Below are 72,089 nucleotides of genomic sequence, written 5' to 3'. Positions count from 1 at the left end.
TACACGTATTCGAGGAGACGAATATATCATCCAGTATTCAAAACTAATCTCATATCAAAAACCCTAATTCCAAACACATAATATGGATTCCTCGAACTCTTCGAGCTCCAATAGCAGCGTAACCGGAATGAACCAACCAATCAGCCATCATCTATTTTGGATGAATTGGGGATGGGTTCGTAGTAAACTTAATCAATGGAGACAAGAAGAAGGTGATCCCTTCCACCAACCGAATTCACCTCTTGGTGAAGAACCTGAAGCACTTACTGGCGAACCCGTTCGGAACACTATTTTCACCCTCATTTCCAGGATATCCAGTCACGAATATATAATATCTAAAATTTTAGATCTTATTCATCCACTTGTCCGAACCGCCAATCATCCCGGAATAATAGAAGAAGTCAACGAGCTTCGCGCTCCAGTAGTGGCTCTGGAGAATATGGTGCGAAACCTACGAACACCAGCAGCAGCACCAGCAGCAGCACCAGCAGCATAACCAGTACCACCAGTACCATCGGCATCACCACCAACATCACCAGCTTCACCAACGAAAACATCCGCATTCCACGCCTCAACATCACACTCAGTACCTCAAACATCAACATCATACGCCCCATAGATACCAAGGAATATTAGTAATAATGAGTTAAGATGTATTGACTCATTCTTCCTGAAGAATTACATATGTATACTTTATATATATGGATTGGAACAATAATAAATCTTTTCATACTAAGCTATTACGTGTGAATCTTAACTAGTATGTACTACTTGATTAATTCATATCATTAATATGCTATGATGTACATCCTTCGTTAATGACTTAACAATCGTTAATCACTGCTTCAACACAATAAACTCCATTTCATAATAAACCAAGTGTATTACTCAAATACATGATTGATTGTATACTTTCATTTTCGATGTACTCGAAACTTTCTAGAAAACATCATTCGTGCCTTATGAATTTCACAAGAATTCCACGAGCACCAACATCATATACTGAGGTATATCAATAACAATGAACGATGAAGTATTGATTCATAACTTCATTAGCAAAATATTTCGCGACAATTATGAAATCTCTAAGGTTTTGGAGATTATTTATTGTCGTTTCAACCGCAAATCAAATGAGTTTAATATTATATTAACTCATTAAATCTATATTATATCTGAAGAATACATATATGAACGTATATCTTCTCTTTTGTACAAACTGTTAATTGTGAAAATATTTTAATGGGTAGGTAATACCCGAGAAATATTTATAGCTCACATTAATATGTTACATTGTACATTCTTCAAATTCTGATTCAATAATCAGTAACTATACTACTTACATCCACATATGTATCCGCGCACCAAAGAACAACCATTTTCATTCAAATCAAATTACATATTCTGAATTTGACATATCAGAATTTAAGTAAAGCTATAGCAGATGTTATCTTCCTAAAGATCAGTACATTCATGAATTATATTCATTCGTATTCTATGATGAATTATCACATCAAACCACCAAAATTATCATTCATTACTTTTGAAATCAACAACGCCTATTCGTCAACCATTAGATCCATTGACGATTACAATCAGCGTTTAATCATCTAAAAATAAAATTTCTTGAAACCATCTCGGGTTGTCAATCAATGATTCAGATTCGTTAACCTTGAGAATGCTGACGAAGCAGCAAATGCTATAGATGTTCTTAAGGGCTAACAGTTTGATAATAAAGAATGGTACGTTGGAAAAGCCCAAAAGAAAATTTGGAACTGAAAAACGGATTGAGCTAACCATGGAGGAGACCAAGGACAAACACAAGGGCCAAACCCTATATTCAAAGAATCCAGGAAATTCTGAATCCGGTGAAATCTTTAGAGAATATCTTGCTCCAAAGTCATGTTAAAAGCTTGCGGAAAATTTTTCTTCATCAACTTTCGAACTTAGAAATTCCAAAATATCATCATAAATATCCTCTATATTTCGGAAGATATCTTCATAACGATTCATGTCCGCAATTAAGTATCTCTTTGCGATATATTTATAAAGGAAACTGTTTTAGTTTCTATATTCTGTAAAATTCGAGTTTAAATTATAAATGCTTTGAAGAAGTGATTAGGAATTGAAGCATGAGTTAATATAATATAATGACGTCAGGCCAACGTGATTATATTACAGTAAGTCATGCTCAGTTTTTAATGGAAGATGATGATTCATAGATTTTATAATCATCATTTGCCATGTTACACGACTCTTACATTCTATTTAACCTCTAAACATATCAAGAAAATATTTTTCTTGATGATTCGGTCTTTTTCGGATATTCTGGTAATATGACAAATCAAATCGTGCTATTACCTTTCCTTTCTACTTTATATATTATGATCATTCAAAACTTCATACCTATGAATTCTGGACCATTACTCGCTTGACTTGAAGTCAGGAAGAAGAAACAAAAACATAAAGCTCCGACATATAAGGGAAAATATAAAGCCCGATAACGACTCTGAAATTACAAACCGTGTATATCAATGCGTATAGCAATATAAAGACACGGGATAATTAAAAACACTATAACCCCAAGAGTATAGAAGAAGTAAACAGATTCCTCTGGCGGTAAAAGAAAAAGAAGAATGACTGCATAGATGGTCAATATAATAACCAGGATCAGAACTGGATTTAGCATTTTCTTAATCTTTTGGAAGTTTGAATTGAGAAAGAAAGTATAGAAGTGGTGAAGATAATGAAACGGAAGAAGCTAATTTATAGCAAAATTCCAAACACATCAATCGAGGCAAATCACCGCATTTAATCAAACAAATCTCAAAATTTCGTAAATACCGGAGAATCAAATCTTATAGATTACGAAGATTTCCTTTAATTCCTTGAATTCCGGAAATCAATCGTGACTACGTCAAAAGTTAAGGCGAACATTTAATTTTCTCATTTCACTCTTTTATGATAGCTTCGTTTATACTCTTCCTATAAACGAATCGTTTTATCCATATTATTCAATAGTGATAAAACTTTATTTTTCAACTTATATTCATCATTAAAATATTCTTGTTGTAAACAATGAAGATCTCTATCAAATTTCATGACTGTGATTTTCACGAACTCCTCTCTGTTTGTCTGCCCTAATATTGTGGCATAAAATGCTCAAGGTTTTAAATGAGCTCAATACCATTCATAACACATTTCATGTATCCAATTTACTGAAATGACTTGTATAACATCATCATTTTGAATGATCTTCGCATTAATGATATAATGCACTTCGTTGAAGAACCTATAGAAATCATGGAAGGAGAGGTCAAACAAACGCGTAAAAGCAACATACCTATCATTAAAGTCTGTTGGAATTCGCGTAGAGGCCCCGAATATACCTGGGAACGCAAAGACCATATGAAACGGAAATATCCCCATCTCTTCTCAACTGCTGATGCATCCGAGAAGTCTACCTAAAACTTCGGGACGAAGTTTTTATTAACGGGGAGGTACTATAACAACTCTCACTTTTTGACTTCTGAAATTACTGAAATGACCCTAGGATTTACTGTCTGACTATACGTATTAATTATTTAAGGGTTGTTATATACACAATCAATTTAACGTTGACCAAATAATAAACTTTTATTCGACACTCACTGCTAATTAAAATTTATGCATTTCAATAATATTATTTATAACTATTAATCTATAAGTAATAAATAAAAAGTGACATTTATATAAATAATAAAACAATTGGGAACTAAATAAAAATAAATACAAGTCATGAATTAGTAAAAAGAAAATAATACTTATCATGTAGTAAATGTAAAAATAATAATAAACATAATAATAATAATAATAATAATAGTAATAATAATGAGACTAAAGAATCTTAAACAATTACATCCTTATGTTGACTAAAAATAAAGTATAAACTAGTACATCCTTATGTTGACTAATTATAAACTAGTACCACCTTTTGTTGACTAAAAATTATAAAACAAAATAAAATCATTAATTAGAACATCCTTATGTTGACTAACACTCTAATACTTGCACTATATAAACACTCCTAGACTCCTAGTTTCTCATTCACAAATCACACCAAAATCCTCTCTCAAAAACAATCTCTCCCTCTCCCTCTCTTGTGGTATTCAGATCTTCAAGCTTGTTCTTCGTGTTCTTCAAGAATCTTCAAGGAGTTCTTCAAGATTTTAAGGCTTTGATCTTCCATCTTCATCGTGTTCATCTTTTCTTTGTTAATTATCTTGAATCTTCAAAGGTATAACATAAACCCTAAACTATTTACATAAACTTTAATCTTTGTTAATTCATATTCATATTATAAACTTGTTATTCATAAGTATATACATAAACACTCCTAGATTTATATATACATATATACATGTAAAAAAAAAATATTTTTATGTATATATACGAATTATATATACATATACATATTAAAACCTTAAACCCTAATACTACTTATACTAGTACTTAACATGTATACACTATTACTATTACTAGCACCTATAACCTACTACTTATATTGTAGCACAAAACATTTTGGGATATGTATTAGAGATGTATAGATCTTCGAACTTTCTTGACGAATGGTTTCTACGAGATTCTAGGCAGAGGGTTTGGATTTACGATTTAAAAGGTCCTATGGCTCAAGCCCCTAGATCTAAATTAGCCATTCGAAGGGAAAGGGGTGATTGGAAGCTTATCTAATACGGCAAGTATCCTAAAATGAAAAACACTCATAAAAGTAGAAACTCTCTAGTCATAGAAACTTAGTAAAATAAGAAACTTTCTAAAAATGGAAACTTTATAAAAATAGTAACTTACTAGAAATAGAAACTTAGTAAAACAAACTATACTTAAACACATACTTAAACTTAAACATGGGCAAAACACTTAACTACTCTTAAATGTCAATAGGTTGACTTTCCCTCTCACTCGTTCAACTCTTTATTCCGAGGAATAACTCTCTCTCTACTTACTAAGGTGACTTTCATAGCCCCACTCTTATTGCTATAGCACTTTTTATACTTACTGGGGTAAGACACATGCTGCTTTTATACTTTAAACAACTTAGACACAAGTACGAACCTAAACTGTACTATGACTAGCTTATGCTACTAAGACCCCACAGTGATATTTTTTAATTGCTTTCAGGATAAGGCATTCTTAATTATTGGAGGTAGGCCTATCGGGAGTAACGTCCCCGATACATTTGACCGCGATGTCTTTGTATTACTTAATAATGATTTAAACATGGTGATAAGGTACTGCCAACTTATCATCGGGGCAACAAAACAAACGTTTAGTCTAAAATATCACGAATCAGTACTACTTTTGGATCTGCGAGATCTACTTTTTGATCCTGCGGGAGATCAACTTTACAACTAAATCTTGTGGTCTAAAAACAACGATAACTACTTTTGTTAAACCTATGAACTTCACTCAACCTTTTTGGTTGACACTTTAGCATGTTTTGTCTCAGGTGCTGTTTGATTCAAGCTTTCTTATCTACTACTTATGTGATGCTACTTGGACTTAGGATCAAGAGATATCGTATTTATTACTTCTGCATATGAATAATTACTTTATCGTTATTTCCATTATTGTAACGACATTTCATTTTCCACTGCGTACTCAATAAAGTTAAATTTTCTCATTTAGTATTGTTCTCGTATTATAATATGTTGGTTTATTTGATATTAGTAACGTTTCTTCCAGACCCTATTGGGAGGACGTTACAATGCACATAGCTTGTATAACATATAAGCAAACAGCGGAAGACTTCTAGGAACCTGAGAATAAACATGCTAACAAGTGTCAACACAAAGGTTGGTGAGTTCATAGTTTTAGTGTTTCGCATAATCTGTATATAAAGGTGGACCACAAGATTTCAGTTGTTTCATTCAGAAATGTTTATCAAAATATTCTACAAGATTGAGCACCCTGGTAACTAAACTTTAACATCTATATAATAAGTACCCCTGTTTTAACATACATGCAACCAACATGTACAATACACGCAAACCAATGTGTACTAACCTCAAAAAGCATACGTCTGTTTTATAGTTCAGGCTAGGGTTTCTATACCTGGAACAGACGGGGATGTCAAGCCCTATGGATCCATATATAACTACTCGCGCCCACTAGTTCTTATAACCGGCAGTTACTAGTTACCAAAGCTAAGGGATTTTCGGTTCAAACTCGGTGTAGAATTTAGTATGTACTTGTGTCCATTGAGTTTAAAATAAAGTGCATGTATTCTCAGCCCAAAAATATAGATTGCAAAAGCAATTAAAGGGAGCAAATGAAACTCACCTTAGCAGCATATAAAGTCGTTCACCAAAATGTGACTGAAACTCGGATTACCAAATAACCGTAGATCTCAAAGTATCAATATTGAGATTCAATATTGTAGGAAAGTATGTAGACGTAACAGAGATGATAAACACTAGGTTTGACTTGCGAATATTACCCATAACCTCCACAATTATAACTCATAATTTCCTTAGCTCTATCCCGCTCGAAACCCATTTTGAAAGTGACGCGCTCATGACCTCGTCGTAGTATTTTATGTATAATACTAATTAATAATATAATACTAATAATAATAAGATTAATAATAATATTAATCTTAATAATAATAATAATAATAATAATAATAATAATAATAATAATAATAATAATATATAATACGAGAGAGATAGAAAGATGTGTGCAAATTGAATCAGAAGTCGAGTTTTTATACTTGTGAATTCTACTGCCATGCGATCGCATGATCTCCATGACCATTTCCCATGCGATCGCATGGTAACATTTTCCAGCTCACATCTTGTTTAACATTTAGCTTGTCGACATATTAATATATAATATATATAATTTATATAATTTATATAATTAATTATATATTATATTAAATTCACGTGCATAGTTGATTTGTAATTTTTGTTCCGATAAGTCGTACGTCATCACTCGACTTATGTCCCGGTTCCGGTTTTTCGAACGTTCTTTCGTACATTTAGAAAACTTGCATTTTACGTTTCGTGTCACGTACCTTTGTCAAAATATAGCCTTAAGTTATCCATAAACTATACCACTCAAAGTATATATCTTAAACTTTCGAGTGTTTTGGTCATTTACTTCTATAAATCATCGTCTCGCTATTTGTTAATATATATATAATATATACATTTTCATTTTGAAATAGTGCTTTACTATAGCAAAGTTACTATATATATAATATATACATTTTCATTTTGAAATAGTGCTTTACTGTAGCAAAGTTACTGTAGCAAAGTTTTTTTTTACTGTAGCAAATAGTGATTTTCGAAAACACTGTAGCTTTTCGGGTACTGTAGCAATTCGAAAATACGGTAGCAAATTAGTGTTTTACTGGTTCATCTTAAACGTTTTAGTTAACTTATCTAAATATTAATCGAATCAATAATCGAATGTTAATATCGTTTACTAAATAACTTGAAATCATATATATATATATATATATATATATATATATATATATATATATATATATATATATATATATATATATATATATATATATATATATATATATATATATATATATATATATGCACATTAAGTTATATATATATTGTTCGTGAATCTTCGAGAACAGTCAAAGAATAATTGATTACATGAATATAGTTCCAAAACTTTGAGACTCAACATTACAGACTTTGCTTATCGTGTCGAAAACATTAAATCATTTAAAGATAAAGTTTAAATTTGGTCATAAATTTTCGGGTCATCACAGTACCTACACGTTAAAGAAATTTCGTCCCGAAATTTAAGTGAGGTCGTCATGGCTAACAATAAAAATGTTTTTATGACGAATATGAGTTGATAAATAGAATTTTATCACCGTTGAATAATATGGATAAAGCAATCCGATTTCTCGAAGCGTATGAGAGAAGTTATCGTAAAAGAGTGAAATGAAAGAATAGAGATTCATCTTAACTTTTGACGTAGTTACGATTGATTTCCAGAATTTAAGGAATAGAAAATCTTCATAATCTAAATAAGATTTGATTCTTCGAAATTTAAGGAAATTAAGATTTCCTTTAAATGCGTAATCTGCCTCGATTGTTATGTCTGATATTTCACTATAAATTAACCACTTCCGTTTCATTATTTTCACCACTCCTACATCTTCTTCCTTATTTCATACTTCCAAAAGATTGTGAAATGCTTAATCCATTTTTGATACTTGATATTTTCTTGGCTATCGTATCCTTCATTCTTCTTTTTCATCTGCCACCAGAAAGTTATTTTCTTCTACTATTACCTTGGGGTTATAGTATTTTTCATTCTCCCGTGTCTTTATATTACTATACGCATTGATATAAACGGTTTGTAATATATGTGTTGTTGTCAGGCTTTATATTTTCCCTTACATTTAGGAGCTCCATGCTTTCGTTTTTCCTTCCCGACTTCAAGTCAAGCGAATAATGGTCGAGAATTCGTAGCTATACATTTCGGAATGAACATAGTTAATGTTCTAAGAAAGAAATTGTAATGACACGATCTTGATTTGTCAAATTACCAGAATATCTGGAAAAGACCGAATCATCAAGAAAAGTATTTTCTTGATATATTTAGAGATTAAATAGAATGAAAGAGTTATGTAACATGGTTCATGATGAGGGTGTGATCTGTGAACCTTTTATCACGTTCCATTAGAAACTCAGCATGACTTACTGTAATATAATCACGTTGATCAAGTGTCATTATATTATACTAACTCATGCTTCAGTTCCCAACATTACTTCAAAACATCCATTTTTTTTTCGATTTTTTTTCAGATTTTAGAAACTAAAATAGTTTCTTTTATGATGTAACACAGATAGTACGAAGAGATGAATGATTTCCGATAAGAATAGGTATGAAGATATCTCCAGAAATATCGGGGATATTTATAATGAAAGATACGATGATATCTTAGAATTTCTAATATCAGAGGATGATGCGGAAAATCTGTCTGTGAAGGTTTAGAATAAGAAGTAAGGTTCTTACTAATGGTTTCAGCATGGTTTCAGCAGACACTGAATCATTTGGATTCTTTGAAGGCAGGTTCAGTCTTTGTGATTTATCCACAGCCTTCATACTTTACTCAATCCGTTTTTCAGTTCCAAACCTTCTCTTTTTCTCAGCATTACCACCATACTATTCTTTATCATCAAACTTTTGACTGTTAAGGTCATTTACAGTTTTTGCTGCTTCATCAGCATTTTTCCAATTTCAGAGAACTAGTTCATAGTTTGGGATGTTTTTTAGAAACTTCACATTCGAAGTATGTAAGTCTAGAAGATAGATGTTATCTATTATAAGGGTGAGCTTTACTACTGCTCCTACCAAGGATAGTAATTGCATCCGACACGTTATAGACCATAACTAAAAGCATGTCAGGGGACATTGCCTTAACAGTTGCTTGTTCAACGCTTTCCTTTACAACCGGACGGTAGTTTACCGAAAGGTAATATACGGAGCAAGTATACTGGACGTGTTGCTTTCCAAATACAAGGTTAGCAAGTAGGTGACACAAAACCGCAATTTTTGAGCTAAATTTTAAAATCTGAAACCCACCAAACCCACAAAAACATTTCGCAAACACCGGTGAAGGGTTATTCCGGAAAACTTATCTAGGGTAAAAGCTAGATTAAATTTTCAAAAGATCAAATGTTTTCATAAAGATCTAATTTCCTTAAAGGATCTAAATTTTTATAGTCATGTGGGACTGTAAACCACATCGTTACTACCATTGTTTATACCGCCGTATAGAAATCACTGATGTACAAAGTGTGAAGAATAAAGAAGTGATTCTAGTATTTTTATTTCAAGACTATATTGCTTGAGGACAAGCAACACTCAAGTGTGGGAATATTTGATAATGCTAAAAACGAACATATATTTCATAGCATTATCCCTCGAGAAATACAAGCTTTTAGTTGCAATTGTTCTATTTACAAGTGATATTCGTTTAAATAATAAAATGTGAAGACAAAAGACAGATTCGACAAATTGAAGACGCAAACGACCAAAAAGCTCAAAAGTACAAAATACAATCAAAGTGGTTCCAATTATTGATAAGAAACGTCTCAAAATTACAAGAGTACAAGACGCAAAACGCAAAGTACAAGATATTAAATTATACGCAAGGACGTTCGAAAATCCGGAACCGGGACCAAAGTCAACTCTCAACGCTCGGCGTAACGGACTAAAAATTACAAGTCTACTATGCACAAGAATAAAATATAATATTTAAATAATTATATAAATTATTTATATATTATATATTATTATATAAACCGTCGGCAGAATGCAAACAACAACATGTGGGCTGGAAAAAGGAGCCATGCGATCGCAAGGCCTGGAAGGCAAAAAGCCATGCGATCGCATGGTGAGCAGTATCAGGTCTGGTCCTATAAATTCGCGTGTTTTGGCTCAGTTTTTAGAATATATATCCATCCATCTCTCTATCTATATACGTAAATATATATATATATATATATATATATATATATATATATATATATTATATTTTAATTTTAATTTTAAATTCTAATAATAGGGGTATGTTAGCGAATGTTGTAAGGGTGTAAGTCGAAATTCTGTCCGTGTAACGCTACGCTATTTTTAATCACTGTAAGTTGTGGTTAATGTTATTTTTAAATTAATGTCTCGTAGCTAAGTTATTATTATGCTTATTTAAAACGAAGTAATCATGATGTTGGGCTGAATATTAAAATTGGGTAATTGGGCTTTGTACTATAATTGGGGTTTGGACAAAAGAACGACACTTGTGGAAATTAGACTATGGGCTATTAATGGGTTTTATATTAACTAAATGATACCTCGTTAATTTAATATATAGACTTATAATTTGACGTATTTATATATAACCACATACGCTTGACTGGGCACGGTGGGCGGGATATCTATAAATACCAATAATTGTTCATCTTACCGGACACGGAACTGGATTAATAGTTAATAGACTTGTTGAAACAGAGGTGGATTACATTCAAGGGTAATTGGTGTAATTGTTAACAAAGTAGTAAAACCTTGGTTTACACACAGTCAATAACCTGGTGTATTCATTAAACAAAGTATTAAGACCTTGTTACAATTAGAATCCCCAATTAGTTGGAATATTTGACTTCGGGAATAAGAATAATTTGGCGAAGACTTCCGCATTTTATGATTATGACTGATGGACTATTATGGACAAATCCGTATGGACATATCGAATAATCCAGGACAAAGGACAATTAACCCATTGGAATAAACTAAAATCAACACGTCAAACATCATGATTATGGAAGTTTAAATAAGCATAATTCTTTTATTTCATATTTAATTGCACTTTTAAATATCGCACTTTTATTTATTGTCATTTTATTTAATTGCACTTTTAATTATCGTACTCTTTAATTATCGCAAATTTATTTTATCGCACTTTTATTTATCGCAATTTCATTATCGTTATTTACTTTATGCTTTAAATTAAGTTATATATATATTTTATATTAGGTTTTAACTGCGACTAAAGTTTTAAAATCGACAAACCGGTCATTAAACGGTAAAAAACCCCCTTTTATAATAATAATATTACTTATATATATATTTGTATTTTTATAAATTTAAAACTAATATAGCTTAAGCTTGTTTAATTTTCCCTGTGGAACGAACCGGACTTACTAAAAACTACACTACTGTACGATTAGGTACACTGCCTATAAGTGTTGTAGCAAGGTTTAGGTATATCCATTCTATAAATAAATAAATATCTTGTGTAAAATTGTATCGTATTTAATAGTATTTCGTTGTAAAAATTATAACTATTTTATATACACCTCTACGCACATCAAGTATTTTTGGAGCCGCTGCAGGGGAACACATAAACGCCGAAAGCGCAACGCTAAATATATATAAAAAAAGATTTTTATTAATTTTTAGTTTCCTTTTGTAAAAATACGTTTTTGTAAAAATACGTTTTAAATATACGAAAATATAAAAAGAAAAACAAAAATTATATATTTTTAAAGAGTTTGTTAAATATTTAAATTTTATAAAGTTTCTTTATTTTTATTTTTAGTTTGTAAAAATATAAATTTTATTTAAATATTTTGTATTAAAATAAAAAAGAAAAACAGAAAAAAAATAAAAGAAATCAAACAGCCCGGTACTGTAGTAGCCCACTCTCTGGCCCGAAAACCTAGCCCATACGATCGCATGAGTCCGAAGGCAAATTTTCATGCAATTGCATGAGGGGTTCTGACACGCCCTAATTGATTCTCGTACAGCAATCATTACGGAGTATAATTATTAATTATTATTAATTATAACCCTAATTAGGGTTTAGATTATTTAATTATTTAGTTTAGTTTTTATTTAATTTGTTTTATTTAGTTTAATTAGTTTTATTAAATTATAAAATTAATAGTTTTATAAAATAAATAATATAAAAATAATATTTTTATAAAAATTGTACTTTTTACAACTTTAAGTATATTTTTATATTTTGTTTCTTTTTATTTGTTTTTTCGTAATATTTGTATTTTTCGGTCGTATTTAGTTTTAAATCATAGTTTTTGCCATAGTTATTTTTATTTCTAGATTTTTAGGCTTTGCTGTAAAATCCCTTAAGTACTTTTTCTTTAGACTAAGATTTAGGTGCTTTAGAATTTTGCGACGCCGTTTCTAAGATTTTAGTACCTTTTTAAGTTATTGCCGTTTTGGGATATAGTTTTTCTTTTAAGCTTTAATATTTTTTAGACGCAACTTTTAATTCTTAATTTTTAGTTCCTTTTTAAGTTTCGACGCGCTACTTTCTTATTTTTATTTTTTGACGCCTTTTATTTTTCGACGTTTTTTAACGCACTATTTTTCTTTCTTAATTCTCGACATTCTAGTTTTTAGGACATAGAATTTTCTATTTCTTCTCTAAAATTTCTTTAAATTTCAACGAAAAATTATTTTAAGTGGTTAAATTGATAGACATCAAAATTTTCTGGTTCGTAGTAATAGTTGGATTTGTACGTGGACCGGGTTATTGGAGCCAAACAGTACTCAATTATATTGAGACCAAACGAATCCTGCCCCTCTGCTGCATCTTTTGGCTATTCGAAACGTGGGCAAAATCAGAAAAGTCTATTAATTGGATAACTTATATAATTTTTCTTTCTTTTTAAAAACTAATAGGATATTTAGTGAATGCACCGAGCAAAACGTTCACCACCTTTTGTACATTCACCACCTGTAACTCGATCAAGACATCTAGCAAATATTGTCGCCGTTGATTTTTCTTTAGAATCGTCATCCAGTCGACCAAGTACTCCAATTCAAATTTCCGATAATCCATTTTTTGAACCCGACCTCACAATTGAGAATCCGGAGATATTCAGGGACAATTCGTAGATCCTGAACCATTAATCTTTCCTCCAGAACCACCAATCATTCAAACAGAGATTGTTGAGGAACCAACCATTAAATCAGAATCCTCTAGTGATTCAGATTCAACAAATTCAATTATGGAAAATCTGGAACCTCTAAGTATGGAAGACCGAATGCGAGCTAAACGCACTGGCCAAGGTCACACAATTACTCAACCAGACATTAATGCGCCAAATTATGAAATCAAAGGACAAATTCTACACATGGTAACTAATCAATGCCAATTTAGTGGTGCACCGAAGGAAGATCCAAATGAACATCTTCGTACATTTAATAGGATCTGTACACTATTTAAAATTAGAGAAGTTGAAGATGAACAGATATATCTCATGTTATTTCTCTGAACTTTAAAGGGAGAAGCCAAAGATTGTTTAGAATCGTTACCTGAAGGGTCGATTGATACATGGGACGTTTTAGTTGAAAAATTTCTTAAACAATTCTTTCCGGCATCTAAAGTCGTGAGACTTCAAGGAGAAATTGTTACGTTCACACAAAAGCCAAATGAAACTCTATATGAGGCGTGGACAAGATTTGGAAAGTTATTAAAAGGATGTCCGCAACATGGTTTAGACACCTGTCAAATAGTACAAATATTCTACCAAGGATGCGACATCACTACAAGAAAAGACATCGATATAGCAGCTGGTGGTTCCATTATGAAGAAAACTGCAACTGATGCTTATAAAATTATTGATAACACTGCTTCCCACTCACATGAGTGGCACCAAGAAAAAGATATCGTTAGATCATCTAAAGCAGCTAGAGCCGATTCTAGCCATGACTTATATTCCATTTCTGCAAAGATAGATGCTGTCGAGAGACGAATGGAAAAGATGACTAAGGATATACACTCAATACGAATTAGTTGTGAGCAGTGTGGAGGACCACATTTGACAAAAGATTGTCTCAGTATTGAACTAACAATGGAACAAAGAGAGAATGTTTCATACATAAACCAAAGGCCTGGAAATAATTATCAGAATAATTATCAACCGCCAAGACCGATCTACAATCAAAACCAGAATTATAAACGAAATATTCCATACAACAACCAACAAGGTCCTAGCAATCAAAAAGTATCCAACAATACTTACAACCAGCAAAGACCTATTTTTCAAAATAAACCACCACAAACCGATGATAAAAGCCAAATTTAGAAGATATGATGTTGAAGCTAGTTGATTCTCAAACACAATTTTTCACATCTCAGAAACAAACGAATGAACAAAATGCTCAAGCATTTAGAAATCAACAAGCTTCTATTCAAAATTTGGAACAAGAAGTAAGTAACCTAGCAAGGTTGATAGGTGAAAGAAAACCGGGAAGTTTACCTAGTGATACAAATGCTAACCGCCGAAATGAAACAGCTAAAGCTATTACCACAAGAAGTGGTATTACACTTAAACCACCTGAAATACCTGTAATTTCTGATGAAGCTATTCCTACTCCACAAGAACCACAATCTGAACAAGATAAGGAAAAAGAACCGATAGTTGAAAAGGTTAATGAAGATAACACAGTTAAGGCTAAACCTTATGTTAAACCATACCAACCACCACTTCCTTACCCGAGTAAAATGAGAAAAGAGAGACTTGAAGCCGAGCAATCCAAATTATTGGATATGTTTAAACAGATAAATGTCAATCTTCCTTTCATTGATGTGATTTCAGGAATGCCTAGATATGCTAAATTCTTAAAAGATCTAATCACAAATAGAAAGAAAATGGAAGAACTCTCGGCTGTTACTATGAATGCTAATTGTTCTGCAGTGCTATTGAATAAAATACCAGAAAAATTATCTGATCCAGGAAGTTTCACGATTCCATGTTTTCTGGGTAGTCTTAGTTCAATAGAAGCATTGGCAGATTTAGGTGCTAGTATAAATTTAATGCCGTATTCATTATACGTTAAACTAGACCTTGGAGAATTGAAACCAACACGAATAAGTATACAACTAGCCGATCGATCAATAAAATATCCTAGAGGGATAATGGAAAATATGCTAGTTAAAGTTGGTACTTTAGTATTTCCAGTAGATTTTGTTATTCTGGACATGGAAGAAGATTCTCGAATACCTCTCATATTAGGAAGACCATTCTTAAACACGGCCAAAGCAATAATAGACGTGTTTGGTAAGAAACTGACCCTAAGTATAGAGGACGAGAGTGTTACCTTTTCAGTTGATAGAGCCATGCAACAACCGCAATCTGCAGATGATACATGTTATTATATTCAAACCATAGATTCACATGTAGAATTGTTAGAAGAATTTCCAGAATTACAAGGAACAGGAGAATGTTCTTTAGGAGAAGGAACTGAACCAATTGATGAAACTGAAATGTTAGCTACACTTATGGCTAATGGATATGAACCAACAACAGAAGAAATTCAAATGCTAAAAGAAGAAGACAGATATCGATATAAATCATCGATAGAAGAACCACCGACATTAGAGTTAAAGCCACTTCCAAACCATTTGGAATATGCTTATTTACATGGTGAATCTGAATTACCTGTAATAATATCGTCTTCTCTTACTGAAAATGAAAAATCTCAACTCATTTATGTGTTAAAAGCTCATAAACCAGCTATTGCATGGAAGATTCATGATATTAAAGGAATAAGTCCTTCGTATTGCACACATAAAATCCTTATGGAAGAAGGTCATAAAACGTATGTTCAACGCCTAAGAAGACTAAATCCTAATATGTAAGATGTTGTTAAGAAAGAAATCATTAAACTGCTTGATGCAGGTTTAATTTATCCAATCTCTGATAGTCCATGGGTAAGCCCAGTTCAATGCGTACCTAAGAAGGGTGGCATGACTGTCATCATAAATGAGAAAAATGAGCTTATTCCTACTAGGACGGTAACAGGATGGCGTGTTTGTATTGATTATAGAAAATTAAATGAAGCCACCAGAAAAGATCACTTTCCCTTACCTTTCATTGATCAAATGTTGGAAAGATTAGCCGGAAATAGTTACTATTGTTTTCTTGATGGTTTTTCCGGATATTTTCAAATTCCAATAGCACCCGAGGATCAAGAGAAAACCGCATTCACGTGTCCTTATGGTACTTTTGCTTACAAATGCATGCCATTTGGACTTTGCAACGCCCCTGCAACCTTTCAAAGGTGCATGATGGCGATTTTTCACGACATGATAGAAGAATGCATGAAAGTTTTCATGGATGACTTTTCAGTCTTCGGTGATACTTTTGAAACATGTCTAGTTAATCTTGAACGAATGCTTATTAGATGCGAACAATCAAATCTAGTACTTAATTGGGAGAAATGTCATTTCATGGTTAAAGAATGCATCGTTCTTGGTCATAAAATTTCAAAGGAAGGAATTGAAGTGGATAGAGCTAAAGTAGATGTAATTGCTAAACTTCCACATCCCACCAATGTTAGAGGAGTTAGGAGTTTTCTAGGACATGCCGGTTTTTACCGACGTTTCATAAAAGATTTTTCTAAAATTGCCACTCATATGAATAAACTCCTAGAAAAGGATGCTCCATTTATATTTTTAGATGAATGCATCAAATATTTTAATATTCTTAAAGAAAAACTCACTAATGCGCTGATCATGATAACTCCAAATTGGAATTTACCGTTTGAACTTATGTGCGATGCAAGTGATTTTGCAATGGGAGCCAGTTTAGGACAAAGGATTGAAAAACGATTTCAACCTATTTATTATGCTAGTAAGACGTTTCAAGGAGCACAAACGAATTACACAACTACTGAAAAAGAACTACTTGCTATTGTCTTTGCTTTTGACAAATTTCGATCATATCTCGTTCTAGCTAAAACGGTGGTCTATACTGACCATTCTGCTCTTAGATACCTATTTTCAAAACAAGATGCCAAACCATGATTAATCCGTTGGATCTTACTCTTACAAGAGTTCGATATTGAAATCCGAGATAAAAAGGGAGTAGAAAATCTCGCAGCTGATCATCTTTCTCGTCTTGAAAATCCCGAATTAGAAGTTCTAAATGAATCGGCTATACAAGACAACTTTCCTGATGAATATCTATTGAAGATAGATTATAATGAAATTCTATGGTTTGCAGACTATGCAAACTACTTAGTATGTGGATTCCTTGAAAAAGGATTATCGTACCAAAAACGAAAGAAATTCTTTAGTGATATAAAACACTCTTTCTGGGAAGATCCACATTTGTTTAAAAGTTGTCCCGATGGAATAATACACCGATGTGTATTCAGAGAAGAAGCTAGTAAAATCTTAAACCATTGTTACCCAGGACCAACAGGAGGGCATTATGGGCCTCAGCTCACAGCAAGAAAAGTTTACGATGCTGGATTCTATTGGCCTACAATTTTCAAAGACGCACACCTTCTTTGCAAATCCTGTGATGCTTGTCAAAGGGCTGGAAAAATAAGTCAACGTGATGAAATGCCACAAAATGTCATTCAAGTATGTGAAGTATTTGACATTTGGGGTATTGACTTTATGGGTCCATTTCCAAAATCTCATAATAATCTATACATTCTCGTAGCCATTGATTATGTATCTAAATGGGCGGAAGCACAAGCTCTCCTAACTAACGATGCACGAGTTGTAGTCAACTTTTTAAAACGTCTTTTTGCAAGGTTTGGAACACCGAAAGCTTTAATAAGTGATCGGGGTACTCATTTTTGTAATAATCAACTTGAGAAAGTTCTTAAAAGATATGGAGTAATTCATAAAATCTCCACTGCTTATCATCCACAAACAAGTGGACAAGTTGAAAATACCAACCGAGATTTAAAACGTATTCTAGAGAAAACCGTAGGATCAAATCCGAAGGAATGGTCCATGAAATTGGAGGATGCACTCTGGGCTTTTAGAACAGCCTACAAAACTCCAATTGGAACCACACCTTTTAGACTCGTCTACGGAAAAGCATGTCATCTTCCAGTAGAAATTGAACACAAAGCATTTTAGGCTTTGAAGACATGTAATCTTGATTTACATGAAGCCGGACGTCTACGATTAAGTCAACTAAATGAATTAGAAGAATTAAGACATGAAGCATACGAAAATTCGTTAATCTATAAAGAAAGAACGAAGAAATGGCATGATAAAAGAATCAGAAGTTTAAAAGAATTTAAAGAAGGAGACAGAGTTCTTCTTTTCAATTCACGATTCAAGCTATTTCCTGGAAAATTGAAATCAAGATGGTCTGGACCATTTATAGTCAAAAGAGTTTTCCCGTACGGAACGATAGAGTTAATAAATTCAAATGGGATTGAATTTAAAGTTAATGGTCACAGAGTTAAACATTACATACATGGTCCGATGGAAGTTGACAATGAAGTCAATCATAATTTCACCACCCAAGAAAACCCTCAAAATGAAAACATAAATATGTTATCAACAACATATGAAAAATCAAAATTGGAAAATAGGGAGGATTCAAATTGGAGTGATGAAGAAGAATTCTTATACAAACCTCCCATTCCAAGAAACGAAGAAAAATGTGAACAAGAAGTTTAAATAGAAGTGAAAGAACCAAGAAAAGAACACCCGAAAAAGGTTTACAAACCAACTCGACTTACTAAAGCAGGAGACCCAGGTGAATTTATCATTTCTTGCTTGCTTAATGATGGTGCTGTATATAATGGACTCGCAGATTTAGGAGCAAGTGCAAATATTATGCCTATTTCGTTATACAAAAGATTAGGTATGGGTAAATTAAAACCAACCAAAATAGGTGTTCAATCATTTGACCTAACCATTAAACACCCAGTTGGAATAGCAAATAATTTACTTGTTAACGTGGGAAGTTTGACCTTTGTTACAAACTTCATAGTGATTAATATGGAGGAAAACCTTGATATTCCTCTAATTTTAGGTCGCCCATTTTTAGCAACCACCGAGGCATTCATTGATGTAAGAGAAGGTAGAATGACACTTAGGGATGGTGATAAATCGATCACCTTTGTGAACCAAAAGTTTAGATCTCCACCAACCAAAACTGTTAAACCAATAAAAACGCATAAGTGTGGGGAAGATGAAGAAACACTTAATGATGATCCAATCACAAAGAACCCCGTTGATGATAAGAAATTAGATGAACCCGTTTTTAACAGTTCAACGAAGAAACTTTATAAACAGATTCACGATGCTAAGATTAAGGGAAACTTTATGTTATGTAACCGATTAATATCCAATTTATCGCCAAAAGAAAAGGCGATGTTAGTTGAATTTGTGAAAGTTACGGAGGAAATCAACAAATGGATTGAAGTAAAAGTCAAAGATATACAAGTTGTTGATGATCCAATTGAAAATAACGTTAATCACAATTTCAACTAAGTGTGGGGAGGTTCGAATCTTTTTAGAGTAATATGTATTTCTGTTAGAGTTAGATATTCTGTTTTCGTGTAGTTCTCGAGAATGGAATCCGAATGGTCTTTCCCTAGCAGACCCTAAAGAACTAGTCTTCTCCCCCCATTCTGAATTTTTATTTTTATTTAGGTTTTACGAGATGAAGACTTCGTGTGAATTAAACCATGGTCTAATGCTACACGATTTGATCACTAAACGTAATAATGACACTCTTCCAAGTGAAATAGTATCATTAATCAGAGGTAAATTGGACGGAGTAAGAAAAGAATCCAGGAACGAAAATAATAAGCTACAGTTTGGTAAAGGAAAATCAAAATCCGCAGCAAAAAGAAGAGCACGACACCTTGAAAGATGTCACAAATGCGGAAAATGGTCACACGAAGGAAAATGCTCGACGAATCAGACATATTCCAATACCGAATTCGTTACTTTATGCAGAGATGGACCGTTCATATGTTTCGAAGAAAAAACGTTGAATGCTCGAGGTTACGCCTATGTAGCTATGGAAAACCAATTAGTCCGACTATCTTATGAGTGGGCTAAAGCAGGTCACTAAGAATTCTATTTCACAGGTAAGTATGTACAGTTTTTATTTCTATTTTTATTATTTTTAACCTTTTGGTAATAAACGCTAAATCGTTCGCTATAAAGTATTAAATTAGTATTCAATAAAATTAGGTTTTGTGACCGAAATTATTGATATCATACAAAAATTTACTACATCACTGCGAAATTTACCGTTTATTCTTAAGGTATAAATATCTTTAATCAATCAACCCAAAATATTTCAAAAATTCGCCAGGAGTAAAACTAGGTAATATAGCCGAAATTACTTTACCGAAAAGAGGGGCGTATATTTTTGATAATATTTGATTGATTAAAGTGGGATAAAAGATCAAAAAGATTTTTAATTTTATTTTTACTTTATTTTTAAAATTAATATTAAAATATTATTGTAAACTTTTTAAAATCAATATATTTAAAATTGTAAATATTTGAAAAATTAATATTTTTAATATAAGTTTGTATGTATAAAAACAAAAATATAATTTAAGTTTGGTGTGAATTTTTAATATGAATTTTTAATTTTATGCATTTTAAATTTAAGTTTGGTGTGAATTTAAAAATAAAAATTTACTTTATTTCGCTAAGTTAAAAATATGATTTTTAAAATTCGTCGTGAGTTGAAAACTAGGTCGTTGAACCGAAATTGCTCTACCCAAGGGAGGGACGAGAACTTTTATTATCATTATTTTGAATCTTATTGAATTAAAGTATGCCAAAAACAATAAAAAAAAAACCAAAAATCTTTGCTTTTAAAACAAACTCCAATATGTTTGGAAACTTTGGTAAAATTTAATCAATTTTCTACGCTAATCACCCTCAATAATTTAAATTGTTACTGATTTCTTGCAAATGAGGGCATTGCAAGATCTTAAGTGTGGGAAGAGGTTAAATTCTTTCGGAATTTTTTTTAAAAAAAAATTTAATTTAAACATTTGGTTACAATTAAAAATACTAGTAAAACAGTAGTTGTATTAGAATCTAGTATTCTCTGATAATAAAGAACAGCCCTAGTCTTATCCTAACCATGAGAGGGTCTGTCTTGTAAAATGAGGAGGACGCCGTGCAAATTAGCTGGATAAGACTAATAAATCAGACCCCCAGAAAGGATAATCTCCTTAAAGATCAAAAATCAGCTTTTAAGACTGATATTACTCAATCCTTGAGATTGACCTTAAAGATTGAGAATTACAAACTCATGGAATTCAATGATATCTAAACTCAAGCTTGAACGAGAAAATATTTTGATCAAATTAAAACCGATTTGTTTTCTGAAAACCCTATTTTCAATGCGTTCATTACCATTGAACATAAAATCCTAGGAATTCACCTGGAATTCATTAGGTGACCTGAACCAAATCGGGTGTCAACCGTAAGAACGGTGATTGCATAGCATGGTCAAAGACAAGACCTTGTGCCAGACCGAAGAAAATTATAAGGGTGAGCTTTACTATTGCTCCTACCAAGGATAGTAATTGCATCTGACACGTTATAGACCATAATTAAAAGCATGTCAGGGGACATTGCCTTAACAGTTGCTTGTTCAACGCTTTCCTTTACAACCGGACGGTACTTTACCGAAAGGTAATATACGGAGCAAGTATACTGGACGTGTTGCTTTCCAAATACAAGGTTAGCAAGTGGGTGACACAAAACCGCAATTTTTGAGCTAAATTTTAAAATTTGAAACCCACCAAACCCACAAAAACATTTCGCAAACACAGGTGAAGGGTTATTCCGGAAAACTTATCTAGGGTAAAAGCTAGATTAAATTTTCAAAAGATCAAATGTTTTCATAAAGATCTAATTTCCTTAAAGGATATAAATTTTTATAGTCATGTGGGACTGTAAACCACATCGTTACTACCATTGTTTATACCGCCGTATAGAAATCACTGATGTACAAAGTGTGAAGAATAAAGAAGTGATTCTAGTATTTTTATTTCAAGACTATATTGCTTGAGGACAAGCAACGCTTAAGTGTGGGAATATTTGATAATGCTAAAAACGAACATATATTTCATAGCATTATCCCTCAAGAAATACAAGCTTTTAGTTGCAATTGTTCTATTTACAAGTGATATTCGTTTAAATAATAAAATGTGAAGACAAAAGACAGATTCGACAAATTAAAGACGCAAACGACCAAAAAGCTCAAAAGTACAAAATACAATCAAAGTGGTTCCAGTTATTGATAAGAAACGTCTCAAAATTACAAGAGTACAAGACGCAAAACGCAAAGTACAAGATATTAAATTATACGCAAGGACGTTCAAAAATCCGGAACCGGGACCAAAGTCAACTCTCAACGCTCGACGTAACGGACTAAAAATTACAAGTCTACTATGCACAAGAATAAAATATAATATTTAAATAATTATATAAATTATTTATATATTATATATTATTATATAAACTCTCGGCAGAATGCAAACAACAACATGTGGGCTGGAAAAAGGATCCATGCGATCGAAAGGCCTGGAAGGTAAAAAGCCATGCGATCACATGGTGAGCAGTATCAGGTCTGGTCCTATAAATTCGCGTATTTTGGCTCAGTTTTTAGAATATATATCCATCCATCTCTCTATCTATATACGTAAATATACATATATATATTATATTTTAATTTTAATTTTAAATTCTAATAATAAGGGTATGTTAGCGAATGTTGTAAGGGTGTAAGTCGAAATTCTGTCCGTGTAATGCTACGCTATTTTTAATCACTGTAAGTTATGGTTAATGTTATTTTTAAATTAATGTCTCGTAGCTAAGTTATTATTATGCTTATTTAAAACGAAGTAATCATGATGTTGGGCTGAATATTAAAATTGGATAATTGGGCTTTGTACTATAATTGGGGTTTGGAAAAAAGAACGACACTTGTGGAAATTAGACTATGGGCTATTAATGGGTTTTATATTAACTAAATGATACCTCGTTAATTTAATATATAGACTTATAATTTGACGTATTTATATATAACCACATACGCTTGACTGGGCACGGTGGGCGGGATATCTATAAATACCAATAATTGTTCATCTTACCGGACACGGAACTGGATTAATAGTTAATAGACTTATTGAAACATGGGTGGATTACATTCAAGGGTAATTGGTGTAATTGTTAACAAAGTAGTAAAACCTTGGTTTACACACAGTCGATAACCTGGTGTATTCATTAAACAAAGTATTAAGACCTTGTTACAATTCGAATCCCCAATTAGTTGGAATATTTGACTTCGGGAATAAGAATAATTTGGCGAAGACTTCCGCATTTTATGATTATGACTGATGGACTATTATGGACAAATCCGTATGGACATATCGAATAATCCAGGACAAAGGACAATTAACCCATGGGAATAAACTAAAATCAACACGTCAAACATCATGATTATGGAAGTTTAAATAAGCATAATTCTTTTATTTCATATTTAGTTGCACTTTTAAATATCGCACTTTTATTTATTGTCATTTTATTTAATTGTACTTTTAATTATCGTACTCTTTAATTATCGCAATTTTATTTTATCGCACTTTTATTTATCGCAATTTCATTATCGTTATTTACTTTATGCTTTAAATTAAGTTATATTTATATTTTACATTAGGTTTTAACTGCGACTAAAGTTTTAAAATCGACAAACCGGTCATTAAACGGTAAAACCCCCCCTTTTATAATAATAATATTACTTATATATATATTTGTATTTTTATAAATTTAAAACTAATATAGCGTTAAGCTTGTTTAATTTTCCCTGTGGAACGAACCGGACTTACTAAAAACTACACTACTGTACGATTAGGAACACTGCCTATAAGTGTTGTATCAAGGTTTAGGTATATCCATTCTATAAATAAATAAATATCTTGTGTAAAATTGTATCGTATTTAATAGTATTTCGTTGTAAAAATTATAACTATTTTATATACACCTCTACGCACATCAAGTATTTCTTCAGATGTAATACGGATTTAATGAGTTAATATCATATTAAGCTCATTTGATTTTCGGCTTGACTTAGAAATGATTAATCTCTAAAACATTAAAGATTACATAATCTTTGCGGAGTTTTTCACTAATGAAATCAACACTTCATTATTTATTCTTATTGATATTCCTCGGTGAAGGATGTTGGTGCTCGTGGAATTTTTGTGAACCTTTCAAGGCACAAATGATGTTTTCTGGAAAGTTTCGAGTATATCGAAATTGAAAATGTAAAATCAATTATGTAATTGATTAATACACTTGGTTTATTATGAAATGGAATTCATTGGGTTGAAACAGAGATTGTAGTTAACAATGGTTAAGTTGTTAAGGAAGAATGTACATCATTGCATATTAGTAATATGAACTAACTGAGTAGTACCTACCAGTTAAGATTCACATGTAATAGCTTAGTACGAAAAGATTTATTTTGATTTCAAAATTTATATATATTAAATATACATAAAATTTCTTCAGGGGAAATGAGTTAATACTTCATCGGTTATTGTTGCTGGTATTTCTTGGTAACTACGGTGCGTATGACGTAGATGCTCGTGGAACAGATTGTGAAGTTGAGGTTTGCGATGCGGATGTTGTTGGTGGTGGTAATGGTACTGTTGGTGTTATTGTCGGTGGTACTGTTGATGCCGGTGATGTTGCTGGTGCTTGTAACCTTTGCACCATATTCTCCAAAGCCACTACCCGAGCACGAAGTTCGTTGACTTCTTCTACTACACCGGGATGATTGGCGGTTCGGACGAGCGAATGAATAAGATTCAGAATTTGAGATAGTATATTATCGTGACGAGATACTCTGGAAATGAGAGAGAAAATGGTGTCTCGAACAGGTTCGCCGGTAAGTGCTTCAGGTTCTTCGCCAAGAGGGCAGTGTGGTGGATGGAAGGGATCAACTTCTTCTTGTCTCCAATGATTAAGTAGACTACGAACCCATCCCTAATTCATCCAGAATAGGTGATGGCTAATTGGTTGATCCATTCCGGTTACACTGTCTTCGGAATTTAGGTGAATATCCATATCGGAATAGCTGTCGGAGTTTAAGGAATTTGAACTAGATACGGAATCCATCTTGTATAATTAGGGAGATGATTTTTGATATGAATTAGATTATTGAATTTAGTTTGGTATTCTTCAATACATAATTTACATATGTATATATAATATCAAATTCCATAAATCACGGAGAAATTTTCGGAAGGTGTCAGGAAAAGTTTACAGTAACAGATACGCTAAGATATGAATTTTTGTCTATACACTATTTATGCAATAAATGCAGGAAAACGTGTCTAGACTTAAGAATGATAAGCATGTAATTTCTGACAAGAAATGATAAGCAAAACTTTTAACATGCAGACACGGTCGAAGTCCAGACTTACTAATGCATCTTAACAACTATCAGTTAGACACACTCATGCAAGACCTGGTTCGCTAGGACCAACGCTTTGATACCAACTGTGACGATCGCTCCAAATCCATATGGACGAACACGTCATTCATCGATTTCATTGCGAGGTATTTGACCTCTATATGATACGTTTTGTAAACATTGCATTATTTTTAAAAGGCACACCATAATTGAATATTTAAATCAAAGGTTTTCGACATCTGATGATTTCTACATATAGACAATCACCGTAAATAATAGTTTACAATAGTACTTCCATTGACAATGCAGTCAAAATAAGATACATGATGATGATTTGGTAAATGCAACGTTTCCTTGATAAATATGCCATGTAAGACTCCATGCACATAGCTTGTCTAACATATAAGCAAACAGCGGAAGACTTCTAGGAACCTGAGAATAAACATGCTAACAAGTGTTAACACAAAGGTTGGTGAGTTCATAGTTTTAGTGTTTCGCATAATATGTATATAAAGGTGGACCACAAGATTTCAGTTGTTTCATCCAGAAATGTTTATCAAAATATTCTACAAGATTGAGCACCCTGGTAACTAAACTTTAACATCTATATAATAAGTACCCCTGTTTTAACATACATGCAACCAACATGTACAATACACGCAAACCAACGTGTACTAACCTCAAATAGCATACGTATGTTTTATAGTTCAGGCTAGGGTTTCTATACCTGGAACAGACGGGGATGTCAAGCCCTATGGATCCATATATAACTACTCGCGCCCACCAGTTCTTATAACCGGCAGTTACTAGTTACCAAAGCTAAGGGATTTTCGGTTCAAACTCGGTGTAGAATTTAGTATGTACTTGTGTCCATTGAGTTTAAAATAAAGTGCATGTATTCTCAGCCCAAAAATATAGATTGCAAAAGCAATTAAAAAGGGAGCAAATGAAACTCACCTTAGCAGCATATAAAGTCGTTCACCAAAATGTGACTGAAACTCGGATTACCAAATAACCGTAGATCTCAACGTATCAATATTGAGATTCAATATTGTAGGAAAGTATGTAGACGTAACGGAGATGATAAACACTAGGTTTGACTTGCGAATATTACCCATAACCTTCATAATTATAACCCATAATTTCCTTAGCTTTATCCCGCTCGAAACCCATTTTGAAAGTGACACGCTCATGACCTCGTCGTAGTATTTTATGTATAATACTAATTAATAATACTAATAATAATAAGATTAATAATAATATTAATCTTAATAATAATAATAATAATAATAATAATAATAATAATAATAATAATAATAATATATAATACGAGAGAGATAGAAAGATGTGTGCAAATTGAATCAGAAGTCGAGCTTTTATACTTGTGGCCTGAATTATACTGCCATGCGATCGCATGATCTCCATGATCATTTCCCATGCGATCGCATGGTAACATTTTCCAGCTCACATCTTGTTTAACATTTAGCTTTTCGACATATTAATATATAATATATATAATATATATAATTTATATAATTAATTATATATTATATTAAATTCACGTGCATAGTTGATTTGTAATTTTAGTTCTGATAAGTCGTACTTCATCACTCGACTTATGTCCCGGTTCCGGTTTTTCGAACGTTCTTTCGTACATTTAGAAAACTTGCATTTTACGTTTCGTGTCACGTACCTTTGTCAAAATATAGCCTTAAGTTATCCATAAACTATACCACTCAAAGTATATCTTAAACTTTCGAGTGTTTTGGTAATTTACTTCTATAAATCATCGTCTCGCTATTTGTTAATATATATATATAATATATACATTTTCATTTTGAAATAGTGTTTTATTGTAGCAAAGTTACTGTAGCAAAGTTTTTTTACTGTAGCAAATAGTGATTTTCGAAAACACTGTAGCTTTTCGGGTACTGTAGCAATTCGAAAATACTGTAGCAAATTAGTGTTTTACTGGTTCATCTTAAACGTTTTAGTTAACTTATCTAAATATTAATCGAATCAATAATCGAATGTTAATATCGTTTACTAAATAACTTGAAATCTATATATATATATATATATATATATATATATATATATATATATATATATATATATATATATATATATATATATATATATATATATATATATATATATATATATATATATATATATATATATATATATATATATGCACATTAAGTTATATATATATTGTTCGTGAATCTTCGAGAACAGTAAAAGAATAATTGATTACATGAATATAGTTCCAAAACTTTGAGACTCAACATTACAGACTTTGCTTATCGTGTCGAAAACATTAAATCATTTAAAGATAAAGTTTAAATTTGGTCAGAAATTTCCGGGTCATCACACACATCTTTAACGCGTGTGTGTGTGTATGTATGTATGTATGTATGTATGTATGTATGTATGTATGTATGTATGTATGTATATATATATATATATATATATATATATATATATATATATATATATATTATTTAAAAATACCATGTTAACGGATTATTTTTTTTCCAGACTATTTGAGGACGTGAGTAAAAACATAGATTTTACATTGTTTAATCAGGTTATCCCGTAATTGTTTCTAGTCATTTGTTGGTATCCTCAAAATATGTTGTTAGATTTAAACTTTATAAGATCATTAAATGTTCAGTTGAAGAGTTGGAACAAAACAAAAGGGAATGCATCTGGACTAGGCATTACTTCGGCAATCATGAATGTGTGCTCGCAGATCGCGAGGCCAAGATTACCAGTAAGGTGGAAGATTTAAGAGGGAAAATGCAAGAAGAAGCTTTGGAAACTAAAGCTTGCGTATTGGGAGGCATATATAGCAAACGCAAAGTTTGGACGTGACATACAAGTTACAATTTTTGTTTCCTATTTTGGAGATGTTGTTTCTCTTGTCTTCATTACCCGATTGTTGGTCTGGTACAGTGACAACAGTTAGTGGTTCATCTTGAATTACTAAGCTAACATATGAGAGGATTCGAGATTTAATTCGCATTGAAGGAATCAGATTGAAAGATCCGGGTGGGAATTCTGGTTCGGTACGATGTGTTTTAGATAGGGGTCGAGGGAGAAGTAGGACAACTATCATGAAGTATAAATGTGACGTGTTGGAATTATCAGTAGGTGGGTCACTTCAAGTCGCAATTCTCGAATGAGAATTCAAGAGGGAGCGCAACGGCTGTAGTGATTGAGGATGCGCTGATGTGTTATGAGGGAGTTCTTGCCGGGTACTGGATGTTGGATTATGGTTCCTCATTTCATGTTGTTCCGTACATGGGCGAGATGACTAATTTCAGGTATTATTCTGGCAGGGTTCGTCTAAGGGATGCTAGGGTACTCGATGTTGCGGCTATTAAAGACTTAGCCATTAAACACCGCGGTGTTCAGGTGGAAATTGAAGTATGTACGGTTCGTTCCCTAGCTCACGAGAAGTTTGATCTAGATTGGTAATCAAGGGCAGTAGCTTATTGTTCATGGGTAAAAGACGAGAACCATGTATGTGGTTGATATTCCTTTAGAGGAATGGATAGGTGGAAGAGTAGGTGTTGAAAATCCTACGAGGCAGGAGCTTTATAGTATTGTTTATGAATATTGTTCGAGTTTGAGCTTGGAAATGATTGAAACTAGTGGTAATTGGAGTTTAGTGGGTACCTTGGGGAGGACGTTAAGCGAGATTTTCGATTCGGTTACACTAGTGTGCTCAGGATTTCAAGTAGATCAACTTCAATAAAATTCCGACTGATCGTAGAAGATGAACATGAGATTTTTTTTAGAAGTCACTGTTAAGAGCACATTCATTCAATGGAAGTTAACTCGGGGTGAAAGATCTACTTTGTCTGAATTAGTGCACTTGTATCTGGTCGTCAATTATTTCAATGGTGAAAGTAAAAGCGGTGAAGTGGAAGATTAAAAGTGCAATCACGGTTTCGTACAAGATCATGATCGGGAGAACCACGTGTGTGTTTTGCTAGCAAGTTTATTCTTTGTTGAAAAGATAAATCGGGTAAATGGTTTAATGTACGAATGGATTGCTTGAGCAATGATATTGTTATAGTCGGGTTGGACTCCAACATGTGATCTCATAAAATAGTGAAGGTGTTGTATCCATATAGAGTTCTTGGTCCCAAAGAGTAAAAGAGATTGGACTATCACTCATTGATGTTTGTTTTTTGTGTTAAAAGAATTCCTTCCTCCGTGTGAAAGCGATGTGAAATTACAACGTGATTCGGGTGTTTCATCCGCCGATATCAAAAGGAGTCATAGTTAGATGATCGAGTGCTATTATATGGTATATTTCGAAGTAAGGTTAAAAGGTTGGGTTTTGTCCAAAATATTAAAGTGAGATATTGTTGAGTTGAGTTGAAACAAAACAAAAGGGAACGAATCTGGAGCAGATATCATTTCGCGAATCGCGAAGGTGTGCTCATAAATCGCGAGGTCAAGATGAACAACGAGGTGCAAGCTTGAAACTCGAAAAAGCATGACGAAGATTTGGAAGCTAAAGCTCGCGGATTGCGAAACGCGAAGTTTGGACGTGATTTGCATGTCCCAGATTTTATTTTCTTTTTTGTATTGTTTTATAAATCGAATCACTAAATTCCTAACATCAAGACTCGAACATTGAGATATTCAAGTTAGTTAACGAAAACTATGTTAAAATCACTAATTGCCTAATCCATTTCATTAATCACGCAATATATATATATATATATATATATATATATATATATATATATATATATATATATATATATATATATATATATATATATATATATATAGTGGTAGGATCAAGAGGGAAGTAACCATTCGGGGGGAAGCGGGGGGAAGCAAAAACTTTTTTTTTTCGTTTTTTGAAAAAACTTTGTTCATGAACATTATAGATGAGATGAAAATATGAACATTTAGTAGAGACACTTTGTGATAAATGTTTTTATTTTGGCGGGAAAACGCTCGAAGAAGTAATATATAACAATTATCGTGTTTTTCGAGCGTATTTTGAGGTTTTAGCTATTGGAGTTTAGATATTAGGGTTTAGATATTAGGGTTTATAGGGTTTAGATATTAGGGTTTAGAAATTTAGGGTTTAGGGTTTAGATTTAGGGTTTAGATTTATGATTTAGATTGAGTTTTTAACACGAACGATTTAGAGTTTAGGGTTTAGCGTTTAGGGTTTGGTGTTTTGGGTTTATGGAATAAACCCAAAACACCAAACCCTAAACCCTAAACTCTAAATCGGGCTAAATTTTACTTCACAAAACATGGAAAAAAAAAACGTTCATATTTTTCACGAACAATATTATCTTGAATTTTATTTTTGTCGATCGTTTTCTCGCCTAAATAATAACATTCATCACGAAGTGTCTCTTCTAAATGTTCATATTTTTGTGTGATCGTGATGCCGGAAAAAATGTTTTCAAAAAAAACGGAAAAAAAAAAAAATTGCTTCCCCCCGCTTCCCCCCGATTGGTTACTTCCCCATTGATCCTGCCCCTATATATATATATATATATATATATATATATATATATATATATATATATATATATATATATATATATATATATATATATATATATATATATATATATTTTCTTTTGAAAGATCAACAATTATATTATTAAAACCATCACGAAAACAATGGGAAAGAAAAAACCTAAGAGACGCCATACATGATTTAACACAAATATAAAACTAGACATCCCGAAACAACTCGACATAATAACACAAGGAAAGACTCAAGATTTTGTAGGAAAAACTCCCATATTCTACATCCTAAACAATGTTGGAACAACTTGAATAATCAAGCCGAATGGAAGCGAAAAATCACAGTACCGAGAATAGTCGGCGACAAAACAATTCAGCTCCCATCCACTTAGCCCATGACATATATATATAAATCTAAAAACTAGAAAATATGTTACTGTGTGTGTCTAAAAAAATCTACATTAATATTTATATATATTCCAAAATAAATATCTTATACTTAAAATAATCTTAAAAAGTCATTAAAGTTTTAAGTTTATAATTTTTATATACGAAAGTGATAAATTTTTTTAATTTGATTGACCTCTTTATTACTTTATTTTACAAGTTAATTAATTATAATAACTTATTAAATGAAGGAACAAGAAATGCACATTTCACTAAACTATTACAAAGTATAAATTAAATAAATTTTTTTAGCATATTTAATTATTTAATTGGAAATGAGGAAGTAATAAAAAGGAACAATAAATATGTCCCTGAGTTGTTGCAAACATGCTTTTTCAATCGAGTAACCTGCAGTCAAACAAAAACCATATTCATAACATTTCCTCCTTCATCTTCTCACCCTTTCCCTCACACACATCACATTTTCTCCTCTTAATTGTACTTCCTCACAACATTCTCCCCTTAATTTCCTTACTTCAAATCTCATTTCTTTTTATATCTCATACATACATGATCTCCATATAACCCATCAAACACAACATAAAAAAAAAACATTTTTTTTTTTTTTAACATGATGATAACAAATAGCAGTGAGCTAATGGACGAAATTGAAGGAAATAATAGTAGTAACAATGTTAATAACAATGTTAAGATTGGGTTAAGTCCATTAAGTGAGTCTATATGGAAAGACAACACAAGTGTAGCAGTTGATATGGTTGGTGATGTATCTGCTAAACTGGCATGGAAAGATCTAACGGTGACGGTTACGTTAGGTAACGGCGAAACACAAAATGTGTTAGAAGGGTTAACCGGTTATGCTGAACCGGGTACGTTTACTGCACTCATGGGTCCCTCTGGTTCAGGCAAGTCTACTTTGCTTGATGCGCTTTCGAGTCGGCTTGCAACCAATGCTTTTCTTTCTGGGAATGTTTTCCTCAATGGTCGTAGAACTAAACTCTCTTTTGGCACTGCTGTAAGTTCATTATAATTTTTCATATTCAAGATTATTTAGTTAAATACAGTATATGTTTAGTAAATAAATAATAAATTATATTTATAATAACAATTTTGTTATTTTATCATTTCTTAGGCCATTGGTTAATTAAGCATACGCCGTTGGGTTGAAATTAAACAATTAACAATTAATACTAATAAACAACTACTACTTTTTTTATATATGTGTATGATGAATATGTTTCATAATTAATGAAATGGATTAGTAGTGATGTTAATTATGGGAAAAATTACTAGTTCTAACCTAAATTTAAACTTGATAAGGTTAGATTCCTCATTTTTAGTACACTTTATTGATTGATATTTTAGTAACACACACATAGATATATGTGTGTGTGTAATATGTATACTTGTAATGATTATAAGATAAAAGTTAGTATGATGTTTTTGTTTTATTTTTAGGATATTAGGATGGATATATTTTTTTTCCTTTTAGAAAACTAAAGCTTTGAAACAAGGAATCAAAAAAGGATGAAAGAACCACTAAGCACAACAAACAAACCCGAAAAGTCTCGCAAACAATCACACAACTCGAGAATTAAACAACGGGAAATTGATGAAAATACACTTTTTTTAAAGCTTCAAATAAAATACACTTTTTTTAAAAAAATTGCCTTTTTACACCATTCGGTAGATGGGATTTCTGTCTACCACCTTCATCTGTCGTCTACTATTATTTTTACAAGGTAGTCGACAGTTTTTTCGTCGACTACTTAATAAATGTGGTCTACTACGTAGTAGACGAAGTTATAAGGCAGTAGACGTAACCCTGGTCTACTACATAGTAGACGAAGTTATAAGGCAGGGTTACGTCTACTGCCTTATAACTTCGTCTACTATTATTTTTACAAGGTAGTCGGCAGTTTTTTCGTCGACTACTTAATAAATGTGGTCTACTACGTAGTAGAGAAGTTATAAGGCAGTAGACGTAACCAAATGTGGTCTACTACGTAGTAGAGAAGTTATAAGGCAGTAGACGTAACCCTGGTCTACTACGTAGTAGACGAAGTTATAAGGCAGGGTTACGTCTACTGCCTTATAACTTCGTCTACTATATAGTAGACCACCTTTATTGAGTAGTCGACGAAAAAGCTGTCTACTACTTTGTAAAAATAATAGTAGACGACAGATAAATGTGGTAGACAGAAATCCCGTCTACCGAATGGTGTAAAAAGACAATTTTTTTTTTTAAAAAGTGTATTTTGTTTGAAGATTTAAAAAAAAGTGTATTTTGAACAATTTCCCTTAAACAAACGAGACAAACCTAGCTAACAAGACTGACTAATTGCAAGCGAGTGAAGCCCACAAACCAACTAATAGGGCCTTAAAAATGACCATAAGGAACCAAACACATACAAAAGAAGACCCACTAAATACCTGCAAGCAAAACAACTAACATCCCAAAAAAACCACTAAGCCAAACCGGACAATAGATGGATGGATTGTGCTTATAAGAATTTAAGAATAATAAACGAAAGCGGTAGTCTGATGTACGCAGTCCATTCGAAGACATATTGCAAGGAATTAAGGGTCCCAAAACACTGGACTATCTTGTGATAGTTATAAAAAAAATGTAATGAATTTATTCGTTAGGATGGTTTGATATAAGAAACTTAATTGAGATGGAAGACTTTTTGGACAACTAATTAATTAACAATCAATTATGGAAACGATTTTGGTGTGATGCATTTGGTTCCCATAAATTATGATAATGTAGTTTACACGTCAATGTTGAATGGTGTATATGATATATTTGATATTTGATTGATATTTGATATTTGATTTGATAGGCATATACTGTTAGTGTGTGTTAATTAATTTGAGGTTTAAGTGAATTGTTATTATTCTTTAACCGTATACAATTTCATATTTCATATTTAAGTTTAATAAATAAATAAAAACAAGTAAGATGTTAGGAACTATAAATATGTCCCTAAACTACAATTTTTTGTTTCTTATGGAAAATATAAATATAAATTACGATGATACAAAAGCTATATACCAACCTAAATTACATTTTTTTTGTTTCTTATGAAAATTTAAATCTATCTATTTCACCTTAAAAACCGTGTTAAATAGTTAAAAGTATAAAATTTGATCTTTGAAACCTCAAACCTTTAACAAGAAGTAATAATAATAATAATAATAATAATAATAATAATAATAATAATAATAATAATAATAATAATAATAATAATAATAATAATAATAATAATAATAATAATAATAATAATAATAATAATAATAATAATTACTAATAATAATAATAATAATAATAATAATAATAATAATAATAATAATAATAATAATAATAATAATAATAATAATAATATAATACGGAGTATAATATAATAAAATACATATATAATTAACAAAGTTGTGGTGGTTAGGGAAAGGTTAGAAACAGTCAGCGAGTAATTCTGCTGGGATTTATACATTAGAGTATGAGATCAGGTTAATCATTTTCTTTTAATTTGGGTATGGTGTTAACTGCTACGTAATTTTAATATTTTCCCTTTTGATGTCACAAAATTGCATACGGAGTAACATATTTTTAATTTGTTACTGTATAAGTAAGTATATATGTATGTAAGTGTAACATCACTCTTTATTGTGACTATTTATGACAATGACATAACATTATTGTTCAAAATATAAACCAATACTAAGAGACTACTAAATTTATAGGTAATGTAAAGTAATACAGTATAAGAAATATGCCACTTGGTTTTTTCTTGATGTTAAAAATGATATGAGATATTTTTGCAGGCTTATGTAACACAAGATGATAACTTGATCGGAACACTTACAGTTCGTGAGACGATTTCTTATTCAGCAAGACTACGCTTACCTGATAAGATGGCGTGGTCTGACAAACGTGCATTGGTCGAAAGTACGATTGTGGAAATGGGTCTCCAAGATTGTGCTGATACAGTAATCGGGAACTGGCATTTGCGAGGTATTAGTGGTGGTGAAAAACGGAGAGTTAGCATTGCGCTTGAAATCTTAATGAGACCTCGGTTGCTTTTTCTTGATGAACCTACTAGCGGCCTTGATAGGTATACAAAAAATAACTAGTCGTATGATATGTTTACTTTTATTTTGTATTAAGTATTTAAGTGTTGTTTCTATATGCATAGGTTTATGTTAATATATGTCCTACAAACAAAAGACCATTTTCCAGATCAAGTGACATATTAAGTGACTAAGAAGCAACAATTTTACTTACTGAATTAAGAGCTATACAGAAACAAATCATTAATGTGAAAGTAAACAGCCCCTTAGACATTTAATGTAACTAAAGACGATTCATTTATGAGTAAATGGGTCAAAATTGCTAACATAACCGGTTCAGATATAAAAAACAATCTTTTAAGTTAAGAATTAAAGTCTTAATGAATAAGTCACTAATTGTTCGTTGGTAATATTTATTTTATATGCAGTGCTTCTGCTTTCTTTGTTACTCAAACATTAAGAGGTTTGTCGAGAGATGGAAGAACAGTAATCGCTTCAATTCATCAACCGAGTAGCGAAGTTTTTGAGCTGTTTGATCGTTTATATTTGCTGTCTGGAGGAAAAACTGTTTATTTCGGTCTTGCTTCTGAAGCTTACGAGGTGAAATATCTTTACTCCTATATATCTTGTAGAGGTGGCAAAATTGGGGAGGGTACATGCATGATAGGTCAAAATGGGTCTGGATGACCATAAGACGTTTGACTCCAAAAGTTTTAGGCTTTTGTACATTAACGCGCCAAATGTAATTGTACATGATTTTTCCGTGCATTTAAAATGCCTTTGGGCAACTTTTAACTTATTACCTATTTGACATGTTTCCATTTCGGTTATTATATTTATTTGTAGTTCTTCGCTCAAGCTGGTTTTCCTTGCCCTGCTCTAAGAAACCCGTCGGATCATTTTCTACGTTGTATCAATTCTGATTTCGACAACGTGAAGGCAACTCTCAAAGGATCCATGAAACTACGGGTAATTTGTAATTAATTTTTTTAATCTTTAATCTTTTTTCGCTTGATAATTTGTAAAGCAAACTGTTAAGTCGTTAACAATTGGGTATTGATCAGTTTGAAGCTAGTGATGATCCACTAGAGAAAGTTACAACCGCTGAAGCAATTCGAGCTCTTACTGATTATTATCGAACCTCCCAATACAGTTATGCTGCAAACGAAAAAGTTGAGGAGATGTCAAAAGTTGTAAGTACAATATTCTTTACAATGATTAATGGTTTCATAATTAATAACTGCTGATGTAATTAATGACGAACGCTGGTTGAATGCAGAAAGGAACGGTGCTAGAGTCTGGTGGTAGTCAGGCGAGTTTCTTTATGCAGACATTTATGTTGACGAAACGTTCTTTTGTCAATATGTCAAGGGACTTTGGTTATTATTGGTTGCGGCTTATAATCTATGTTCTGGTTACTGTTTGCATCGGGACCATTTATTTGAACGTTGGAACGGGATATAATTCAATTTTAGCAAGAGGAGCTTGTGCATCATTTGTGTTTGGTTTTGTCACATTTATGTCAATTGGAGGGTTTCCTTCATTTGTTGAAGATATGAAGGTGAGTTATGATTGTTTTCAATTTTATTAATTTATTTACTTTATTGGGTTAACCATCCCAAGATAGCGTAGTTGGGTCCGAAATGTTCACTTTATAACCCAGTTAGATCATGTACATCTGTTATTTTAATACCCTCCCGGGTAGCCTAAACGTGGAAAAACCTTATCTATTTATTTAATGCAATGGGTAAAATAAATAAATTATGTGCAGGTATTTCAAAGAGAACGACTGAATGGTCACTATGGCGTGACAGCTTTTGTGATTAGCAACACGATATCTGCGATGCCTTTTCTGATACTAATCACATTTATATCGGGAACAATTTGCTATTATATGGTCCGACTTCACCCTGGATTTATGCACTATCTTTTCTTTGTATTGTGCCTGTATGCAAGTGTCACAGTTGTTGAAAGTCTCATGATGGCAATAGCTAGTGTTGTTCCTAATTTCCTAATGGGCATCATCATTGGAGCCGGCATCCAGGTTCGTACATTAACTCATCTTCTCACGGGTCATATTGACCCGTTTCTTTTAAGCTAGTGTTTTTGGCCCGTATGAGATAAAATACAACAAAGATTGACCCATTAATGCACTATATTTACCAAAGGGCTTATGGCCTAGTGGTATCAAGGTAACTCATCAACTTTGAAGTTGTGGGTTCGAGTCTCGTCGTGGACATAAAGGGTGTGTGTGTTTGCTGTTAAAAAAATTTATGCACCATAGTACCATACAATTGTTTTAGAAAAAGCAGGAAAACATATAAGTTACTGTTCATTAGCTTCAACAATTGATAAACATAGTTGCTGTTTTTTGTACGAAAACACGTGTTAAATGCAGGGCATATTCATGTTGGTATCGGGCTACTTTCGACTCCCCAACGATATTCCAAAACCAGTTTGGCGTTACCCTATGTCATACATTAGTTTCCATTTTTGGGCTCTTCAGGTATTTTTTATTTATTTGAAGTTGTGAAATACAAAATATGACTAATTAACATTCTTATTAAGGCTGTGTAATGAACATGATTTATTGTTTAGGGACAATACCAAAATGATCTGAGCGGGCTAATGTTTGACAACCAAACACCAGATCTACCACAGATCCCAGGAGAATACATATTGGAATACGTCTTCCAAATCACAGTCACCAGATCAAAATGGATTGATCTTAGTGTCATTTTTAGCATGATTATCATCTATCGTATCATATTTTTCTTTATGATTAAGATTAATGAGGACTTGACCCCTTGGGTTCGAGGCTATTTGGCTAGGAAAAGAATGAAGCAAAAGAATGGTGGTCAGAATACAACTGTGGCTCCATATGGTCTCACTCAATCGCCTTCGTTGAGGAATTATGTTGCTGATAATAGAAAAAGGTAGATGAACAAATTTGTAGGTGAATCAAATCATTATCGTGTTTCGTATGACAGACTGATTATACTTTTGTATATCTATGAGAAAATTTAGACATATTCATACATTTACTAACCACTTGTTTATTTTGTTGTGTGTTTATGCTGTGAATTATTAGCTTATTTCTGCATGAATGAAGTTACAAATTAGAAATCTATTAAAAAATTTATGTTGAATTGGTTGGTTTATTATAGTAAGTACATTACGGCTATGTTTGGCACAAAGCTTTTTAGAGCTTTTTGGAGCTTTTAGCTTTTAGTTTTTATCAAAAAAACTCCTATATACATGATGTGCGTAGCCAATCGGGCCCAATAAATGGGCTTGATCCATGAGCTGCAATTAAGTCTTCCTCCAAAACCATGATTCTCTCTTATAAATATGGGCTAGCCAAACAATTAAGATACACAATATACACTAGGGTTTTTACCTACGGCTTCTCGACGTCACCTATCGGTTGGCGGACAAGCCATAACCACCCTCCCAAGATCATAATCTCGGCCAGGGTTATCAAAGTAACTGGACTGGATGTTAGCGTCGTTGAATCCAAAATAACCCCTCCATTGTATTCAAACTTGTCTTTAGCCCTATGTAGACTGTGGAAATATGTTAAATAGACGTGTTAAATTAAGAACACCTTTGTATAAAGGGGTCTAAATAAATAAGAAGAAATGTAGTAGTGGATATGCGTTGAGGTGGATCTTCCAAAAAAAAGCCTAACCTAATAGGGTCTGGTTAGTTATGGGATCAGTTACCGGATGAAAGAAGCTTGAATATATAATAAGTATAATGTTAAAGAAAAATGGAAGTAGGATGTTATAATAATGAGCATCATTAATACAGCATACTATAATGATTACCGATATTTTCAAAGAGAGTGATTGTAAGGAGTTACTGATAGGCTAAAAATGATTTATTAGAGAAAGTAATTGGCTTCAACTGGGCCTGCTTTATGAAACATTTGGGATTTATGGGCTTGGCGAACTGGGCCTTCTTTATATAAACGGATAAGGTATTCTAGCTCAAGCTACCTGTGGAGGGTGTAGCCCGGTTATCCCGTGATCATTTTAGAGTCTTGATAATTGATGATTGAGACGAGATCTGCATCTTCGAACCATTTTCCGGAACACCTCAAGATATGATGTCAGTGAGATTTGAACCTGCGATTTCTTGTTAGACTATATTGGGATGTTTTAAAGTACTATATATCTCAAATTTAAACTACAAAGAACATGTAACAAGAACAAAAAGAATATAATTTCATACCATTCGCTAGCTAAAATAGCAGTTCATTTATTCAAAATAATTGACTAAAGAGAAACATGGAGTAATGGACCATTCCATTTAAAGATTTGAACAATTCTCCAAAGTTTATTAAATCGGTCCTTACACTATAAGGAAAAGTTTATAACTTTTCAACAGTGAACAAGTCTACTGTTTAGTTTGTCTTTAACATGATCAAGGATCTCATTTTTGTATGCTGCATGCCAGCAAATCAGTTATTACATCATGGTGTTATGGTACTTATAAGTTAATTGGTAGGTGGATATTCAATTAATTACAGTAACTTTTATGACAACTTTGATCCAAATCTATAAGACATTGCAATTGGAAATTATTGGTGCAAGTGCAACTACATTATGCCTGATCAAGTTTGGTGGAATATGAACACATATTTAATCTTTAGTACAATTGCTTATAGAAGTCAAAGAAGGCAGTAAAAGTAATTAAATGCTTGAAATATTGTTTTAATGCAATATATTTTGTTGTTTAGAATGGTGATTTCATACCAATAATTTCATCTGCTAACTGTATTATAAACAAAGTCTTGTACCTTAAATCTAAGGTAGTAAATCAAATCAGTACTTTCTGGTTTTGGCATGTAGTGCATGTGGAGTCACTCATGTAATGTCAGTTGAGTTCAAAGTGTTTATAGGTGGACTAATGAAACTTCCTTTTGATAGCCAACATGTGTGACAAAAATAGTCAACTTCATGGGGCCAGGTCAAACCCATTTAGTCAAACAATGTAATACAAACTTAAAATGTAACATTCAGAGTTTAAGATGGTATTAGAGCTCGCGGTATCCGGTGGTCAATTTCACCGTCCATAATTGACGCTGGCTAAATTTGGATACCGCCTCACCATCAATTTCGAGGTTGTTGGCCACCGTCTCCCCTCCGACGGTGGTTTCAACTATTTTTTTTAATTATTCTATTATCCTATTGGTCCACAACTAATATCGACAGTGAAATAGACACCGAAATTGACACCGAACAACACCCCACTTTAATCAATTTCAAAGTCCATTTTCGACACTGAAATAGACATTGACAAAGAGACACGGACGCCTCGTACTCTTATCATACTACATTTTCCATTTTTTTAAAACACCTAAAAACTTTTATAAGTAAACCTCTAGCAAGGAGCTAGAGGAAGATTACAAAGGAGACATTAACCAATTTGTCCAACTAACATCAACTCTACCACGTGTCCTAATCCAAGTGAAAGAAGTAAGACGAATACAATCGAAAATAAGACTTCTCTTCATTGGATCATTAAAAAGAACATTGTTTCTATATCTCCATAAGAGCCAGATTGTAGCTGCGAAAATAGCATACAACTTGTCTTTATTGTGATTAGTGTTGGGTTTTGTTATTGGGTTTCCAAATATGAGTAAGTATTAACAAGCCCAAGCCCAACAAAATTAGGCCCATTGCTTGGTTGACTTGGTCAAGCATAGGAGGACATCTTAAAACATCAAGTTGCAGCTGTTTTTCATCATAAAGAGTGAAGAGAGTTCAAGAAAAAGAGAGAAAAAATCCCAATTTTCGTCACTTCTTACAGCAGTCCAGAAAACCTTCGATCCCCGGAGATCCGACCGTTGAATCTTCTTCATTTTTGGGCTGTGTCTTTTTGACATCAGTGCCAAGGTTTTCAACCGTTGAATTCGTCTAAAAAGGCCTGTAGGTCGAGTTATTGCTGCTGGAGCAGAGAGCAGTTTTTGGGTGATTTATTCCTCTTTTGTCTTTATTTATTTCATATACTTGTTGATTGTTCTTGTTCAAGAGTATGATGATGTTGTATACCTCTAGTTGATCTAGAGAAGGATTATTGTATTGCTCTCCTTGTTGATGATAGTGGAATTTAAGTGGCTTACGAGTCCCGTGGTTTTTACTCTCGATTTTGAGGGGTTTTCCACGTAAAAAGTCTCGCGTGTATTGTGTGTGCTTGATTATTCGTTATTAGTTGATTTGCTACTGATTTGGGGACTGATTTGGGTTGGTTTTGATATAGCTTGTTTGTTAGTTTCCTCACGGGTTCATACGGGTCGGGAAATGCTTGTCAAACGAGTTTGTTTCCGCTTTGTAGATTGCCCGTTGTGACCATTTTCCCATCAAATTGGTATCAAGAGCTAGGTTATTTGATTTGACTTGTGTGAAAGATGGAAGCTAATACAAGTAAAATGATTAGTTTAAATGGTTCAAATTATCATGTTTGGAAAGGTAAAATGGAGGATCTTCTTTATGTGAAAGATTATTATTTGCCTGTTTTTACTGAGGATAAACCTGAAGAAAAATCTGATGCTCAATGGAAAATTTTGCATAGACAAGTATGTGGGTATATTCGGCAGTGGGTTGATGATAATGTTGTGAATCATATTACTGGGGAGACTGATGCTAAAGCCTTATGGAAAAAGCTTGAGCAGTTATATGAACGAAAGACTGGGAATAACAAGTTGTTCTTAATTAAGCAGATGATGGCTTTGAAGTATCATGATGGGACTCCTATTACAGATCACCTAAATGCATATCAGGGTATTATAAATCAGCTTGCAGGTATGGGTATCAAGTTTGAGGATGAGATTCAGGGTCTCTGGTTACTTGGTACATTACCGGACTCTTGGGAGACTTTTAGGACATCTTTGTCCAACTCTGCACCGAATGGTACTATCACCATGGAATTGGCTAAGGGTAGTATTTTGAATGAAGAGATGAGAAGAAATTCACAAGGTTCCTCTTCACAGTCAGATATCTTGGTCACAGAAACGCGGGGGAGAAGTCATAGTAGAGGTCAGGGTAAAAGAGGCAATCATCGTAGCAGCTCACGCAAAGGTAAATTTGCTAATGTTGAGTGTTATAATTGTCATGAAAAGGGGCACACAAAGTGGTATTGTCCAAATTTAAAGAACGAGAAGAAAAAAGCATATGACAAGAATAAACAAAAGAAAAGTGATGGTGGTGATGATGATAAGGTTGAAGTTAACGCTATCACAGATGAGTTCTTTGTTTGTATTGATTATGATATGATCAATCTTACTCATGATGACACGAGTTGGATTGTTGATAGTGGTGCTACATGTCATGTTGCAATTTGTAGAGATCACTTCTCATCTTACACTCCAGGTGACTATGGATTTGCTAGGATGGGTAATGCCGGGTTATCAAAGATCGTTGGTATTGGAGATGTTTGTTTGAAATTTGACACGGGAATGGAGTTAGTTTTGCATAATGTAAAACATGTTCCGAATATGAGACTTAATGTTATTTCAACAGGCATTCTTGATGATGATGGTTATTATAACGGTTTTTGTAATGGTATTTGGAAACTAACTCTTGGTTCTATGATAGTGGGAAGAGGCAAGAAAGACTCAAGATTATACATCACGCGTCCGAAGATCATCCAGAACATTGTTAACGCAGTGGACAATGTTGATTCTACTGAGTTGTGGCATAAAAGACTTGGCCACATGAGTGAAAAGGGGATGTCTATCTTGTTCAAGAAGAATGTGTTGTCGGGTGTTAGTGGTATTGATTTGAGTAAGTGTTCTCACTGTTTGGCAGGAAAACAGACCAGAGTTGCGTTTAAGAGTCATTCTCCTTTTCGAATGGAGAACATACTTGATCTAGTTCATTCGGATGTTTGTGGGCCTATGAAGACTAGGACACTTGGTGGATGTTCCTACTTTGTTACATTCATCGATGATCATTCCAGGAAGGTGTGGGTTTATACCTTAAAGTCAAAGGATCAAGTATTTGAAAAGTTTAAGGAATTTCATACACTAGTTGAAAGGCAAACGGGGAAGAAACTCAAGTGTATTCGGACTGATAATGGCGGTGAATACATTGGCAGATTTGATGCTTATTGTAAGGAGAATGGTATTCGGCATCAAAAGACTCCACCAAAGACACCTCAGTTGAATGGCTTAGCAGAGAGGATGAACAGAACTTTGGTTGAGAGAGTTAGATGTTTGCTTTCACATGCAGGGTTGTCCGATTCCTTCTGGGGTGAGGCTTTAAATACGGCAGTTCATATTATTAATCTAACCCATTGTGTTCCTTTGCGTTTTGATGTTCCTAACAGGGTTTGGAGCGGCAAAGATGTTTCTTACCGTCATTTACGAGTTTTTGGATGTAAAGCTTTTGTTCATGTTCCCAAAGATGAGAGGTCAAAGCTTGATATGAAGACTAAGCCATGTGTATTCCTCGGCTATGGTGAAGATGATTTTGGGTACAGGTTATACGATCCAGTTCAGAAGAAACTTGTACGAAGCCGAGATGTTGTTTTTACAGAAGATCAGATGTTAAAAGATGTTGAGAAGACAGATTCAGTTCCTCAAACTAGTGCTGATCTTGTTGATTTGGATCCAGTTACTCCACAACATGTTGGAGATGATGTTCATAATGATGAACATGGTACTGATGATGATTATGCTCCGGAGCAGGTAGAGATTCTAGTACCAGATGTGCCCCCATTTGTCCCACTTAGGCGGTCTACTCGAGACCGTCATCCTTCTGTTAGATATTCTGCTGATGAGTATGTATTAGTTACTGATGGGGGAGAGCCAGAATGTTATTTAGAAGCAATGAAAGATGCGCATAAGAAAGAGTGGGGTGAAGCTATGCAAGATGAGATGAATTCTTTGCATGAGAACAATACTTATGAGCTGGTGAAGTTACCTAAAGGCAAGAGAGCTTTGAGAAACAAATGGGTATTCAAAGTGAAGACAGATGAGCTTACTTCACAACCAAGGTACAAAGCTAGGTTAGTCGTTAAAGGATTCAGCCAGAAAAGGGGTATTGATTTTGATGAGATTTTCTCACCGGTTGGAAGATGGGATCTATTCGAGTGGTTCTTGGGTTAGCTGCTAGTCTTGATCTTGAGGTTGAACAGATGGATGTCAAGACTACTTTTCTTCACGGTGATTTGGATAAGGAAATCTACATGATGCAACCTGAAGGTTTTCAGGTTAAGGGTAAAGAAAATTATGTTTGTAGACTTCAGAAAAGTTTATATGGGTTGAAGCAAGCACCGAGACAGTGGTATCAAAGCGGGTTAGCCTAGAATTATATGGATTAATCGCCCCAGTTAGACAACGATAATGGATCATTGTGTGTGCCTTATATCAAAAGATCTCCCTGATTTGGCCTTGGTCAGGTTGAGAGTTGCGGGTAATGGCCGGCGATATAAGGTGAATGGATCATGTGCGGAATATCGTTGAAGGGGAGGCCTGGTGATGTTGTCTTCGGTTTGAGGGGAGGATTGTTGGGTGCAAACCCAATCCCACATTGGTTGGGGATAAATGTCAAGATCAACATATAAGCTCATGAGTGTCTCTCTCTACTACCAATTGGTTTTAGAGTAATGTGGGAGCTCATGGCTTATATGTTTGGTGCTTGTTGGGCTATAACCGGTCCTTTCATTTGAACCATTTAAACTAATCATTTTACTTGTATTAGCTTCCATCTTTCACACAAGTCAAATCAAATAACCTAGCTCTGATACCAATTTGATGGGAAAATGGTCACAACGGGCAATCTACAAAGCGGAAACAAACCCGTTTGACAAGCATTTCCCGACCCGTATGAACCCGTGAGGAAACTAACAAACAAGCTATATCAAAACCAACCCAAATCAGTCCCCAAATCAGTAGCAAATCAACTAATAACGAATAATCAAGCACACACAATACACGCGAGACTTTTTACGTGGAAAACCCCTCAAAATCGAGAGTAAAAACCACGGGACTCGTAAGCCACTTAAATTCTACTATCATCAACAAGGAGAGCAATACAATAATCCTTCTCTAGATCAACTAGAGGTATACAACATCATCATACTCTTGAACAAGAACAATCAACAAGTATATGAAATAAATAAAGACAAAAGAGGAATAAATCACCCAAAAACTGCTCTCTGCTCCAGCAGAAATAACTCAACCTACAGGCCTTTTTAGACGAATTCAACGGTTGAAAACCTTGGCACTGATGTCAGGAAGACACAGCCCAAAAATGAAGAAGATTCAACGGTCGGATCTCCGGGGATCGAAGGTTTTCTGGACTGCTGTAAGAAGTGACGGAAATTGGGATTTTCTCTCTCTTTTTCTTGAACTCTCTTCACTCTTTATGATGAAAAACAGCTGCAACTTGATGTTTTAAGATGCCCTCCTATGCTTGACCAAGTCAACCAAGCAATGGGCCTAATTTTGTTGGGCTTGGGCTTGTTAATACTTACTCATATTTGGAAACCCAATAACAAAACCCAACAAATCTCCCCCTTTCCAATTATGAGGAAGGAATCGCCATCCCAGCGATCGAGCAACATACCTTGAGCTTCTCACTTGCTAAAGCCTTTGTGAACATGTCGGAACCATTATCATCGGTGTGAACTTTATCAAGTTCAAACGAACCATCTTCAAGACGTTCTCTAATCCAATGATACCGCACATCTATATGTTTTGTCCGCTTATGATACATAGAATTTCTAGCCAAATGAATCGCACTCTCATTATCACAAAGAACCACATATCGTGATTGCTTAAACCCAAGGTCTTGTAGAAACCTTTTCATCCACAATAGTTCTTTGCACGCTTCTGTTGCTGCCATATACTCAGCCTCGGTTGTAGACAATGCAACACACTTTTGTAACCTTGATTGCCATGAAACTGCTCCCCCTGCGAAAGTCATCAAATATCCAGAAGTGGATTTCATGTTATCTTTGTTTCCTGCCATATCTGAGTCTGTATAACCAACAAGCACCGGCTCTCCATTTCCGAATGTGATACCTAACTTTGAAGTACCTCGTAAGTATCTCATAATCCATTTAACCGCTTCCCAATGCTTCTTACCCGGATTTGACATAAACCGACTAACAACACTTACCGCATGAGCTATATCTGGCCTAGTACACACCATAGCATACATCAAGCTACCAACTGCTGACGCATATGGAACTATATCCATCTCCTCAACATCCTCCTTTGAAGTAGGACAATCTCTTTCTGTTAGCTTAAAGTTGTTTGTAAGAGGGGAACTAACCACTTTAGCATTCTTCATGTTGAATCTACTTAGCACTTTTTCAATGTATTGCTCTTGTGATATATGTAACGTCTTAGCACCTCTATCTCTAGAAATCCGAATGCCAAGAATCTGTTTTGCTGGCCCCAAGTCTTTCATAGCAAAAGACTTACTCAATTCTCGCTTCAACTGCGCAATTCTTTTAATATTTTTACCAACAATTAACATATCATCAACGTATAACAACAATATGATGAAATCATCATCACCAAACCTCTGAAAGAAAACATAATGATCTGAAGTTGTCTTTCGGTAGCCTTGCTTTCCTATAACCGACTCAAACTTCTTATACCACTGTCTCGGTGCTTGCTTCAACCCATATAAACTTTTCTGAAGTCTACAAACATAATTTTCTTTACCCTTAACCTGAAAACATAATCTTTATTGGATCATTAAAAAGAACATTGTTTCTATATCTCCATAAGAGCCAGATTGTAGCTGCGAAAATAGCATACAACTTGTCTTTATTGTGATTAGGAGCTTTCCAGTTATTGAACCAAACCTGCCAATCAGAAAGCGAGTTAAAGTGCACCATTCCATTGTTGACCCAAACGCGTATAAGAAGCCAAATAGATGCAGCGGTGTTGCATTTGAAAAATAGATGGTCTCTATTTTCAACTTTCGAGTTACAAACCGGGCAAGATAAAGAAGGAACTTCAAGACCCTTAACCGCTAGGTTGAGCCTCCATAAAAGAATATTGATCTTGCTAGGAACGTATTTCATCCAAGTTGTGCACCTGTTAGACGAAGGTAAAATGGACTTGTCGATATGTCTTCTTGTTGAATTAACAACAAAGATCCCTGAATGATCAATGTTCCAAGACCATGAGTCTTCCGTATCGGAAACACGGACATCTCCTACATTTTCCATTATCCTACACACTAAACTAGCAATTAAAATAAACATTATTCAAGAAATTAATGTTGATAATTTTAGTTTTATCTAACAATCATTTTATGTAATTAGGATTTACTTTAAAGCAAAAAGCAAGAGTCATTTGGTTAGACTTAACAACGGAGAGTGTGGATTAACGATTTTTCCCGCTAAAACGAAAGGTTTCATTTTTCCGTTACACCTTACCTTTCCGAGTTGCAACCGAATTTAACTAGTTTTCCCTCCAGGAAACAGCTTGTTGGTTTCATTAAAATACAATCTCTCTAAAACATATTGGATTTGAATCTTCTTGAGTTCTTGTCTAGACTCAAATTTTGTTTTTGTTTTATCCCCAATAGGATTTCGTGATGCCTGAGGCTTGTGGGTCGAAATACTTAATTGAAAAAGTGATTTCACGATTCAAGAACCAATCGGATTATCGCACCAAACCCATGTTTCCTATGAGTTAAGGAGAGAGTTTAGGACAAAATCATTTGTATGGACCGAACTCGTGATGCTACAACCATATAGGTGACAAAAAACAGTCTTGAAGAAATTTGGCCTGTTAGAAGGAGACAGAAGTTAGGATGCAAAAAGATGATGATTTTTTTAAGTTCAACGGTTGCAGTATTGATTTGTAAGTGGTCAAAGAATCTTCAACTGATATTTATGACATTTAAAGACCAATCATATCACTGTATGTAAGGTTTAAAATATAATATCTGTTGAAGATTAGATGGGCTCTGAATTTCTTAATGGATTTCTGAAACAATCTGTAAATGGACAAATGTCAGATTTCTATTTCTAGTGATCGATCATTGGATCAAGCACTTGTTGCAAGATTATTGAGTAAATGGTTGTTTTCAAGTGTATAAGAAATGACCAGATATGTATGAACAACTTTGTAGGTTTAAATCATCAATCAATATATATTATCATTACATAATTATCCAACTTATGTGGAATAGAGTATATAACTTAGTGGTGCAAATTTCACAAACGTATTATCGATTTGATTGGGATGAGCCTAGTGATCCATCACTTATGTTTCAAGCCTTATGTTTTCATTGTATAAAGATCTGTGTCTATGTACTAGTATTTCTAGTTTTACATTTTACACTCCATAATAAGATTTGAAAACATATTTAGTGCTCTTTAAAAAAAAAAAATTAATTGTCACTTTATTTAATTAGTCAACGGCAAGCGTCGATTTATTGGCGACTTAACTGCCACTTAGAGCCTAAATTGAACTTCAGGCAAGTTTAAAACCCATGGAAATTTGATTCAACTATTTTCATGGCATCTCACACTTTTTTATCTTTTTTTAAACCTACTTATTGGCCGGAGGTCCATTCGAAAGCAATCGCTCTATCCATAGAACATTGAGAGGGAGGACTTTCTCTACTCTTGGGGTGTTTCACTCTGGGTGGAGAAATGACTTCTCTTTATTCTATGATAGGGGAAGGATTGTCTACATCTTACTTCCCCCGTACCCACTTTTGAGAGATTGAGTTTTGTTGTTGTTATTGTTGTTGTTGTTGTTGTTGTTGTTGTTAGCTATTAAAATGCATTATTAAATCAAGCTTACGCATAAGTCTTCATATTTTTGTTCTCATTTGTGGTTGTTATAGCACTCTTATTTTTCAGGCTGTTTATGTTGATTATTAAAGATAGAGGGCTATACATGAACATTTGAAGACTAGAAGATTGCTATTGATAACATGCTATAGGTAGGCGTGGTTTCTGTAAATGTGGAAAAGTTAAGGGTCCTAGGTTAGCTTATGGTGGTTTATATACATCAGATTACAGGCGGAAACCCTAATCATTCATTAATTCTCACATACGCTCCAACTTTTTGCAATAATCATCTTCATCATATTGTTTTTGGAATTTATGTTCTGTTTCTCTAACACCTTATTAGGAGAAAGTTTAGTTTGTCATTGTTCTTCAAAGTGAATGTATGGATACTTATTTTTCGAGTTTAATGCAATTTAATCAAGTCTATTTTGGACTTTATTCGTGGTTAATCAAAATAAATTTCACATGGTATCAGAGCGAAACATGATGCCCTGCTCGTTCTGATTCACATTCTCTTTGAATCGTCTTTGAATTCTAATCAATTCTTGGTCAAGGTTTCTTCTCCGGTGAGTTTGGGTTCCTCATACTGTTCTGTATGGGTTACGAAACGATTGGGTTAATTTGAAGGCTCAGTGTTTTTGTTCTCAAAATCCCTGTTATCTAATTTTAGAGTTAGTTTGCTCTGTGTTTCATCTAGTGCTTGTGAAATCCTAACTAATTATATTATTCCGCTGCAATTTGCATGTGTGTTCTTTCTATTGTTCTCTTTGTTCTAAGTAGAGAACGATTTTAAGTCTTTTTCATACTCTTTCGCGGGAGACTAGATTCATCTAGTCTGATTCTTGATTAATTTTTCAAGAATCTTCCATTCTTTCTTTTCTTGCTGGTGACTGGTAATCCTACCTGATTCTCGTTTACAACAATAATCCATTATTACTTTTCTTTGTTTGAGCATTTTGTGTGTAAATTTTACCCATGATGTTCTAACTTTCTTGTAGAAGAAAGGACCCGAAGTAAGGCTTGGGAAGGATTCCCTTGAGAAATCTTCTATATGGTCTACACTGAGGCTATCTTTTAGGACTGTCTGTGGTTATTTAGGCATTTGTGTGTTTTTTTTCTCTTTAACTGCTCCTTGTTATTCTTTATCTGATGTCTGCTATAATGGGTGATGATAATGCTCTTACTCCGAATAATAGGCTTGATTTTGAAGATCCTTTATATCTCCATTCGAGTGATACCACTAGTACACCACTAGTAAGTTACAAATTAACTGGTACTAAAAATTATAATGTTTGGAAACGTGGTATGATGCTTGCTTTGGGTACTAAGAATATAATTGATTTTATTGATGGTATTTGTGTTAACAATTTTGATAATCATGTCCTTGTTAATAAGTGGGACATGTGTAATTCTGTAGTGTTATCTTGGATTTTGAGTTCTATGCCAGAAGAGCTCTATATTGGTTAAATTTTTTTCTGACATTTTATGGATGTTTGGAAAGATATAGCTGAAAATTATGATAAAATTTATGGTTCTATTACTTATAATCTGCATCATAAAATCAATTCTCTAACTCAAAATGGATCTTCCGTGGCTGAATATTATCAAAAAATTAAATACACTTTTGGAAACAATATGATCCTTTAACTAAACTACATGTCTGCACTTGCATTGTTACTGGTGATTGTGACTCTCATTCTCAATTAATCAAATTAATGCAATTATTGATGTGGCTGGATGATGTTTATCAACCTATTAGGAGTAATTTGTTAACTATGAAATCTCTTCTTAGTGTCAAAACTGCTTTTGCAGTAGTGTCCAAGGAAGAGTCACATAGAGGATTACAAACTAATGGTAGTACAAACAAAACTCAAGCTTCTTCTTTTGTTGCTAAAACTCAAAATAAGAAAATTCAGTCTCCAACTTTTACAACAATACATGGTTTTGATAATGCTAAAAGAGGTCCAAACCCTAATATGAAATGTGATCACTTTCTCAAAATTGACCACACTATTGAAAGATGTATGGAGTTAAAAGGATATCCTCTTAAGTACAAGTAAAGGTTTAATGTTTCTAAAAATGCTTCTAATAACTCTGCCTATGATGTTTTCGCTTCTACTCTGATTATTTCTCGGGATCAGTTGGACAAAATTATGAAACTTATCACTGATAACTCTTCCCATAGGGTAATGAATGCCAATCTAAATGGTAAGCTTTTAATTTTAAAAAACTTATTAATAAAAGGTTTTCTGAGTTCTATAAAGCTAATGATTCAAAAACTTTTAGACATAAATCTAAAGAGTGGATTATTGATTCGAGTTCTAACCAACACATGACTTCCAGTGAAGATTATTTGTAGGATCTGGTTGATATTTCTAATCTGAATCTTTCCGAAAAACTGTTAAAATTGGAAACTTAAAACTTTCTAATAGTTTAACCTTATTTGATGTGTTGGTTATACCCGGTTATTGTGTTAGTTTCTCTAAAGATAATAAGCTTATTGTTTGCTTTAATGATATAAAATATTTATTCAAAACTTGAAGCTTATGAAAATCATGGGGATTGATAGAACTAATAATTGTTTATATATGTTTACTTTTTATAATAGATGTATGAGTTCTTATAACTGTAATACTAAGTGTTATGTTTCTAAACAATTATGACATCACAGGCTAGGTCATCCTTCTCATCATGTTCTTAATATTCTTAATAATCAACCAAATGTAGTTTGATAATAATAATAAACCTTCTAATGATCCTTATGGTGTCTGTCATAAGGTAAAATAAATAAGGGAACCTTTTCCTTTAAGTGATCACAAGTCTTAAAGTATTGGTGAAGTTATACATCATGATGCTTGGGATCTTTTTAGGATTCAAAGTAAAGAAGGTTTTAAATATTCTCTTACCATTGTGGATGACTTTTCTAGAGCTGTGTGGGTGTGCTTATTGAAGTCTAAGTCAGATGTTTTTGAAAACTTTACTAATTTTAATCAGTTTGTTTTAAGATCAATTTAATACCACTAGGAAGACTATTTGGTCTGATAATAACACTTTTATTTTTTGAATCCAAATTTTACGGAGTACTATTTTTTGTGATAAAAATGGTATTTCTCATCAGACTTCTTATGCATACACTCCACAACAGAATGACATAGCTGAAAGGAAACATATACACCTTCTTAATGTTGCTAGGTCTCTTATGTTTCAAGGGGGTTAACTCTAAATATGTGGAGTGAATCTATTCTGACTGCAACTTGTCTTATTAACGTCACTCCTTCTTCTATTATTTCTGGGAAATCTCCTTATAAACTTATATTTGGTGTTAAACCTAATCTCTCCCTTCTCAGATGTTTTGGATGTTTGTTTTATGCAACTACTTTTAACCCTACTGACAAGTTTAGTAGTAGGTCGATTAAATGCATTTTTATTGGTTATTCTACTTTTAAAAAGGGTTTAAACTTCTTAATTTAGAGTCAAAGTCTGTTTTATTTTCTAGAGATGTAAAATTTAGGAAACCCTGTTTCCTTATAAACTTAAAAATGTTTTTACTTCTTCAAAACCTAGTCTTGTTTCTTTTAATGAGTTTAATCTATTTTCTGACAATAATTCTTTTTCTGATTTACATACTCTAATTTTTTTTCGATAACATCTCAAATCTCAATGATGAAGGAAGAGATGTAACAAAATATGGTGATGGCAGTGATTCCTATGGTGTAAATCATTGTGAAGACACAACAACACTTGTTGCTGACTTTACATTCCCTGAGGGCAATTCAAATATAAATAATAATGATTATGATAATCTTCATGAGGAGAATCCTATTAATGTCAGTATAGTTCCTAGAAGATCTTCTATGAATACTAACATTCCCAAAAAGTATGATAATTATGTTATGGATGATAAAGTTAAGTATGACATTGATAGAGTTGTTCGATTATCCTACCTTATGTTCTGAAAATATGTGTTTTGTTTCCAGTCTTAATAACAACATTGAACCTAAATCTTTCAGTGAAATTGTTCTTGATAATAACTGGGTAGAAGCTATGAATAATGAGATGTCTGCTCTTAACAGAAACAATACATGGATTCTTACTGATTTACCTTATAATAGAAAACCAACTAGGTGCAAGTGGGTTTATAAAATTAAATATGAAGCTAATGGTAAAATTGAAAGGTATAAAACTAGATTTGTTGCTCAAGGGTGTAGTCAAAAGGAAGACATCGTTTATGAAAAGACTTTTTTCTCATATTGTTAAAATAGTAACTATAATATGTATATTAAATGTTGTTGTCTAGTTTAAGTGACCTCTGTTTCAATTTGATATAAATAATGCATTTTATTATGGTAATCTTTATCAAGAAGTTTACATGAAATTATGATATCGGCTAAAAAGTCACGTTTTCACCCCAGTATTAAGGCTCAAAAACAATAAAGTTCCAAACTTTATCGCCAAAATACCCGCTTTGTCGGTTAAAATTGAAGATCAAGTGATTACGAAGACGGTGCAAAAAGAATCAAGAGAATCGGAGCTAAAACGATGATTCTAGAGCGAAAACAGTGAAAGACAAGAAATCAAGTTACGATCCAGCAAATCAGTAAGCCAAACGGCCTGCCAAACGGCTTGCCACTATGGAAAATGACTTGCCACACGGCTAAGGCAAACAGGCACAAGAAACGGGCCACCAGGCAAACAGCCTCTGCAAACGGCCTGCCAGCTGTTTGCAGGCCAATTTCACTTCTATTTTAAGGGTCTTTGTCATCCATTCCAACACACACTTCAATTCACTTTTTTCTCTCTCTTTCTACAATACTAGTCATACTTTCAAGGTCTTCGACTCCGTGCGGGAAATCTAGTACCAGGAGAAGAATGCCGAAGATTGTATTAGGAGCGGTCTGGAGTTTTAAAGTTGTCACTTTTGTATTCGGAACTCGTTTAATCTACGGGTACTTCTATCCTTTGTCTTTATGTAACGTTTTCCATTATTGTGCTTTGTGATATTGTTGCTATGATTAGCGAGTAGTTATCTTTAGTGTATGCTATAATGTAGTGAGTTATAATGCTGAAATAATATTATGGTCTTGTATGTTGTCGAGATGCTTTTCGATTATGCTTTAGACTCAATCACTTTTCCAACTAATAGAACGTAGTTATTGGCTCTGTTATTGGGAAGTCGAGAATCCCGATTCAGAGTACACTATCTGTGTCACCCTTTGGTAAGAGAAGTCGATCGGATACAACGTAAGTTTGACTGAGGCACACCGGTTATAGTAAGTCCACCGAGCCTTGGATTCCTACTAAGGACTCTTTCGTAGTGAAACATCTAACTAGACCCCTAGTACATTTTTGGTTCTAGACCATGCTAGTGTAGTCACCAAGCATATAAACTTCGTACGTGCACGCTGAAGCACAACGATTGTTGTAAGTTGTACCTCTGCTAAGTAAGGCCATGGAACCCGGTCAATGCTGATTAGTACACTTCACCATAACGCGGTCTCAAGCATTGCACCCCGCTTGAGGGATTCTTGGTTAATTAAGGAACTGTTTGTTTAAACACATAAAGGATTGGACCGTTAGGATAACCGAACGTGTTCATGGAAGTCAAAACCGACTTGTCCATGGTGTTCTTTATGGTTAAACTCTTTTTAAAGGCCTAACTACCTTTTAAACCCAATCATTAACGAAAGCATCGAAGCACATCACGTCTCTCGGATACGACAAACCCTGCATTCTATTATGCTTAAGAAAGTTTAGACCTTTGTGGAATGTTAATACGTCACCTAACCGAGTCGCTCAATTGGATGAGCCGTCTGAACGTGTATACCTGTAGTCAGACTGCACGGGCGTCGGGGGTAAGGGACGTCGCTGTCTATTCAGAATCTTCAAGCCTATCGCATTACCTAGTGACATGTCTTATGACAGGGGCGTTTAGGACTAACATAATGAATACAAGGTCACTACCTATTTATGAGCCAGCATTCCATAAACTCGACAAAATAACTGATGAAATCATAGTATGCGCTTGTTTTAACCTTATCTGAATTACAAATTTTATCGCATTTGCTTTACTTTATCTTATAAAATAGAAAACCTAAAATTAGGTAACAAACCACTACTCCTTCACCTTAGGATTATCTTAAGCTTTAATTATAGGTTCGATTCTACTGATATCTTAAAAATACGAGCCTAGGTCATACTTCCCTTACTCATAATAAGGAGTAGTACGATTTAGGCCCCGCTAAATATAAATTTAAAACTATTGATCGCTACCCTGATCAGCTGATTTTGACGCTGTGCGACCTGACGACACCGCATAAATAAAACCGTCTGTTTCGGCCGTGTCATTATGGCCGCATCAAATTGCATGAAGAATATTTTTCTCCTAATGAAACCAAAGTCTGCAGACTTATTAAATCATTATATGGTTTAAAAGAAACTCCTAGAAAATGGAATGAAAAGCTTACTTTTGTTTTACTTGAGTTTTGTTTTGTTCAAAGCAAATCTGATTATTCTTTATACACTTATACATCTAGTAATACTTATGTTGCTTTGATTGTGTGTGTTTATGACATTATTATTATTATTATTATCATTATCATTATCATTATTATTATTATTATTATTATTATTATTATTATTATTATTATTATTATTATTATTATTATTATTATTATTATTATTATTATTTTTTGGCAGAAAAACATGATATATAAATTAAAATAAGCCCAACCAAATTGGCATGGCCCGAAAACAATACAAGGCACTCACTAGACCTTTATAAATTTCAGGTTAGTGAGGTAAAATTGACAAAAAAGGACCAGTTCTTACGTGGATCGTATCCACGAACAACTACAAATGTAAAAACTTAAAAAAACACAAACTTAAAGCGTGGTGTTACGAAACATCAGACTCTAATTCCATGTTTCTTTTTTGGACATCTCGTCTTAAGGGGGCATAAAAGTAAATAATTAGCACTTTTAAACTAGTTGGAATACATTCAACTAGAGTCAATCCAAGTATGCCCATCGTAACAGCAACAAGTTTGAAAAATTGTGTCACCGTGTCGATAGAAACCCGCATGATTTTCCTACAGAGCTCATTTGAACACCTCTATAAATGTGGTGTTTTGAAACTTCATTCATGATCGGTTTACTAACTTCTTAACTTATGTTTCTTGTATTGATACACATCGAGTTTGAAACATATTCACTATCAAATTAATCATTTCGCCTTTTTCTTTACATCCGAGAACCCTCGTGATCCATGAGCTTAACCTCAAATCAATGTTTGCTTTTCATCTCGACTGCGTGCTTGCTTGGATTGATCAATTTTCCAACAACAGTGGAACATTTGCGTTTAGATAGCTCATCTATGAAACCATCCAAACCATCATCATCGGCTTCACCCTGTGATGTTGAATTAAATGTTCTTTATTAAGATTGCCTCCCTTATTCTTCAATATTGTTATTGGTAATGATATTAATGCTATTAATTAGTTAAAATATTTTTAAAAGTTCCAAATTTATGACTAAAGATCTAGGATTTGAGTATTTTTCGGTATTAAGGTTTTAAAAACTAAAATGGCATCTGTTTGAGTCAAAGAATGTATTGTTGTTAAGTGAGTTTGGTCTTATTGGTTGTGAACCTGCAAACACTCCGATTGAACTTGGTTCTGTGGTTTATTCTGTTGCTCATAAGAAATATAAGAAATTGTCAATGTCACTGTATACCAAAAACTTGTTGGTAAACTAATATATTCGACTTTAATTGACCATATATTTGTTCAGTTGTTAACTGCTGGAGCTGGTATATGCATTCCCTACTTGAAATTAGTTATGAGGGATCCAAGACATTTAAAAGGATCTCCTGGTAATGGCATTCACATAGTCATAGAATCATGTAGTTTTATTTTTAATGCTTTTGTAGATGCTGGTTGGGGTAAATGTTCTCTTTGAAAAAAAATCTGTAACTGGTTTCTGTGTTTATCTTAATGCATACCATGTTGCTTGGAAGAGTAAAAAATAAGACAACGTTTCAAGGTCTACATCAGAAGTTGAATACAGAGTTATGGCTATTGTGACCAGTGAAATCATTTGACTTATTGCTTTACTTACTGATCTTAATGTTAGAATTAATATTCATGTTGAACTATACCGTGATAATAGATATGCAATTGAAATTACAAGAAATCACGTCTTTCACAAAAGAACGAGATATTTTGATATACATTTGCACTTTATAAGAGAAAATATTTTAAAAAAGAATTATGAAAACTTTCAAAGTTAGTTCTACACGTCAATATGCTGATATCTTTACTAAAAGCTTAAGTGTTTCTCAACATAAATATCTTTGTAATAAGCTTGGATTATTTGACTTATTCAAGCATAAGCTTGAGGGTGATGTTAAAATGTATTCTTAATTCAAGCTTATGCACAAGTCTTTATATTTTGTGTTCTAATTTGTGGTTGTTCTAGCACTCTAATTTTCTAGGTTGTTTATGTTGATTATTAAAGATAGAGGGCTAAATATGAACATTTAAAGACTAGAAGATTGTTGTTTGATAAGATGCTAAAGCTTGTTGTTATTTCTGTGAATATGGAAAAGTTGAGGGTCATAAGCTGACTTATGGTGGTTTGTATACATCAAATTAGGGCTGGAAACCTAATCATTCATTATTTTTAAAGATCAAATAATTTTATTAAAATAACAAACATATACATCAGGAGGGGCTTAAGCCCAGAATTATACAAACACGAAAGTTACAAACAAATATACATGATGAAGTATACAGTGGGGAATCACGAGCTTTTAATAAAGACTGGAAAACACTCGTGTCACTCGACCAATTACCAAGTTTGAGATTTAACTTGTAAACACAAATTGAGATGAAACTAGGTAACAGTTCTGGGAAATCCAGCTACAAAGCACTTAGATCCACCCCAATTTTATCTCCATAATTAGGAATTGATCAAGGAAAAAAATGTAGGTTAGTCGATTCCCACTTTGGGAGCAGGATTAGCATCGAAAGTTAAAGGGTTGTTCAACCATATTTGCCCATCAAGATTGATTTTTTTTATGCGGCCATTATTCCATTCAAATGTTTTACTTGGATATCATAGATGATTTTTGGAGGACACATTTTGTTATTTCCAAAGGCATAATCGTTACGGTTTTTTCATATGAAGTAGCTCGAGGCCCAAACTATTGCTTGCCATAAGGAAGATCTTGATGCTGTGGTGAACCAAGGGTGATGTGGTTTAGCCAAATAAGTGAGATTTGAGATGTTTAGTACATCTAAATTCCACCATTTGCAGATTCTAGACCAAATATCTTTAGCTGTTGTGCAGGTTAAAAGTATATGTTGAAGGGTTTCGATATCCTCGTTGCATACTGGACATCTAGTTGAGTGTATGTCTATTCCACAGGCATCCAGTTCTGATCGTACCGACACTTTATATTTCTTGACCCGCCACATGTAGATTCCAATCTTTTGTGGGTTCATGGTGTTAAGTACAGTTGGTTCAAGTGCAGGAGCGTTGACAGTGTCAAGTTCAAATAAGAGATTTGCTAAGGAGTTGGAGGAGTAATGATTGGTACTCTTAAACTTCCAAACCCAGCTATCCCTGTTTTTAGACGAAGGTGTATAAACAGTAAGCTTCTCGATGAGTTTAGATAAGTCCGAAGCTGTACGCCATTTGGGCTCTGCGGCCCAAGCCCAACTGAAGCAAATATTGGAGTCGGCCCATTTAATTCGGTCTGCCACAATAGATGTTTTGCATGTCTCTATTCGATAAACAGTAAATATGAACATTTAAAGACTAGAAGATTGTTGTTTGATAAGATGCTAAAGCTTGTTGTTATTTCTGTGAATATGGAAAAGTTGAGGGTCATAAGCTGACTTATGGTGGTTTGTATACATCAAATTAGGGTTGGAAACCTAATCATTCATTATTTTTAAAGATCAAATAATTTTATTAAAATAACAAACATATACATCAGGAGGGGCTTAAGCCCAGAATTATACAAACACGAAAGTTACAAACAAATATACATGATGAAGTATACAGTGGGGAATCACGAGCTTTTAATAAAGACTGGAAAACACTCGTGTCACTCGACCAATTACCAAGTTTGAGATTTAACTTGTAAACACAAATTGAGATGAAACTAGGTAACAGTTCTGGGAAATCCAGCTACAAAGCACTTAGATCCACCCCAATTTTATCTCCATAATTAGGAATTGATCAAGGAAAAAAAATGTAGGTTAGTCGATTCCCACTTTGGGAGCAGGATTAGCATCGAAAGTTAAAGGGTTGTTCAACCATATTTGCCCATCAAGATTGATTTTTTTTATGCGGCCATTATTCCATTCAAATGTTTTACTTGGATATCATAGATGATTTTTGGAGGACACATTTTGTTATTTCCAAAGGCATAATCGTTACGGTTTTTTCATATGAAGTAGCTCGAGGCCCAAACTATTGCTTGCCATAAGGAAGATCTTGATGCTGTGGTGAACCAAGGGTGATGTGGTTTAGCCAAATAAGTGAGATTTGAGATGTTTAGTACATCTAAATTCCACCATTTGCAGATTCTAGACCAAATATCTTTAGCTGTTGTGCAGGTTAAAAGTATATGTTGAAGGGTTTCGATATCCTCGTTGCATACTGGACATCTAGTTGAGTGTATGTCTATTCCACAGGCATCCAGTTCTGATCGTACCGACACTTTATATTTCTTGACCCGCCACATGTAGATTCCAATCTTTTGTGGGTTCATGGTGTTAAGTACAGTTGGTTCAAGTGCAGGAGCGTTGACAGTGTCAAGTTCAAATAAGAGATTTGCTAAGGAGTTGGAGGAGTAATGATTGGTACTCTTAAACTTCCAAACCCAGCTATCCCTGTTTTTAGACGAAGGTGTATAAACAGTAAGCTTCTCGATGAGTTTAGATAAGTCCGAAGCTGTACGCCATTTGGGCTCTGCGGCCCAAGCCCAACTGAAGCAAATATTGGAGTCGGCCCATTTAATTCGGTCTGCCACAATAGATGTTTTGCATGTCTCTATTCGATAGAGTCTTGGGAATAAATCTTTAAGGATATCATCATCGCACCATTTATCTAACCTAAATCTTGTCTCGAGACCTTTACCTATTACTTTGACAAACGCATTAGAAATATTGCACTCTAACTTATTTAGGGTGTGTTCAACATTAATGATATTATACCAGGTTCTACCCAAAAAAAATTTGAGAGTGTTTTCGTGTGAAGTTGATACACATTTCAAACCACCATTCCATCCATAAATACTTTTAATTACTGATGTGCGTAGAGGTGTATACGAAATAGTTATATTTTTACTACAAAATACTATTAAATACGATACAATTTTACACAAGTTATTTATTTATTTAAAGAATGGATATACCTAAACCTTGCTACAACACTTATAGGCAGTGTACCTAATCATACAGTAGTGTAGTTTTTAGTAAGTCCGGTTCGTTCCACAGAGAGCTAGCCAAGTTTAACGCTATATTTTTTAAACTATATTTATATAAATATAAATATAAATATAAGTAGTATTATTATTATAAAAGGGGGTTTTTATCGTTTAATGACCGGTTTGTCGATTTTAAAACTTTAGTCGCAGTTAAAACCTAATGTAAAATATTAAAAATATAAAAGACTTAATTTAAAGCGTAAAATAAATGACAATAATTAAAATGCGATAAATTAAAGTGCGATAAATAAAATGACAATAAATAAAATTGCAATAATTAAAAAGTACGATAATTAAAAGTGCAATTAAATACAATGACAGTAAATAAAAATGTGATGAAATATAAAATAAAGGAATTATGCTTATTTAAACTTCTGTAATCATGATGTTTGACGTGTTGCTTTTAGTTTATTACCATGGGTTAATTGTCCTTTGTCATAAATATAAAGTGCGAGTGTCCTCGTCAAATTATCCTTATATCCGAAGTCAAATATTCCAACTAATTGGGGACTTAAACTATAATTATACCAATTTCCCTTGTATATAATTCACCCCTGTTTTAATAAGTCCATAGACTATTAATCCATTCCCATGTCCGGTTAAATGAACGATTATTAGTACTTATAAATATCCCGCCCATCATGTCCGATCGAGTGTATATGGTTATTTATAGGTACGTCCAATTGTAAATCTTTATATTAAATTAACAAATTATCATTTAATTAAACAAATATAAATCCCTTTAATAGCCTATAGTCTAATTTCCACAAGTGTCGTTCTTTTGTCCAAACCCCAATTATGGTACAAAGCCCAATTACCCCGTCTTTAATATTTAGCCCAACATCACGATTACTTCAATTTAAATAAGCATAATAATAACTTAGCTACGAGACATTAATTTAAAAAGGTTGAACATAATTTACAATGATTAATAATAGCGTAGCGTTACACGGCCAAAATTTCTACTTACACCCTTACAACATTCGCTAACATACCCTTATTATTAAACTTTAATATTAAAATTATAATTAAAATATAAATATAAATATATATCGTGTGAGGGAGAGGAAAGAAAAAGATGTGTTAAGTTCGACCAAAAACTGCGAAATTTATAAATGTGGCCAGATATTAGCTGCCATGCGATCGCATGGAGATTGTTCTTGCTGGCCATGCGATCGCATGGCCTGGGATTCCAGCTCACATTCGATTGTTTGCTTCTTGCCGAAGGTTTTATTAAATAATATAATATATAAATAATTTTAAGAATTAATTATATATTATATTATATTCATGTGCATAGTTGACTTGTAATTTTTAGTCCGTTGCGTCGAGCGTTGAGAGTTGGCTCAGGTCCCGGTTCCGAATTTTCAAACGTCCTTGCGTCCAATTTAATATCTTGTATTTTGCGTTTTGCGTCTTGTACTCTTGTAATTTTGAGACGTTTCTCATCAATAATTTAAAGCACTTTGATTGTACTTTATACTTTTTAGCTTTTTGGTCATTTGCGTCTTCAATTCGTCGAATCTGTCTTTTGTCTTCACCTTTTATTATTTAAACGAATATCACTTGTAAATAGAACAATTGCAACTAAAAGCTTGTCTTTCTTGAGGGATAATGCTATGAAATATATGTTCGTTTTTAGCATTATCAAATATTCTCACACTTGAGCGTTGCTTGTCCTCAAGCAATATAGTCTTGAAATAAAAATACTAGAATCACTTCTTTATTCTTCACACTTTGTACATCAGTGATTTCTATATGGCGGTATGAACAATGATAGTAACGTTGTGGTTTACAGTTCCACATGACTATGAAAATTTAGATCCTTAAGGAAATTGGATCTTTATGAAAACATTTGATCTTTTGAAAATTTAATCTAGCTTTTACCCTAGATAAGTTTTCCGGAATAACCCTTCAACGGTGTTTGCAAATTGTTTTTGTGGGTTTTTTGGGTTTCAGATTTGAAAATTTTAGCTCAAAACTTACGGTTTTGTGTCACCCACTTGCTAACCTTGTATTGGGAAAGCAACACGTCCAGTTTACTTGCTCCGTATATTACCTTTCAGTAAACTACCGTCCGGTTCTAAAGGAAAGCGTTGAACAAGCAACTGTTGAGGCAATGTCCCGTGACATGCTTTTAATTATGGTCTATAACGTGTCGGATGCAATTACTATCCTTTGTAGGAGCAATAGTAAAGATCATCCTATAGTTTTTCGGTCTGGCACAAGGTCCTGTCTTTGACCATGCTACGCAACCACCGTTCTTATGGTTGACACCCGATTTGGTTCAGGTGACCTAATGAATTCCAGGTGAATTCCTAGGATTTTACGTTCAATGGTAACGAACGCATTGAAAATAGGTTTTCAGAAAGCAAATCGGTTTGTAATTTGATCAAAATATTTTCTCGTTCAAGCTCGAGTTTAGATATCATCGAATTCCATGAGTTTGAATTCTCAATCTTTAAGGTCAATCTCAAAGATTGAGTAATATCAGTCTTAAAAGCTGATTTTTGATCTTTAAGGAGATTATCCTTTCTGGGGATCTGATTCATTAGTCTTATCAAGCTAATTTGCACGGCGTCCTCCCCATTTTACGAGACAGATCCTCTCATGGTTAGGATAAGTCTAACCACTTGGCGACCCTGTTTGATGCTGAGGTCCGTGGATTTCCAGCTGATTTTCGAGAAAACTTTTCAAGATTTTTCGTAGACTCTACAACTGGTCTGGACGACAACTTCCTGACCTAAATCAAGAAGAGCGTGTCTTTTTTCGAAAGACTTTACTTCCTTTTAATGATGGAATTGATTCATCGTGTAGTTCCATCTTTTCTTTCAAATATATTATAATTAACCGGGTAAAATGGTTAATTTTGTCCAAAACAAAAGTATCTTCAATTATTTGTACAAAAATATGTGATATATGTTTTAAATAACTTGGTAAATTTTTCCCACACTTGGCTTTTATTTTCCTTTCTTTGTCTTTTTATTGTCCTCTATTCCATTTTAAATAAATTCTAACATTTTGGGTTGTTTCTCAATTTATGTCCTTTCCGAGGTAACAATAATTTCGGTGTTAACACCTAGTTTTATCGTTCATAAATTTGTATAAACATGATTTTGAATTCATTTATTTGAAAATTTTGAAATTTTTTACTAGAATTGGGTAGTCAGTATATAAGACTAGGGCTGTTCTTTATTATCAGAGAGCACTAGATTCTAATACAACTACTGCGTTACTAGTATTTTTAATGGTAACCAAGTGTTTAAGTCAAAAATTTTTAAAATCCGAAAGAATTTAACCCCTTCCCACACTTAAGATCTTGCAATGCCCTCATTTGCAAGAAATCAGTAACAATTTAAATTATTGAGGGTGATTAGCGTAGAAAAATAATTAAATTTTACCAAAGTTTCCAAAAATATTGGCATTTGTTTGTTGAATGATAAATGGTGCACATCATTTGTTCATTCCGTCTTGTTGTTACATCACATTTGTTTTTCGTTTTGTCGTCAAAATCAGTAGCTTTTGCTGAACTTAATGTCAGTCTTTGAAAATGCGCTGTTTTACCCCGTTTGTGTACAATTGACAAAATACATACATACAAATAATAACATGCATGGTAATTTGAAATAGAACTTAACATCTCACTTTCAAATCAAATATGAAATATTAGTACAACATAATAAAAATATTAAACATTATATTAAAAGTATCACAATATAATATATTCAAACATAAATAAATAAAAATAATAAAAAGATAAATACAAATTACCAACGGGAACTATATCAATCTGGATAGGGGTTCCAGTTTATGTCGTCAGGCGGGTTCCATGGTTGGTTATAGGTGTACTGATAGGCCTGGTTAGGGTCGTAGAGAGTAAATGGTGGTCGCATATTGGGCTGGTGTTGAGGATAGTAAGTAGGTCAGGTCGGTACCTAGTGATCCTGAGGTGATATCTGGCTCATGATCTGATGCTGATGATAGTGCCATCTATCATGCTGTCATTGCCTAGAATGCTCGTACTCATTCTGGGCTTACCACTGCTCGTACCGACTATGTCTATCCTGGTTTGTCATTTCTACCTCATATATACGCTGGTAGACGTCAGTCATAGCCTCCCTAATGACATCCCTAATGTCATCTGCTTCCTCCATTTCCTCATCTGAACCTCTCTCTACCTGAGGATGATTATCATCATATGGTACTGCCTGGTTGCGTCTGATCTTTAATACCTTAGCACCCTGATAGACCTTCAATCCTAAAGTATCATCCTGTTCCCTACATACCATAAGTGGACCCCCTGAATCCCTATCTACACCTAAATACTCTCCAATGGGAGTAACAAAAATACCTCCTCCTATTATTCCCCCGTCCTGTATTCCTGCCACTTCTTTGGATAGATAAAAACCAACACAGTAGGGGATATTAACAAAGCTTCTAGTGTTTCGAATACACTTAAGGTAAAATAAGTCGTGTAAGGTCATCTTTTCCTTGTTTTTACCTCTTTGTGTAATCAAATTAGCTAAAAATCTATGTATAATACGTAGCTCTGCTTTGTTAATATCTAAGTAGGAGTGTCTTCCTCCTAGCGAAAAAACATTATAATCTGACATACGCCTCCAGACGGCGTTTGCCTCAAAATTCCTATCTACCCGCTCCCCATGATAAATCAAATTTGTATAATCGGGTAGTAGTAATTCACCAGGAGTGTAAATCTGTAAAGCCATGGCCATGTCCAGCATGGACATCCTGTACATCCTACGGCCAAGTATAAATCTTAGAAAACTTCTATCATCTAACCTATCTACATCCGCATTAAGTGAAATAGTACTCATAAGCTCAACACACCATTCCTTATATACAGGCCTACGAATGGTGAATAAACGTTCCCAATCGGGAAAAGAAGAGCTGCCATACCTTTGGATCAGATGCAGTCTAACTGAGTTAACTAGGTGGACCCTTTCCAAAGGCTCCCAATCAATTACCCTCGGCACTTCTACATTTTTCGTTACCAGTTTAAATTTGTTACTTTGGTACATCGGGTAATCTCTCCAACTTCGATCAAATCTCAAATTGGGATGCAACTGTTCTTCATGAATCGTTGGGTGAGCTATTATCGGATGAATCAGAAATATTATATAGGCATTAATATATTCTTGTTGCGAATCATAATATGGTACGTGTTGATCAGGTTGTTGTTGTTGTTCCTGTTGTTGCTCCGGTTCATATTGCATTTCCGGTTCAGGTTCTGGAGCAGGTTGCCTAGATGATGATGATGCACCATCAGTATCGGTAAATCTCTGCAAAACACATTAAACACAAAATTTGTGCATCCAAATATGCATTAGTGTTAGCAAAATAACAACTTGAAACAATTACAATAACATGTTCAATCAAAATTAAACTTATACACATTTTCACAATTTTCACAATTCTACACTTTTTCAAATAAGCATATATAAAAATGTTTACAAAGTTCATAAGCATTCAACTCAAATAACATGTTAAAATAACCATTACTAGCAATTAAACAAGTTTCAACTGGCATTTATATCAATTTAATCAAGTTCATGAATTTTAGACCTAAAAAGTCCACTTTAATTCTCAAAAATCATGTTTAGGATCAAAGTTTGGATCATTTAGCTATCTAAACATGTTACACTACTTAATTTAGCAATAATTCATGACAAAAATCGACCATAACCTGTTTATATCAAAAAGCCCCAAATTGCTCAAGAACACAAACCCTAGATTCCTAAAAATTTTGAAGTTTTTGGCTTCAAATCATGTTAAATAGCATCAATCTAGGTTATACATGCATAAAATACTAACAATTTAACTCTAATTACACTAGAAATTAACAAAATCAAATTAGGTAAATTATAGCTCAAGAACACTAAAAATCAAATTTAAAGAGGTTTAGGGGTGTAATTTTTACCTTCTTGCTAAAAAATCCGAAACTAGGCATGATTAGAGCAAAGTTTTGTGAGAAATTTGGTGAAATTTGGGTGAAAATTGGTGATTTGAAGAGTGTATGTGTGTATGTGTTCGTGTGTATGTGTGTATGTGTTCGTGTGTATGTGTGTGTTGGAGTGGAAGAGCAGAACAGCGAGCTGCTCTTTTAATCCTGGCCAGATTTTTGCCTCCATGCGATCGCATGGAGGTGTAGTGTAAATCCCATGCGATCGCATGGGGTCCGGGTTTTTTTTTTTATTTTTTTTATAAAAACCTTATACTTTTACAACATAAATCAATAAATTTTAAAATTTTGTTTCTTTTTAGGAGTGAAGGCGTTTCGGATAGTTGTCCTAGTCCGTCTCTCAACAAAGTTTTAAAATTTGTTACTTTTTAAGTGTCGTTTTAAAAGCAAAGATTTTTGGGTTTTTTAAATGTTTTTGACATACTTTAATTCAATAAGATTAAAAATAATGATAATAAAAGTTCTCGTCCCGCCCTCGGGTAAAGCAATTTCGGTTCAACGACCTAGTTTTCAACTCACGACGAATTTTAAAAATCACATTTTTAACTTAATTAAATAAAGAAAATTTTTGTTTTTAAATTCACACCAAACTTAAATTTAAAATGCATAAAATTAAAAATTCATATTATTAAAATTAAAGATTAACAACAAACTTATATTATATTTTTATTTTTATACATACAAACTTATATTAAAAATATTAATTTTTCAAATATTTACAAACTTAAATATTGATTTTAAAAAGTTTACAATAATAATTTAATATTAATTTTAAAAACAAAGTAAAAATAAAAATTAAAAATCTTTTTGGTCTTTTATCCCACTTTAATTAATCAAATATTATCAAAAATATACGCCCCCTCTTTTTGGTAAAGTAATTTCGGTTCCATAACCTAGTTTTACTCCTGACGAATTTCTGAAATATTTTGGTTTGATTGATTAAAGATATTTATACCTTAAGAATAAAAGGTAAATTTCGCAGTGATGTAATAAATTTTTGTATGATATCAATAATTTCGGTTATGCATACCTAATTTTATTGAATACCAATTTAATACTTTATAGCGAACGATTCAACGTTTATTATCAAAAGGTTAAAAGCAATAAAAATAAAAATAAAAACTGTACATACTTACCTGTGAGAAAGAATTCTCAGAGACCTGCTTTAGCCGACTCATAGGAGAGTCGTGTGATTTGGTTCTCCATAGCTACGTAAGCGTAACCTCGATTCTTCAATATCTTTTCTTCTAAACATATGAACGGTCCTTCTCTGCATAGAGTAACAAATTCGGTATTTGAATATGTTTGATTATTTGAACATTTACCTTCGTGTGACCATTTTCCGCATTTATAACATCTTTCAAGGTGTCGTGCTCTTCTTTTTGTTGCGGATTTTGATTTTCCTTTACCAAAATGTATCTTATGATGATCTTTTCTGAGTTCTTTTCTTACTCCGTCCATTTTGTCTCTTATGAATGATACCAATTCACTTGGAAGTGTGTCATTATTACGTTTAGTAATCATAGCGTGTAGCATTAGACCATGGTTCAGATCAAAGGAATTCTTCATCTCGTAAAATCTAAAAAAAATAAAAATTCAGAATGAGGGGAGAAGACTAGTTCTTTAGGGTCTGCTAGGAAAAGACCATTCGGATTCCATTCTCGGAAACTACACGAAAACGGAATATCTAACTCTAACAGAAATATATATTACCCTAAAAAGATTCGAAACTTCCCACACTTAGTTAGCCGTGGTGTCGAAATTGTGATTGAAAGGACCCGTTCATATACATTATAAACGATTCACAATAGTTGATTACATTGCGAGGTATTTGACCTCTATATGATACATTTTACAAACATTGCATTCGTTTTTAAAAGACAATCTTTCTTTACATCGAAAATTGACAGGCATGCATACCATTTCATAATATCCACTATCCAACTATAAATTGATTTAATAATAATCTTTGATGAACTCAATGACTCGAATGCAACGTTCTTCGAAATATGCTATGAAAGACTCCAAGTAATATCTTTAAAATGAGCAAATGCACATCGGAAGATTTCTTTAACACCTGAGAATAAACATGCTTTAAAGTGTCAACCAAAAGGTTGGTGAGTTCATTAGTTTATCATAATCATTTATTTCCATCATTTTAATAGACCACAAGAATTTCATTTCCAGTTCTCATAAATATACGTCCCATGCATAGAGACAAAAATAATCATTCATATGGTGAACACCTGGTAACCGACATTAACTAAATACATATAAGAATATCCCCTATCATTCCGGGATCCTCCTTCGGACATGATATAAATTTCGAAGTACTAAAGCATCCAGTACTTTGGATGGGGTTTGTTAGGCCCAATAGATCTATCTTTAGGATTCGCGTCAATTAGGGTGTCTGTTCCCTAATTCTTAGATTACCAGACTTTAATAAAAAGGGGCATATTCGATTTCGATAATTCAACCATAGAATGTAGTTTCAATTACTTGTGTCTATTTCGTCAAACATTTATAAAAGCGCATGTATTCTCAGTCCCAAAAATATAAAGGGTAAAAAGGCAAATGAAACTCACCATACTGTATTTCGTAGTAAAAATACATATAACGTCATTGAACAAGTGCAAGGTTGGCCTCGGATTCACGAACCTAAATTAATTATATATATTTATGTGTTGGTCAATATTTGTCTAACAAATTAGGTCAAGTCATAGTGTACCACAATCCTAATGCTCGAGACTAATATGCAAAAGTCAACAAAAATAAATTTGACTCAAAATAATTTCCAAAAATCTATACATGATTAATATATAGTTTAAATATCGTTGTTTTATATTTTTAAATATTTTTAAAAGATTTATTGGAGTAAATAATATAATTTATTTATTAATAAATAAAATTTTATATTAAATTTATATAATAAAATATACTTTTATATATATTAAGTAATAAAATTTATAGGGTTCATTTAATATCATAAAGATAATATGATAGGTATTATTAAAGTAAGTTATTACACGTAGTAAAATATGTTTGTATCACATATTTATTTGATAAAATAATATCTATAATGATAGTAAGTAAAAGTTGTATTATTTTGTAATAATAATTATTATTATAAAAATATCAATATTTATAATTACTAAGATGACATTAGATAAAACGATAATTCTAATTATGATAACTTTAATATTTACGATAATTTTTAATATTATCTTTAAAATAATAATTCTATTTAAAATAATAATAATAATGATATTTTATAGTAACAATGACATTTCTATTAAAATGATAATTTTTGTTAAAATGATAGTTTTAATACTAACGATACTTTTAATAATAATAGTAATGATAAAAATAATAAGAACGATAATTTTATCTAAATCAATATCTTATAATATTTTAATTTCATCATGATACTCTTACCCATTATTTCCTAATCGTTTCGTTTGATAGCTTTTAATCGTCTTTTATATCGGGTTCATAATAATGATAATAATAGTAATCAAAATAATTAGGTGTTACAAATATTTGTTTTAATTACACTAATATTAATAATGATAGTTACTATAACATTATTAACGATAATACTAATAATTATCTTAATGATAATATAGTAATAATAATAATAACAATAACAATAACCATTTTTAAATAATGATATATATATTAATAATGATAATAATAATAATAATACCAATAATAATAATAATAATAATAATAATAATAATAATAATAATTGGATAATAATAATAATACTAATTATAACTTTAACGATAATAACGATAGTAATAATAAAAAAATAACAATTTTTAATGATAAATCCCTTTTATTGATAAAGATAATAATAATGATAATAATAAGATAAAACTAGAACGACGATAATAATAATCATTTTTAATAAAAATATCGAAAATTCAATTGATTATAACTTCTAATCCGTTCATCGAAACCATTCGATATCTAAAGGAAAAGTTCTTAATTTTTCGCTAGCTTTCCAAGGACATGCATATCTTATATCTTATCTCAACCGCAAGTGTAACTAATTCAACATTCAACCTAACCTGTCTAAGGGCAATATCAAAAGTACAAGCATGCATAATCCTAAATACTCGAGCACTAGTCAGGGATACACTATTAGTATGTAAAAATTAAATTATGAGTACTCACGTATCAATATTGAGATTCAATATTGCAGGAAAGGTACGTAGACGCAACGGAAATGATAAACACTATATTGACCTCACGAGCATACCCATGAACCATACTCAATCACCTCCATAGCTATAACCCATAATTTCCTTAATCCTATCCCACTCGAAAAACAATTTCGAAATCACTAGGACAGCACTCCGTCGTAATATTTTATGTATATTAATAATATCTTGAAATAATACGGAGTAAATATATATATGTAAATCGATTGAGAGAGTTTAGAGAAAAATATTTTCAAGTTTCTATGAAATAATGAAACCTATTGAATTCTATTTATAATAGATTTTTGAATTATTAAAGTGAATTATTAAAGTATGAATTATTAAAGTGAATTATTAAAGTATGAATTATTAAAGTGAATTATTAAAGTATGAATTATTAAAGTGAATTATTAAAGTATGAATTATTAAAGTGAATTATTAAAGTTAAAGTAAAGTAAAAATAAAGTAAAGGTAAAGTTTAAGTATAGTAAAAGTATAAAACTATGTACGTATAATACGCGTATAAATATATATAATATTAATTTAAATCGTTATATATATAAAATAAAATATAAATATCGTTATCTTTATCATACTAGTTAAGTAATGAGTTGTCAAAAGTGGTTCTAGATATTTATAAAAGTTATATACGTTTTAATAATAAAGTTCTTTTTAAACTGAAAACGTTTTTGTACGTTTGAAACTAAATAGATCAATCGAGTCTTTATGAGATTCAATCTTCCACTATCCTTTGTCTAGTTCTCAATGATTGACAATTTGTTCTTATTTATAAATCACTTTACCATTTTCCGAATATTGTTAAAATGGAAAGATTTCTCAAAT

The 72,089-nt window shown here is 32.9% G+C and overlaps 3 protein-coding genes across 3 annotated transcripts; 1 reads left to right on the top strand and 2 right to left on the bottom strand.

Annotated features, from left to right (window-relative positions):
• The first annotated feature begins 32,331 nt into the window (after positions 1-32,331).
• Positions 32,332-38,827, top strand: LOC139844912 (ABC transporter G family member 11). Its single transcript, XM_071835136.1, has 9 exons — positions 32,332-32,730; positions 35,541-35,830; positions 36,215-36,386; positions 36,633-36,755; positions 36,851-36,979; positions 37,066-37,347; positions 37,558-37,830; positions 38,185-38,292; positions 38,385-38,827. The coding sequence occupies exons 1-9, from the start codon at positions 32,332-32,334 to the stop codon at positions 38,724-38,726; spliced, it is 2,118 nt and encodes a 705-aa protein (XP_071691237.1). The 3' UTR covers positions 38,727-38,827.
• Positions 38,828-47,474: 8,647 nt separating this feature from the next.
• LOC139842529 (uncharacterized) lies at positions 47,475-47,984 on the bottom strand. The gene has a single exon (XM_071832660.1). It carries the CDS (start codon positions 47,982-47,984, stop codon positions 47,475-47,477), a length of 510 nt encoding a protein of 169 aa, XP_071688761.1.
• Positions 47,985-58,740: 10,756 nt separating this feature from the next.
• Positions 58,741-59,376, bottom strand: LOC139842528 (uncharacterized). Its single transcript, XM_071832659.1, has one exon. It carries the CDS (start codon positions 59,374-59,376, stop codon positions 58,741-58,743), a length of 636 nt encoding a protein of 211 aa, XP_071688760.1.
• Positions 59,377-72,089: the final 12,713 nt, after the last annotated feature.

The sequence above is a fragment of the Rutidosis leptorrhynchoides genome, chromosome 4 (genome assembly GCF_046630445.1).
Source record: "Rutidosis leptorrhynchoides isolate AG116_Rl617_1_P2 chromosome 4, CSIRO_AGI_Rlap_v1, whole genome shotgun sequence".
Lineage (NCBI taxonomy): Eukaryota > Viridiplantae > Streptophyta > Magnoliopsida > Asterales > Asteraceae > Rutidosis > Rutidosis leptorrhynchoides.
This window is presented reverse-complemented; position numbering and strand designations above follow the sequence as displayed.

What these genes read in the sequence shown, in the direction of transcription:
- LOC139844912 (XM_071835136.1), top strand. Translation starts at nt 32,332, where the DNA reads ATGATAACAAATAGCAGTGAGCTAATGGACGAAATTGAAGGAAATAAT. An exon ending in AACTCTCTTTTGGCACTGCT is followed by an intron (nt 32,731 to 35,540) that starts GTAAGTTCATTA and finishes ATATTTTTGCAG; the next exon opens with GCTTATGTAACACAAGATGA. An exon ending in TCCATTTTTGGGCTCTTCAG is followed by an intron (nt 38,293 to 38,384) that starts GTATTTTTTATT and finishes TTTATTGTTTAG; the next exon opens with GGACAATACCAAAATGATCT.
- LOC139842529 (XM_071832660.1), bottom strand. Translation starts at nt 47,984, where the DNA reads ATGGAAAATGTAGGAGATGTCCGTGTTTCCGATACGGAAGACTCATGG.
- LOC139842528 (XM_071832659.1), bottom strand. Translation starts at nt 59,376, where the DNA reads ATGTTCATATTTACTGTTTATCGAATAGAGACATGCAAAACATCTATT.